The sequence below is a fragment of the Microcebus murinus genome, chromosome 9 (genome assembly GCF_040939455.1).
Source record: "Microcebus murinus isolate Inina chromosome 9, M.murinus_Inina_mat1.0, whole genome shotgun sequence".
Classification (NCBI taxonomy): domain Eukaryota; kingdom Metazoa; phylum Chordata; class Mammalia; order Primates; family Cheirogaleidae; genus Microcebus; species Microcebus murinus.
In genome coordinates, this window is record NC_134112.1 from 25,587,696 (window position 1) to 25,659,784 (window position 72,089).

At 43.4% G+C, this 72,089-nt stretch overlaps 1 non-coding gene and 1 pseudogene across 1 annotated transcript; one reads left to right on the top strand and one right to left on the bottom strand.

Annotated features, from left to right (window-relative positions):
- The first annotated feature begins 22,657 nt into the window (after nucleotides 1-22,657).
- Nucleotides 22,658-24,602, top strand: LOC105875945 (uncharacterized protein KIAA0087-like; annotated as a pseudogene).
- Nucleotides 24,603-67,747: 43,145 nt separating this feature from the next.
- LOC142873164 (U6 spliceosomal RNA) lies at nucleotides 67,748-67,857 on the bottom strand. Its single transcript, XR_012921212.1, has one exon. It is a non-coding gene; the product is annotated as a U6 spliceosomal RNA (small nuclear RNA).
- Between the last annotated feature and the right edge of the window lie 4,232 nt (nucleotides 67,858-72,089).

Sequence of the window (72,089 nt, forward strand, 5' to 3'; positions counted from 1 at the left end):
TACTATACTACTTTTTCTGCAATGTTTTTCTCTAACTCCATGAAGGAAGGATTAAGTAAATAATGAATAAGCATGTCTCATTGAAGCGACTTTGACATTTCATCTAAGTTTACGCGTTAATTAAGATAAGATTGTTCTAGTCCCCCAAAAGGGTTTCTTTTTTCCTTTGAGCAACTAGGCTGAAATATAGCATAAAAAAAGTGTATGAACACTCTGTTAAATGCACAGATTTAACCCTGCTGTTTTGCTCCTAATCATTATTAATTGCCTCCAGTGGTGGACATTAATTTCCCTATTGCAGCAACATGCATCTTGAGCTTGGGCATATCCTAATACATCAAATGGGACAGGTGATATAATTCAGCTGGTCACAGCTGGAAAGGAGACAGCCACCCACATGCAGGCAGTCTGTCAACCTTAGTTACACTGCAGACACCACCACAGCCTCCGAAACAACATTGTACATTTATCTCTGGGGATAACTTTACAAGAAGTATGGCCACTTGGTTCATCCTATTTAATCTGTTATTGTCTGAGCGGCTACAAGAATGGAACAGTTGAAACTCAAAATTCCGAATTCGTTTGTAGTCATTGAAGGGGAAAAATCGGAGACATATGGTCAGGCTCATGGTGCAGATAAAGTGATAAGTGCTTGGTTCAGTGTGGATTATATTTTAAGATAGATGTCACTGAAGGATTTACAGTGAGCAGCTAATAATGTTTCCTGTAATGTGACTTCGGGGTCTTGCTTGTTCCGTGGGCCTTTCGGTAGATCTTGACAAGTTGCCCATGGTACCTTGTGTTTACACATGGTTCTGGCTTTCTGGGACCAGGTTATTAGCTTTGTTATCCTTGTCAATTAGCATAAGGCTCCGTGGCAGTGACACAGAAAACAAAGGTAGGGTGGTGTTGGAGTCCTCAATTGTATGGCTGAGAGGGGAGAGACAGTGATGAAGGTATGTGAAGTCATGAGCCAACATCAAGGCTGTGACTTGAATTCAATCTTTTCACTCTGGCCTGAGAGCCTGCCTCTCCCTTGCGGAGGTACTTCCGCTTCCTCTGTAGGACTCACGCTAAGTTAGGGAAGTGCATATCAAACCAAAATGAGATAGGCTGCTACCTAAAAACCAGAAAATAACAAGTGTGGATACAGGGAAATTGGAACCCTTCAGCACTGTTAGTAGAAACGTGAAACCGTGCAGCTGCTATGGAAAACAGTATGGCAGTTGCTCAAAAATTGAAAATCAGAATTACCATAGATTCACAGGGTAATAGAATTCCCATGTGATTCAGCAATTTGACTTCTGAGTTTATATCCAGAAGAATTGAAAGCAGGTTCTCAAAGAGATATTTGAACACACCTGTTCATACCAGCATTATTCACAACAGCCAAAATTTGGAAGCAATCCAAATGTCTATCAGTGGGGTGAATGGATGAACAAAATGTGGTATATCCATACAATGGAATATCACTCAGCTTTAAAAAGGAGGGAACTTCTGAGACATGCTTCAACATGGATAAACCTTAAGGAGAGTATGCTAAGTGGAATGAGCCAGTTACAAAAAGACAAATACAGCGTGATTCCACTTACACGAGGTATCTAGAGTAATTGGACTCATAGCATGGTAGTTGCCAGGAGCTGGAGGAAGTGGCAATGGGAGAGATGTTTAATGGGCACCGCATAGAGTTTTGGTTTTACAAGATGTAAATTTCTGAAGATTGGTGGTTCAAGAATGTAAATATACAACACTACTGAACTGTACACTTAAAAATGGTTAAGATGATACATTTTGTTATGTCTATTTTATCACAATTAAAACAAACAGAAAACCCCATTCCAGGCACTGGCCATGCATACCTCCCCTGAGCACTCCGTCAGCCTCCCTTGGTTAGTGGTCACCCCAACACCAACTCTGCACCTGGAGTAATGGCCCCATCTCCCTTTCTCCGCTGGGGAGTGGCACGGCCATCCTTCCCACCCTGTGCCTCATGACGCTGGTCTCGGCCTTTCCCAGGCATCCTTAGGTCAGGTCACCATCCACCTAAGGGACCCCATTCCCAGCTCGTGGGATCCCCACCATGGCTTCTGTGTCGAAGTCTTTGCCCACACTACGGGTCATATCGGCCCACATGCAGAGGAGCACAGCTGACACAGCAGCGTGGTCTCCAGACCCCCCAACACAGAGGCCACCTCCTACAGAGGATCTTCCAGACGCCAGCAGAAACCTGGCTGAGATGTGCATATCGAAATGTCTAAAACTGTGTCTATTCTTTGACTCAGAAATCCCCCTTTTAGTACTATGTTCTAAGGAAAATAGTCAGATGTGCTCGAAGATATATGTAAATATTTATTGCTATGGGAGTATATTCGTGATAATTAAGTGGAAGTACACTACAATCCAATTTTTATAATAAAAAACATAGAAAAATTCTGGAATATAAATAGTATTGTAAAGATGGATTATCTCTAAATGGTGGAATTTTGAATGCTTTAATTTCTTTCCTATTTTTATTTGACAATATTTCCTAAAAAATAAAGCCTTTGTTTTGCTTTGCTTTGCTTTTTGGGAGCTTGACTTGGAGAAATACAAATGAAAGACGATTAAAAAAATATCCTAATATGTGTAAAATGTATGACAAAGGGTTAATGTTCTTATTTGTAAAAGCCTCTTTTAAAAAAAACAAAGACAAAAAAGGAAAACACCTTAAGTGTAATAATAACAATAGAGATGAACTGATAATTCACACTCAAAATACATGGCTAATGAATATGAAAAAAAATCATCATAGGTAATAAAAGAAATACAAATAAATTGAGATGATTTTAACTATCAGCTTGTCCAAAATTAAAAAGAGAGATATACCCAGTATTGGAGTATGGTATTTTCATACCAATTATAGGCATACAAACGGATACAAATGTTTTAGAACAGAGTTACAGCAAAATGCATAAAAAGCCTTAAACTATGTATACCCTTTATTCCTGCAGTGATAAGTTCAAGAAATTATTTTCATAAATAATGGAATATATGCATAAAGACCTATATAAAAGGATGTTCATTGACATGTTCTATAATAGAAGATTAATACAATTATAGGAGAGTCAGTTAAAATAATGAAGAAAATATATCCCCATCAATATAGAAACCATTATAATGGCAAAAACCAAAACCAAATGTATAATATACCATTACACAAAACCATATGTGTAGCATACTATTTTAATTTTTAAAATATAATTAACTGGGTGCAGTGGTGCACACTTGTAGTTCCAGCTACTGTGAAAGCTGAGTGGGGAGGATCACTTGAGCCTAGGAGTTCAAGACCAGCCTGGGCAACATAGAGAGATCTCATTTCTTAATAAATAAGTAAATAAATAAAATGTTTAAAATAAATAAAAATATATAGATAGAAAAATAGAAAGGCCCTGCATAATGTTTACAATAAGTGGTAGAATCATGGTTGATATTTTCTTAGTGTTTTCTTCTCATATACCTATGTTTGTAGTGTTCTTAGTGTTTTCTTCTCATACACCTACCTTTTTTTCTATAAAGGTATATACTGGAATGCTGTCCAGAAGTTAGTTGTCATAGTAACAATATTTTATAAAAATAGCCTAAAACCCATAGGTGTCTTGCCCAAGGACACAAATATGCAGTGGCAACACCAGGACACTGGGTCATCAATTGCTCCTGCAGAGAGGCCCACAAGTGCCCCTCTCCTGCTCCAGGGTCATTGACTCATGATTTCAAAAAAGGTCCCTGGACCTTCTGCACCAAAGCATTCTTACCACCTCCCCCACCACTTCCACTGTCCAAATTCTACCCATCCTTTAGAAGACAGTTCAAATAAAACCTCCTCCCAGTGGGATATAACACCTCATGGCATTTTTTTCTACCTCCCTATTTGGCACTTACCATTCCTGTGTTGTATCATACTTACATGTGGACTTGCCTTCTCTTTCTTATCAGATTATAAACTCATTGAGGGTAGATCCCATGTTTGCTGCATTTGTGTATCCTCAGTACAGTGCCTCGCAGAGAGCACTGTGGATGCCTGCTGAGTGAATGATGAATGAATGAATGAGTGATCGAGTGAACGGATGACATGATCACTGAACTCTCAATGAGCAATGCAACAAGTCAAGTCAGCCAGGGCAAAATTTTTCTTACCAGTTCTTGGTTGGTTTGTATTTTATCCCAAACAGGAATCCTTATCTTCAAAACTTCTTTTTTATCACTTCAATTCTTATTCCTTGAGAATAAAAGGAATTATTAAGAATGGTAAGAATTATAAGAAGAGCAATTACAATTTTTGTGACTGGGTCGTCCATTTCAGTTCCATATTTTAAATAACACGGATCCATTTTTACCTTAGTAAGGGCAAATTTTGATTACTTAAATATGCTTTAATATGCATCTCAGACCTCTTATACCGACCACCACACAGAAACAGGGCTTCGTAAAACAAATCCCAGACTTGCAGGGACCCTCCCTCCTTCCTTGCTTTCTTTCATGTCCCCTGCTTTTCCAGAGGAGATTCTTGCAGGATCCCGGCCCCGGCATTGTTTTCTTCCAGACGCCCACTGCAGTTATTTCTCTCCCTCACATTTTGCTTTCTCTGGGAAGGCTCCCAGCCACCCGCCAGGCTAGCATTGCACGGCTCTGTCAGCTTTAACGTGAGGGGCTGGCCTGGCTTTAGCACTGGGCCCTCCCTGCAAGGTTTGCTGTCCCTCGCCTGCCTGCCAGGTCTATGAGGACTGTTTGCCGATACCGAGGAGGTGAGATTCACAGGCAGGCGGAACAGTGAAGGACTTCAGATGGCAGATAGGCTGTGAGCCACCAGTGCCGCCTCAAACCTGGAGCTCCTCTGGGGTTGCTGTCATGGACTCACGGTGACATTTTTGTTATCTAGGCAGACAGTGTGTTTGGGTTAAACTGCCAGTGCCACCGTGTCACGGAGTCCTCTGCGGAGCCCGAGACAGGCATTCCCTATCAGTGATAGCTACAGCAGGCCGGGATTAGCTGCCTCTCCAAGCAGCCTGCTTTCTGCAAGCCATCGTGTGTACAGGGCGTCGCAGGTGGCCTCCAGGACTGGCACCAGCATTCCCCCTGAGCTTGCAAGGAACAAAGACCACTACTAAAGACGCACATGGAGGAAAGAGCACGGCAAAACGTCCTATGACTTCAGAGATGCCTTTCGCAGTACCGTGCGGTCTCACTGTTAATTAAAAGAGTTAAACTTGGAAACTAGACTTTGATGCAATATGTTGTTTCCATTCTTGGAAGTACATTCAAGAGGAGCTAATAAATAATCCATGAATGCTAATCTTTTTAAGTCATTCCAAAGCCATGAAGTCAGCCCCGATAATTGTAAATGCAACGGCTCAGCCTCAACTCCATTAAAATGTAAAGGTGCGAACTGATTAGAGACACTCAACTGCTTTCCATAGAAGTCTTAAAGTCAAATGCCACATCATTTGTTTTTAGCAAATGAAGTAATTACAATAATATTTTCTTCATTTTTAAGGTCAGATCTCTTAAATTCTACATGCTTCTGCCTGATTTGAATGCAGCCAGAATCATTTTCCTTGCATTCATTAATTAAATGCGTGTGTTGCTTAAAGGTAATACCCACGCTTGTTTTCTCTGAAGGAGAAATAAATAAATATTCGAGTTGCCTACCTACAAGGTTGGAGGGGAGAGTTGTAACATTATTGCATTTCAGATATTATTAATAAAACTCAAATTAACCTTATTTCCCACCCTAGTAACTCTATTCTTGCGGAGAAAAGGTGGCTTTTGTTTAAAGCAAAGTCGTTTTCCTACTGCTGTAGCTTGTCAAATCTATGGTGATCTTTACAAAAAGAAAAAAAATTTTCAAAAGGATTCCCTTGATGATAAAGTCAACACCTTTTAATATTCTTATAGCATCACTGCCCAAAGCAAATTTTGTAAATATTTACCTCCTGTGGGAACTATGGTATATAAATAAATATGTATTTTTCTAGGATTTTGGTAAATATCTGAGTCTTTTATAGGAGAAAACTATATAAGATTTTATAGCTTCAACTGCACCTAGCATTTTAAATGAGTCAAAAAAAAAAAAAAAGGAACTGATCTCTTCTTACTATAAATTAAAAGGTTTCCTTTGCCTTCTACCTCCTGGCTGTCAGGGAGTTAAGCTCTGGGTGTCAGTCTCTATGCAGAAGTTAAGTGATGGTGCCGGAAGCAGTTAATCCATTTGTTAGGACAAGCAAGTCTGGTTATAGCTGGACTCAGAAACCTCCAGATGCACCACTCTTCTGTGCTGTCAAAATACTTAAATTTCCTGCAAACATGCAGCTGTGGGTCTACTTTTCAGGATTCTACCAAAACAAAAGGATTAAGTGCAATTCAACAAAGCCAGGTAATACTGGCCAGATACGAGCCATTGACTCAACTGGGCCGGTCGCTGGGCAGGGTTCAGACCAGGGGTGCCTATCTGGGGAGCACCTTCCAAAATACATATGTGCAGAGATTCTGATTCCCAGGTCCAGTGGGACCCAGGTGTCTGTCCTCTGGTGATTCTGGTGTGCCATCCTAGGGAAGAACCACTTGGATCTTATTTTTCATCCATTTATGTATTAGAAACACAGGGGCGAGGGGGGGGGTAGGGGATCGATTTGGAAATGTTTGATGTAGGCTACCAGAAGCTGGGGACAGGCAGCTCTGTCACAGCTGGCAGCCCCGACACACAGAGGGCTGCAGTGTCACGCAGATCTGCATGCGAGTCCTGCTCATCCAGGCTGGGGAACCTTGGATCCACAATCTATCTTCTCTGCTACTCAGCTTTTCCATCTGCAAAACAGGATAGCAATACTACCTCCTTCATAAAACTGTTACGAGAATTGCATGACCTAATGAATGTGAAACAAAGGTAATTAACATAACATTTAGTACATAAGAAGTGCTAAGCGATTATTATTCATAGACTATCTACAGATGGTCTCCAAGGCTGGAAAGGACTTTAAAGGTCTTCTCACCCAATCCTCCTCCAACATCTCGATCCCATCCCATTGGAAAAGGTAGGCAATTAAGGCAAAGCTTCCTCAATGGAGGTTACCTGCTCCAAGTGTTGGGTTAGGAGCAGGGTGTAGACCTCAAGAAAAGGAGAGGGGCCGGGCAGGGGCATGAGTGGTTCCGTGTTTTGGTGGGAGCAGGGGGAGGTATGGTAGCCTTGACCTGGTGAGGACTGTGTGATAGAAGAAAAGAGCCAGGTGGGAGGGGACTCTGAAGTCTAAAGAATGAATCAATGGGGTGGAAGATGAGACCAAGATGGGGTTGAGGTTTATTTCTGTGTCTTGAGTCTGAGCAGAATTCTTTCTGTGTTTTGTAAATGCCCTGGTGATGAAAATGTCTGCAAAGATTTTTAAGGTTGCACTGTCTTCTTAGCGTGCAATGCTTTGATTGCATTTGTCTGTGCATTTGATTGCTGGATACTTACCACCTGTCTGTAGACTCATATAACTGTGAATTCTGCATGCATAGGCGTGTAATAAAAAGTAACTAATGCTTGTTGAACACTCACCATGTGTGCACCAGAATTAACATAACAACCCTAAGAGGTAGGCACTGTCATTATCCCCATTTCACAGATGAGGAAACTAGAGCACTGAGAGGTCAAGTAGCTTCTGAAAGCTAACCATGAAGTCAATGGGAAAGTAGGACTTGAACCCAGGCAGCAGTGTGGCTCGAGTCCTTGCCCTTGCTCCCTGGGAAATGTTGAGCACCATTTACCCACAGTCTCACAGCTAGACCATGGTCTTAGGATTCGAACCCAAGTCAGACTCCAAAGCCCAGGCTCTTTCCTTAGTTGCACACCTGGCCCTGGAGACACCATTAGCAATACAAAAACCATGTTCAGTCCACAAGGCAAAGGGGAAATGGGGTTAAATTTGTCTGGGGGTTCAGAAAAGCAACTTTGCAATACTGCAGAGAGGTAACAGTAAGCAGATTTTCTCTTCATAGAATATAAAACTTGCATGAGAGAAGGTATTTTCAAAAAAAGATTTTTAGATTTTTTTTTTTTTTTGCATGCTAAGCTCACACATACCTAGAAAAAGGATCAAAGGGATAAATACCAAACTATTAAATTGTTGGAGGTTGGGGGTCAGTGGGTGGGAAAGAGCCTTCTGGAGCATGTGTTGTATAAAGGGGCATTTTCCACATTTTTTCATGTGTCCTTTCTGTATCATTTGTGTCTTTTATAATAATATTGTATATTATTTTTCCAATTTAAAAATAAATTTTAATAAAAGGGAAACAGAAGCTTCAGGTTCTTCAGCAGAAATAAGAAAGTCCTAGTTACCCAGTGATATAAATGCACGTTTACAATTTATATTCTGAAGACAAGGAAATAATTCCAATGTAACCAAATATTACATCTATACATGTGTATGTGCCCAGATACACACAGACATCTCAGCAGGCTGGCAGGCTGCTTAATTATCCCTCACTTAATTGAAGGAGGAATCTCACAAAAGCTTCATAGATTCCAGGAGGCAAATCTGCAAAACTTGGTAATGCAGAAGAAATGATCCAGTATCAAGAGAAAGCATTTCACCTTTAAAAGATTGGGGTGGCGGGGAGAGAAAGCCAGCCAACAGTGAAGTGCCTGCAGCCAGTTACTGGGTTTCCGCTCACTACAGCCCTCAACCGCAGCCCTTCAGTGACACGGCTAGCCTCTCAGGCCAAGCGATGGCACGGACGTGGTGTTCTCACATCAGTTTGCAAGGAAACAAAGCAGAGTGACACACATCCAGTTTGCCTAGGACAGCCCCAGTTTTAACCTTCTATTCTGCCTCATTAGTGGTATCCCCTTTCACTCCCCAAAGTACTGGGTTTGGATGATAAATTATATGACCACCTTAGAATAAAGGCTGTATCTTTCTAGGTCCCAGGGACAGAGCTGGTGATACGCCTCTTCCCCGGTGCAGGTGAGAGCCTCACCCGGACCCAGCCTGTGCACAGCAGCTCTGGGCCACCCCCGGTCTTGCTATCTCTGCATAATCACAGGAAAGGGCTTGGGTCAAAGTCAGTTCTCCCCTGTCCTTTTCATCCCTCCTTAGCAGTCCTTTTACCCAAGACTAAGACCAGCTCCCACTGCTCGCAGAAACTTTCCTCTCCCCGTTGCCCTGCTCAGGGTGGATGAAGGTTTACACAGTAGTTCAGGATTCACGTGAAGTCCTGGATAGAGGTGAGAGGGGAAACTGAGGTCACCAGGGACCTCATAACAATGTTAGAGACGTTAAGCAAACTCCTAGAGTGAACCGGAGCTAGGTATATGGAGAGAAAATTTGACTCACCCTCAACACCAATGCACCACGCAAAATAAGCAATTATGAGCTTGGAGACTGAAAAAAGAAAACACACACGTGTACATAACACACACACACACACACACAGAGAGGAAGACATGTTTTTAGGATAATCAAGTGCTTAAGAAAAATAAAAGGAGAGTGAGCATCATTCTGGGCTTTTCTGAGAGGTGGTGTCCGCAGTGGGTAAGAACCACAGCCCTGGATTCAGACACACCCGAGTTTGCAACTCAGCTCAGCCGCTAACTACGTAAACCTGTTTTATTATCTGTACAATGGGAGTAATAAAAGCACCAGCCTCAAAGCATTGTTGTGAAGTTTCGAAGATTAATGTGATCACGCAGATAAAGTAACCACAGTAATGATTCAATAAATGTTAGCTAGTGTTGCTGTTATTGTACATAGACTGTGACAATGTAATGATAAAGGGACATTGTGACCTTAAAAGAATATTTTACTGGAGCATCGTACATGCTGCATAAATGTTAATTGTTATTATTATTACAATTTTTAGCTCAGCCAGTGTAGCAATTTATCACCACAATGGCAAGAGATTGCCAATCCGGTTCTTGGTAGTAAGTTTGCCACCTTTTGCTGTTTGTCACTTGGGTTTTTGCTTTGTGTAGGATGAGGGGCTGCTGAAGACCAGGGGTACGTCAAGTCTGTGCTCCTGGTGGCCTCCTCCACGGCTCCCCACCCCAGCTGCAGATGTCCAAGAGACCCTTCTCTACCAACACAACATCCGCTCCAAGGAGAAGTCTCCAGAACTTCCCTAGCCCGGCCTGCAGCATTTTCCAGCATGAATTCAGGAGCGCTTCTGACGTGAAGCGAGAGGAGAGGGAGGTAGTGGAGTAATTTAACACTAAGAAGGTTTCCCCCACTGGACGGTTTTACAGCGTCATCTTCAAGGACGGCCCTTTCTGACGGCACTATTCTGTTCCTTTCATAGTTTGGTGGCAGGAGCAGTAGCGTTTTTATACTGAAAAATGGAGGCTCTAAAATGAGATGGTGGCTGTAAATTTGTAATGGCTGCTTTGCACCGTTACACTTCGGCTTTGCTGGCCGGGCTCCGCTCAGCCTGGGACAGCTCCGCCCGAGAAACGTGCAGCTCGAGTTGCAGCAGGCTCCACGTGCTCAGGGCGGCTGCTCCGGTGGCACCCAACGCTGGGTGGGGAGGAGACCCAACCCCTTTCCTAGGCGTCATCGCCAGCTGCTCTGCCCCCGTGGAGAAGCCCCTCTCCCTTGGCCTGCCCAGACGCCCGCTGCCTGGGTGCAAATCCCAGCTCTCTGCTCACCAGCTGTGTAAACCTGGGCAACGACTCGGCCTCTGTGAGTCTCCCTGTCCCTATCCGCCAGGCGAGGAGACCAGCAAGCCCCTCGTCAGACGGTGGGAGGGATTAAATGAGCTAGTGTTTAATCCCGGGGAAGGCCCTGGGCGGCCATAGCAGTCACTTGTACGTGTCTACCTTTGCATTAGCGAGCAGACTGGCGAGTACTGGGCACCTGCCTTGTGCCACACCTGGGTCAGGTGCTTTGCTTGTGTCTCTCGTTGCATCTTCACAGCCCTGACGGGTCAGCATCGCCATCCCCGTGAGCTGGGGTTCAGGGGGTAAAGCCACTTGCCCCAGTGTTGAGTGGAGAGCTGGGATTCCAACTCGGCCCGTCTGATTTCAAAGTCTTGCTCTTCCTGCCACACCCACCACACAGAGGCCCGGTAGATAAGGCCTCTCGAGTGGGCCCAGGGCCTGTGGACAGTGGCCTTGGCTTGGCTGTGCGTCCTTCCCCAGGAGCAGGGTCCAGCCCCGGCTTTGCGGTTCCCACTGAGCCATTGAGAAGCAGGAAGTGAGGCGAGGGCGCCCACGTCCCCCAGCCCGGCTTATCTGCTCTGGGGCCTTCCTGGCTCAGCCCCGTGGGGTCATGACTTGGCACATTACAGTGACCACAGCGAAGCCACTGGCTTTGCCCAGGCGCTACTCAGGCCAGGAGCCTGAGGGGAAACAGGAGGGGGCGTCGGTTTGTATTGGAGGGCCAGAGAGGAGGGGATCGATCGGCATCCCAGCTTCACCCCAGCTTCCCACCGGGCTCTCTCCAGAAAATGCAGCCCTCTCCTTACTCTGCTGCTTCTCCCATTATTCCAAGAACTGGAAATGGAAAGAAAATGATGTCTTACTTCCTCATACCTGGCTCACTCTTGGTTGTAAATGACAGTTCTAGAGACCACTGTCCATTGCTATTTTTCACTTGTGGTGGTCAGCTGCCCCAGCTACCTGGCAGCCACTCCCCCTTCTTGGTCCCGTGTCCGGATGTTCCTCTAGAGAACCGCCCCTTCCCCTCTCTTCCCCCTTGGGCTGTGGGAGGGCACTCACCCCCCGCCCAGGCATAGGGGCAGCATATGACTCAGCCGAAGCCCATTAGAACATCACATTACACTGTCCACAGGATTGAGTCAGGACATTGGTCCACTGAAATGGAAAGAACCCTTTTCTGTAACTTCTCAAAAACCATTTTGAATTGTTCACCATCAAGGGAGGCTATAAAGAAAGGTTTTCGTGTATATTTACATACCTCCTGCCATACCACTGGGGACCCCCGGCAGTACATGTCCCTTACATGAGAAGCATGGGACTGCAGGTGAATTTCCAGACTTCACAGAAAGCTCTTTACAATCTGGCATAAACCAATCTATTCATCCTCAGCTCTTGCCACACTGGGTTTCTTGTCGTTTCTGAAACATGCCACACTCTGCCACTCCTCTGGACCTTTGCACAAGCTGTTCCCTTGCCTGGAATGTCTTTCCCCTTCTATACCCAGAAAATTCTACCCATGCGTCCAACTAGAACCACATCAAGTATCTCCTCAAGAAGTTTTTAACTTTCCAGAATTTTAGCTGCTCTCTCCTTGGTTAGAGCACATATCTTATCCTTGGCTTTCAGATTCTCTCTTCCTCAATAGACTATGAGCACCTCCTAAATGCCTCCATGTCCCTGGAAGCTAACACAGGGCCTGAGAAAAGTTTACTGGATGTGTGGATGGGTGAGTAGATGGGCCATTGAGCTTAGAAAAACCAGCCCATGCAACTGGCACAGCATCCTGCTGCCCCATCAGTAACGGGAAATAACATTTAACCAGCTCTTCCATGAGTATAATTCTATTAATTGCCAACTTCATAACAATTAATTTCATTGTCCATGCCTGTTAAACTCTCTAAATAAGGAAAGGTGGTCTTCCCCCCTAGTCTACCTGCTTCCTGACGTCAGCAGTGGAGGAGGCATCTTAGTGCTGCCGCAGAATGAGGCTGGATGCCCACCCACCCCATTTTCTTTCTTTCTTGGATATGTGGCTAGATTGTACTTCCCAGCCTCCTTTGCCATTAGGTGTGGCCACGTGACAGAATTCCAACCAATGGAATATGGACAAAAGTCAAATAACCGTTTCCAAGCCTAGCCCATAAAAACCACCCACGTGAGATTCTCTGTTCCCTTTCTCCAACTCCCGGCTGGAAGTGAAGGGTTCCGAGGTCCTTAGAGGGTAATGGAGGTTCAAGGTGGAGGGAGCCAGGGTCCCTGAATTGCCATGTGGAGAGCCAATGCCACATACCCACGTTGGACTGCGTTGTAACAGAGAAAGATCATTTTACACTCTTAAACCCAGTGGTGTCCTGAGCTGGCTTATATTAGGTTGTGAGAGCCAATTGTTACATTTTGAGGAATTTTGCAAGTCAGTTATTAAACACAGTCATTATTAAAAGTTAAATTATACAAACTTACAATTAAATTCATTATATTTTTTTAAAGGCAATGAATATTCAAAACCCATCCCATCCTAATCATTTTACTATATTTAACAATTGCATAGTGCTCTTGAGCTTATTTTCATGGAAATACTATATAATGCTGGTGTTACAAACATTTCTTCCCAACTCTGCTTTCAATAATGTCATGCTGGTAGCTTGAAATCAGCCATAGTGACAAATTGGCAAACACCGCAAACGGGCTTTGCCCCCCACCCAAAACAAAAGGTTCAACATTTATCAGTACGTGATTGTGGGTTTACCTGGTACAGGAGCAAGTACCCCCTAGCATATTGACTTTCTGATTTAGGAGGAGAGAGCTTAGCAGACTAAATGCACCTTGCCTGAATGCAACTTGGCATACAGGGAAAGCAGCCTGAGCACCCACAGCTGCCCGGGCCCTGGCAGATGAAGAATCACGCTGATGCGCAACATGCCCAAGCTGAATGTGACATTGCGTGCCTGAGATCCTTGCTATTTTTCAGAGCATGAGATTATTGTGACAGAGACACAGCAGTTGTCATCGCCTGCTTTCGCATGCGTTGGGTGACAAGTGTGAGTAAGAGAGAATGGAAGTACAGATGCTGATTTCAACACACAGCTCTTGCTAGAGAATACAAAAATGGAGACACTCTTGGCTCCTGCCCTGAATTCTTTGGGGAAGGGAATTTCTCCATGTTTTAACTCTCGGCACGAGCGCGCACATTGGCACCGGTCTCTGGAGTGGACCTGTGCAGAGCGCAGCCGCTGAGAAGGGCGGAAGCCAGCGGCCAAGACAGGTCCCGGCTGCAGGTGTGAGGACAGCAGGCTTTGGGCCAGAGCCTGATCCGCGGCGTTTGGAATTCGCCAGGTCTGCACATGGCAAAATGATCCAAATAATTATCCTTTGTGGAAGCCATAATATTTCACTTAGAGCAAGGCAGTCGGATCCTTGGGCAGCTCGGCCCTCCTCCGCAGGATATAAACTGCTGAAGTAGACCCCAGAGTGCAGGGCCATTTACGAAGACATCACGCAATTCGCAGGACGTTTCAGTGCAGACACTGAATGAACTAATTCTGCTAATAGAGTATTTGATTTAATGGCACATTAAAGGGGAAAGGGGAGTGCTGAACACATCCTTCAGCTCAGCAGCTGATGGGTTACTGTAGATATCATAAGCGAAGGAGCCAATTCTCCCCTGCCTTCAGAACAAGCGAGAGTCGCCAGAGCAGAGGCGGGTCATTTTGCAAGTCGAGTTTTAGTTCAGCAGCTTGGAGCAGAAGTCATCAGATTCATACTGTTCTTCTGAAACAAAGTTTATAATGACTGGTTAGAAAGACTCTGACCCATACAGTGACCAAGAGTTTCTTTCCCTTTTTGCAAAAAAAAAAAAAAAGCCAGATCATGCTAGAGTGGAATGAAATAGAAATAAGGGTCACTTGGTGGATCATCACGTTTCCTTCTGAGTCATTTGTTTTTGGTCTTTTGCCCTTTGGTTCCTTCTGTCATTTTTGAGTGCTCCCAATATGCCAGACTCCTCGCTAAGCTCCTTACATGTGTGTACATGGATTGACATGCGTTTCCTGGTTTAGCCTGGGAGGGAGGTGCTATCACAAGCCTGTTTTACAGATGAAGGAATCTAAGTACAGAGAAACAAAGTAAATTTCTCAAGGCCCCACAGCTTAGTCAGGGGGAAGAACTGGGATTTAAACCTGACCCCCAGAAGCTGGATTCTTAATTAATCCTACAAAGAACTGTCCTTTCAGCTGGAAGGTAGAGGCTAGCAGGGCTCAGCAAACACCATCACCCCTAAAAATTCCCAAGCTGAAGTCATTTGTTTAGAGAATCAAGCAAATACATGTGTGTATGTGTAACCTCCAAAACATATATATTTGGAGCAAAACTTTTCATTTTTCAATTTTAGATTTAGTTCTTCAATTAAAAAAAAAAAGTCTTGCCTAAAACAACCCAATGGGAGTTTTATGGCAATTAGTTTTTCAATAAAACTTTGCCATCTATCTTTTTTTCCCCCAAGAGCCAAATCCGAATCCTAATTGTAAAAAGTGGCAAATTTTAATGATGTTGGTTTGTTCAGTCGGTAACTGTTCATAGCCCCCAGCTGCCAGGATGCTTTTTTTTGAAACTGGAATCTGATCTCCGCAGTCCCTTCAAAGGGTTTTCCATAAAGTGTGGGCTCAACTGCCCAGCACGCACCACCAAATCCTCCATTGTGGGACCCAGCTCGCCTCTCACCCCACCTGCCCAGCTCCCCCTCTGACCTGACTGTACACACTGGCTACAGCAGGCTCCTTGCAGACTCTCCAGAGCTTTGCACAATCTGCCTTCCCCATTCTTTGACTGGATAATTGAGAGTCCCTGCGGCTTCTTTGAAATCAGCTCAGTGTCAGCTCCTCCTGCCAGTCATGGTGGACTCTTTCTTCTCCCTGCCCTATCTGGGTTGGGGGCTGCCTCTATCAAAAGCCTGAGCTTGGCCGGGCGCTGTGGCTCATGCCTGTAATCCTAGCTCTTGGGAGGCCGAGGCGGGCGGATTGCTCAAGGTCAGGAGTTCAAAACCAGCCTGAGCAAGAGCGAGACCCCGTCTCTACTATAAATAGAAAGAAATTAATTGGCCAACTGATATATATATAAAAAAAAATTAGCCGGGCATGGTGGCGCATGCCTGTAGTCCCAGCTACTCGGGAGGCTGAGGCAGAAGGATCACTCGAGCCCAGGACTTTGAGGTTGCTGTGAGCTAGGCTGACGCCACGGCACTCACTCTAGCCTGTGCAACAAAGCGAGACTCTGTCTCAAAAAAAAAAAAAGCCTGAGCTTACTTCTATCGTGGCACTTGTCTCATTTTGTCACCCTAAACCATGAGGACAGGGACAATGTTCTATGCAATGTGGTATCTGCAGTGCCTGGCACAGTGATTCAACACTGACTGCATGATAGAATTGTCCAGAAAGTTTGATCTGGTTGGTTAGTGGTGGGATAGGTTTGAGAACCTCTGGCCTAATTAAGGTTTGTTGACCAACTGATTGAATGGATGAATGAATAAGTGTGTACCTGTATTTCCAGCTTCTAAGGAGGCTGAGGCAGGAGGAGCACTTGAACCCAGGAGTCTGAGTCCAGCTGGGCAACATAGTGAGACCCCCATCTCAAAAAAAAAAAAAAAAAAAAAGAAAAGAAAAGAAAAGAAAGAAAGAAAGAATGTATGAACACACCAAGGTACACAGTCTTGAGACTCTGGCCTGCCTCCACCATCCCTGGAGACGCATAACTCACTCTGCCCTGGAGTACTTAGAATTTGTCTAACAAGGCTTGGGCACACATGGGGTCAGGAGGCTGTGAGTTAGACCCAGATTGTTCATTGACTCTCCGTGTTTGACTTTAAGACCACAAATGAACTTCCACTTGGCCCAAGACACAAAATGAGGATGACGATTTCTCCCATAAGAAGGACCCTGAAAAATGCTTTCTGGAACTGGTCAGCAGATGCTGTGAAGTTACCAATTCTGACTCAGAATTATCTCCCTTTTCCCCTTGATCGGCTCAGAATAAGAAACACTGAAACCTTTGGTGGCAGGAAGGGGTGACAGTGCTGCCTGGTAACCACAGATGATACTTCCATGTGCTCAGGCCCAATTGTCCCAGCAGGGCCACAGCCCAGACAGAAGCTTCCTCTTTCTCCCTGTGTGCCGCATCTTGAGGTCATGGCATCGTAGGCAAGTCCGGGAAGCCAGTCATGGAAAGATCCAACCTCCTCCTCCTTCCATTGCTCAGAACTGCAGGGGGAGGGGGAGAGAGAGACAGAGGGAGCGAGAGAGAGCGTGCCCTTGCTTAACCTGAACTCCTTTGTCCTAATTCCGAGGAGAAAAAAGCCAGAAGTCCTAGAGAGTTTAGCTCGCGGAGCCCAATCTCACAGACTATAAAATGGTTGGAGATCTCTTACATTTGAAAAATCACAGCTGCATGCTCTGCCTTCCAGCTCCAGGCAGGAGAAATGAGACAAACAAGCTTTGAAAATAAATCTGACTCTCTCGCGGCTCCAGATAGCCGACAAGTGTTCGTCCATCTGCCGTGAGCGTTCACACTGTGAATTCATTGATTCGATAATGCTCTGGCATAATTGATTGAGGATGAGACTGGCTTCTTCACTGGCCTCCATGTTTGCTGTCTGCCATCTCCCAGGCGTTGCTGTCTCCACTTTCTGTGTGACAGGGAAGGAAAAAACCAAAGATTTTTCCAGTGCTTTCCGATGGGATGACACATACACTATTGGCTGTCCAGAGACAGTACACGTTTCCAGTTCTCGAATGGCAAGAACTGTTAGTTGTGTGCTTCCTTGCACTGAAATATTTCTCTCAGTCTTCACGAGACTGTACACATCCTCTCCACCCCGGCTGCCCTGCTGTGTTTGGAGGTAGTGAAAAAACTAGAAGTCCATTAATATGCCTGAAGTTTCTCCCTGGTAAGAGGGAGCCCGGCAGAGACCACAGACTGACACAGCACAATGGTAGCTGCGGGGACTGTCGTGTGAGATATTAGCCCGGGGAATAATACCGATCTTCCTCCTCTCAGCAACCACAACAACCCGTCCGCCTCTCTGCAATTTTGACATTCACATGTCACCGCCATTTCATTAAATGGAATCAAAACAGCTGTGAGGATTGCTGTTTTATTTTATAGCACAAAGTCATCATAACTTACTTTACAAAGCAGCTAGCAGCTAGCAAGCGCGGCTGAAATGGAAAAGCTGATTGCAGAAGGATGAACATGGAAGAGGGATGGACTGCTAAACGACATGGGGCTGGGGGAGCTGGGAGAGAGCCGGGAGCCCTGACTCGCTGAAAATGACCCAGGAACACACGTTCATGTAGTCATTTGTGATTGATTATTAATAAAAGATATACTATAGGACAAGTTGAGTTTAGCGCCCAGTAAACAGACACCTGGATACTAAGATTCAGGTTAGCCTAAGACGGATAGATCACTCCTAGATGCAGAAGCTCCAGCAGTATGGGTCCATTTCCAGGGACCATTTCCTACCTGCATTACTCAGCCCCTCACCCTCAAAACAGGGTTTTGAAATCTTGGGAAGCATGACAGCTTCCTCAGCTGAATGGCATGGCCAGAGCTGTGTGGCTAAATGGTTAAGCCATTGACTTTCAGGTGAGGCATAGGCTAGATTTGCATTCTGCCTGTGCTGCTTATTAGCTGCATGTCACCAGAAAAGTCACTTACCCTCTACTTTTCTTCTGTAGTTTACTCATATGTAAAATGGGCTTCAATAGGATAGCAAAGCTTATCAGTGCCCTGTGCTTATCTTCAACCTTGCCACTTCCAACTGCATTCTTTGCCTTAAGGCTTTTGCTGGTGGTCAGAGCCCACTGTGCCTGCTCCCCTCGCAGGCTGGATGCACCAGAGAATTCATGCTCCCCAGGGCAGCTCTCAATGAAGGAGATGGGAATTGATGTATAAGTATGTATTGGTGTGTAACTACTGCAGTTCTCTTGCCCCGTGACCGGCTAACTCTAAGATGCAGGTTCTACGTGGACTCCAAGACTTCTATAGTATGATCAAGCTCTAGTTGGCCACAGTGGTGACTTCCTTAGTGACAGACCCTTTCCCAGCTGTCTCTCTTCTTTGTCTCAGTTCCCCACTCATCTTCTGGAATTTCCTGCAATCATCTCACGCCACATCGTATTTATACAATGTGATAGATCAGTACCACATTCTGACAAAGTGAACCACTTGCTGGCCCCCAAGCCCACAAGCCACATCTCCAAGGAGACCACAGCAAATCTCTTTATCACAAACTCCATTTTCTTCTTGAATTCCAGGATATAATTGGAAATATTTCCACAGGAAAAAATACAGTCTGCGAATAAGTCTTCCTCTCTTAACCTTGTAGGGTCTTGTGATAATTCAGGCATTCAAAAAATGAACAACTACACAGCAAAGGCTTAGGTTTCCTTGGTAATGGCATGACTTGAGAATGAGCAGTTATTAGTGGGAAGGTGGAAGTCCAGAGCTTGTTAGCACATTTAGTTGGAACGGAGGTGTTAATGAAGGTAATGTTTGCATTTGTTTCTCATCAAGGCTAAATGAAACCGGGTAGAAGAGTCAGATCAAGTTCATCTTCTGAGATAACAAAAAAAATTCAGAGCATATACTCTCTTAATAGAGAGACTGCTATATAGGAATAACAGCCAATATTATTATCAGTCCCCAATATTTTAACTCTGGCTTTTGGACCAGGGCATCTATGCAAAGGAGTGGCCTGGGCACCTGGGAGCTACACACAGCTACACAACACGACCTTGCACTTTGCTCGGGCTACCATTTTCCAGATGGCAGTACCAGCGTCAACTCCCTCTTGGGAGCTGATTCCTCTCTGAGGGTGTATAATCCTTGGGAAGTCTATCATTCTGATATGCATCTCAGGGTATCACTTGTTTCAATTCTTCCCCCTTTTTAATCAGTTCAAAGTCAGACCCGTTTCAAAGCTGATGGGCCAGCACCTTCCTGGGGGAGTACTCATGATCCTTTTCCTCTTCATTTAAGGGACTTAGGGATGCTTGGTAGACAGCATCTTATTGGAACCAATGAGGCCCTTATAAAGCTTAAGAGATGTTGACAAACTTACTAGGGGCTGTCACAGAATTTCTTCCCCTGGTGTTCAGGACGAGCCCATAACTTCTCTATGGAAAGGGCTGCTTCAGAAAATTGCATTCTTTATGGTGGCAATTCAGTCTCACATATGAGTCCTTGATAGTAAAAGGTATTTAAATTTAAAAGCATGTTTTGATATAAAGTCTATGGAAACCCCCCTCCCTCCCAGGTTATTTGGATACTCTCACTAACAAAGACCTTGGGGCTGGCTGCTTCATGCCTATTTTGGTTTCCCATTCAATCCATTTTCACTGAAAAGGAGACATAAGCAGTGAAGCCAATATAGTTTTATTGGATCCAATGCACTGCCACTAAAACAAATATATGTACACTCGGGCCAATACATTTTTATTAAAACAAATAGAATTTAATTCAAACCAGCATTCAATACATTTTCTCAAAGCAATGAAATTAAGCTCTACCAGTACTTCTGCTCAATATGTTTTCCCAATCAAATCCATTCGAACAAAGTGAAATATATTTATCATAGATAACACATTTTTATTAAAAACAAATTCACTGAAACCAAGTTTCCCTTTGAACCGATAGATAGAAATTTTAACCAATTGCACAATTAGATCATAGAAAGTGGTGTATTTTACTTTAGCAAAAAGCATTTCTTTTCAGGTCCACTTTAAAACACACTAATGAATAATATTAAATAAAAGTTGTTCCAACGGTGTCTCTAATGGAGTATTTTTTCAAAAGTATGTCCTTTGGAGTTGAGGTACAATCTAGAAAATTAGAAAAAAAAAAACACTTAGAGAAAAAGAATAGCACTGGAATAGGATTACAATACCTTCAGATACTTAATGATTAAATATTTATTCTACCTATGTGTACTTAAGAGTGAGGTTTTTGGATGTGTTCAAATGCACAAAGACATGCTTGGGGACATTTTTCAGTTGTGTTTGCTACCATACCACATTACCCAGAAAAATCCTTCCTTATCAGTGTTCAAAAATATTATCAGTTCTCATCTGTCTGAGGTTAACTAGGGATTACCATGCATAGAGAGAACTTGATAGAATGGAAGGTCATGTATTTATGTGGCTCTTTGAAGGGAATTTCAACTTCGGTGTCTAGATCACACACCATATTCAAGTCTTCTGAAGAACCACGCAGAAGAACTACTTCCAAATGCCACATACCTCCTTTTGGGAGGTAACAAACTCACTTACTATAAGCAAGAGTATCCAAATACGTTCCACCTCTATGAGGGCCACTGTGCTCCTGACATGTGGCAGACACTCAGGTAGAGAAGCACATCTAGAGTAATTAGGGCCTACTTCCCTCAAGAAATATTAGGGCTCTAATCGTGGCCTCTGGGAACCCCTCCCTGTCTGCCTTCACAGTGATCCCCACACTCTATCTTCTCTGCTTCCATCCTACTCCAAGGCAGCAGGGTCGTGGGACAGAAGCAAAGGACTCTGCTCCCCTCACTAAGCAGCCCACAGAATGTTCTATAAACCCAAACTGTGGGGTCTAGGTTCTACTTCCTCCTTCCTGTCTGAAAAAGTATAAAATGTCCACAATTCATTGGGAAAATAATTCACTGACCTTTTGGGAGCGGGCACATTGGCCTTGAATGGACCAGACCTGCCTTCTATCGACCTACCTATCTATCTATTTATTTATTTTAGAGACAGGATGTTGCTTTGTCACCCAGGCTGGAGTGCAGTGATGTGATGATAGGTCACTGCGTCCTCAAACTCAGCCTCTGGAGTAGCTAGGGTTACAGGTGTACCACATCCAGCTAATTTTTTTTTTCTATAGAGATGGGTCTCATTGTGTTGCCCAGGCTGGTCTCAAACTCCTGAGTTCAAGTGATCTTTCTGCCTCAGCCTCCCAAAGTGCTAGTATTATAGGCGTGAGCCACTACATACAGAATTATTTAAAAGAGTAAGATGTTAGAAGCCCAAATATCTATTATACAGGGGATTGGTTAAATATATTGTCAGAACATATTCCTGATACATTCTGTAGTATAAATATCAATACAGTATCACAAGCATTCAAAGTAACATTGCAGAGATACTTAACAGAATGGGAAATATTCGTGGCATATTATTAAATTTAAAAAGTTAAAAAAATTATATATATTAATTTCTTTGTAAATTACTACACATAAATATTTCTTTGTAAAATAGACATGCATGTCTATGCACAGACAAAAATGTGGGAAGATGACACTAAAATATTAACAGTGGTTAATGAGTGGTAGGGTTATATATTTCTGTCTCTTTTTAAAATATGTATTTTATAAATTTCATACAGTAAGTATTACTTCTGATACAAGAAAAAATTGTGTTAAAATTAGTTGTTTTTTTAACATGATGGCGTTAAGTCCAATTTAAAAGGTAGTGACTTGGGTCTGCTTCTGTAATCTTAATTCTGCCATCCTTTCAGAAAGAGTCAGTATTTCACGTCACCTACTTTGTTGTTTTGCAAGACTCTATTCAAAGGCTTTGTTCAACTGGTCACCCAATGTGCACTTAAGAACCCAGGCAATAAATTCCTTCTTGAGTTTGTTCCAGGAAACAGCGTGGCTCGGCACAAAAGATGTACATGCTGTATTTTGTCAGATGATGTGAACTATGTCACCCCAGATTTTCCCTTTTGCCTTAGCTCAGAGCCATGCCTAGCTGTTTTAATGATCTCATCTCAGATGCCTGGTAACATCTAATTCCTGTGCTCCTTTTCAGTTATTTCAGTTCTACTTTCTTCCTCTATCATTCTGGGTTTTTTTGGTGCGTTTACTTGTAAAAGAGATCCAGATATATTTTGGAAATAGATTTGAATTACAAAAACATCCTATAGAAGCAAATCCTAAATACATATAAATATTTTACCATGATTGTACAAAGAAAGCTCCTATTGCCTCGTGGGGACGTGGTGTGTGTCCACAGAGCTCCAGCTACACGGGTGAGTGACACCAGAGGAGGAACCCCGGGGAGAATTGAAGCATGGGAGTCATCTCATTTCCCTTGCTCAGGTGCGAGAGCCTCTGCCCGCTGCCTGGCGCTGATAGGGACAGGCCAGCTTCCCTGCCTGCAGGAGCAGCCGGGGCAGCCCCCTGTGACCTGGAGAGGGAACCTAGGAAGGGCAGGTGTCCTCCCTCCTTCCTTAGGAGTCTCTGTGTGCCCTTCTGGGTAGCATTTGCTCTCCTGGGCTCCTTCATGCACGTGGTTCCCAGTCACAGAGTCAGCCCCCTCAGTTCAACTGGGTCCCTGTTCAGCGAGCGTTATCCTGCGCCCAGCTGCGGGGGTGGACAATGGAGATGAGAAGGAGGAAGGAGAAAGGGATGATGCGGTGGTTGGTGGTAGAGAAGGAGAGATACAGACAGAGAAACAGAACAGACACACACAGAGCACACAGAACATGTTTAATTAATACTGACATTTATCCAGCTGTACTTGAAACCAGGGTGGGAATAATTGCAGTTCATTGTATTGTTTTAGGTGAAGATGGGAGAAATAAATGGAACTGTCAAAGCTGCAAGCCTTCCCATCTTCATTATAAATAAAGAATTAAGAAATGAAAAGCAGTAAGCAGAAAGGCAGGGGTTCAGAGATTTCTTTTTCTTCCTCCAAGGCAATGTCCCCATCAACACATCCTGTTTTCTGTCCTGCTACTTACAGTTACTTCATTTTCTCCTCCCTTGAGAAGGGTCTCCCAGAGCCCCTCCATGCCACCCCTCCATGCCAGCCCCTGGGAGGCTACCTCTCTCCCAGTCTGAACTTCTTCATACACCAGCTGTGCCCCTCCCTCACCTTCAGAGCACCCCACTCCCCAGTTTTTCTTTCCAGTTCTGGGAAAATGCCTTATTCAAAAGCTGTCTGTGCATTAACCAAGCGAAGCCTCTTAATGATCCCTTGAGGTAGATACCGTAACACCATTTCACAGAGGTGGAAACTAAGCCTCAGAGAAGTTGAGTAACTCAACCTGGGTCACACAGCTCCGGCCTGATCTGAGCCGCAAAGCTAAGATTCAAGCCAGTCAGCTGATTCCTGTGCAAGTGCGCTGCCCTGTGTCTCACTGCTTTCCTGCGAAATCTCAGGGATTGTCTGGCTTAATGTGCACCCGACACAGAAGAGGAAACTGAGGCTCAGAGAGGTGAAGTGACTTGCCCAAGGTCACCCCGACTATGCCACTTAGCCTTGGGCTTTCTCCCCTTCAGCTCATTATATTCAAATACTTCAGCTGATACATTCAGGTGCTAAAAAGCTGCCACTAAAATTACAGCCAGCATTTTCTAAGAGAAAGCAGCTTAGTTTTGGCCTCTTTCCCCATCTTGTTTTTTTTTAACCAGAAGTCTAATAAACAACACAGCTGTGATTTTTGTTTCATCTCCTTTCATTCCTTCTCCCTGCCCTCAGGGTGAGGGTGTCAGTGTGTGACAACATGGCTCTAACATGGACCAGTGAGAGAAGAAAAAGGGTTGGAAAAGACAAGAAGAGAATCAGCTCTTTGCACACCCCCTCTCGCCAAGTGCTCTTTCTCTCTCTCTTCCTTTCCACCGGATGAACTCCTTGAGTCTCTGGGAATCCAGTCTCAATCTGTTAGGCTTGGAAAGGGACCGAAGCCAAAGGCTGGTCTGTGAGAGAAAGAGAAGACACACAGGGAACTGAGAATTACTTTGAAACGCCATACCCGCCACGGTGCAGGGGGCAAGCTGGCCTAGCCCCTGTGAGCCGCTGCTTCTCCTGGCTTGAGAAGGGGTCAGCTGCCTGCTTCTATCAGATTCATGGACACTATCAAGAAAAGAGACCAGTCTGAGACATTTGATGCTTGTTGAAACATGGAAGAATAACCATTGATTGAGACACATGGGGTGGTAGAAAGAGCATGGACTTGTGAATCAGGTGGATTTCATTTGGAGTTGGTACTAAGCTACTGACTAGCCACTCTGCTAGTGGTCTTGGGAAAGTCATTTAACCTTTGTGAACCTCAGCTTCTCATCTGTAAAAGGGGACACGAGCACACAGTGGGCTATCAACATATATATTTGTTGCATTGAAATGTGAGTATTCAAAATCATTTGGGTTGCCGGTTGAAAATAAGCAGAATAGCTCAATTCCTGTCCATCTGGAATCCAATTGTCCAGTGTGGAGTTTCAAAGGTAACAAAGATCCCAATGACAGAATATCACTGGGGTAATCCTAAAATTTACTGGGCGATCTGCAAGATCCTAGGTGGTGACTACATCCTGGGGGCACGGCACAATGTACAATACACATAGTCAGATCTCCGTGAGAGTTTGTCAGAACTGATTTGAATTTGTAGCATGCTTCCTTATGAGTATTTGTTGCATGGACACACTATCTCTCACACACACACACACACACACACACACACACACACACACACAAAACAAAGAAACTCACATTGTAATAAGTGAAGTCAAACCATTACATTCAACCAAAATGAGCTCCTGCAGAGTTCAACAATGAGTCTCAGTTTTCTCTCTAATATCCTAATGGGCTAGAATATACACAGGCTTTTAAATCATATATTTATTATCCAAACACTAGCAGACATTTAACTGAAATCTGGAAGCATTTTGTCAAGAAAGAAAAGAACTAATGAAAGAGAGAGAAAAGTGGCATTTCATAGCTGTTTTACCACATCACAACTCCAGCAAAACCAACCCCATCCTTGCCTAGTCCCCGATGGCTCTGCCAGCAGAAAGAGTGAACTGGAGCAGATTTAAGTTTTCAAATGCCGCCTAATGTCATTTGGGCAAATTAGCTTACATGGCTGGACATTGTGCTCCAGCCACAGAGAATGTTCTTTTCCTGTCAGAAGCTCTGACAGCCCACTACCACAGTGAAATATCAGGAACCTCTTAACATTTTTCTTGATTTCTTTAAGAGTGAACATTAGACATATTAAGAACAACAACCCAATCATTAAGCCCTGTGCGGTTCTCCTAGGAGCCAGCTCTATCGCTTTAATCAGATTATGGACAACTCATTCTCATCCCAGCCATTTGTCTTTTTTGTTTACGCACACACCAAGTGGCATTCGTCTTAGCATCAAAAAATCGTAATCAAAATTGAGAACAACAAAAGACCTCTCATTATTTACAGTGTTAAGTAACATCTATTTGCTTTCATTAGTTTCCAAACAACGAAGTACACTGGTTCTGATTAAACCTGGCATGTGTTAATTATATCCAAGGTCTGGGGCTGTTTTGTCTACAATAAAGGATGACTTAAAGGTGAAGCCCGAACTGAAATTTGAGGTGCCCCGGCCTCAAGAGTCACCTGCCGCTATGTGTCTCCTCAGTCAAAGTTACCAGCCTCACAATGGCAGAAGCGGATGCAAGCTTGTCACAGAGAGTTACAGGGTTTTTTGGTTTTGTTTTGTTTTTAAGCCCACAGCTTTATCACCCGTTTTATGGGCCAGAGTTAAATGGCACTACAATGCAGTTTGCTCTCTTACTGCTCAGCGCTAACAGCCATGATGAGCCGTAATTAGAAGTAAAAACCACCACATAAATAACGTGGCAGAAAAATTGCCACTAGGAAGAAGCCAGACTTTGGCTATGGGAAACTTCAGCCCATCCCGAGTATCCATCATACTTAAGGGGCACCGCGTGTTTTAGCCTATATTCGTCTTACTAAAGCCAAAATGGGAGCCATTGAGACTTTCAAACAAGCTTTTAAAACTAGAGGACGCAGGTTCAAACAGACGGCCCGTTGCTAAGTGTGATGGAGAAACCCATCGCCTGGAGCCCAGGAGCGAGGGAGGGGAAGGAAACAGGAGAGGAAGAGGAGGCCTGGACCTCCCCCAGCAGGGAGTTCTAGAAATATCTCCCTAGAGAGCTGGAGAGTCCCTGCACACCATTGAACACAGGAGCTTAGACTTCCACTCGGGGAACCAGTGAGGCTGGGACACCTTGCCAATTTCACTTTCATGACCTATGCTCAGTGACGAAGTAGGGGCAGGAGACCAACACTTTTCAGCACCTACTATGTCCTTAGCATTTTGTGTCTGTTTTCTTTAATTCTCTTAACAGCCTTAGGAAGTCAAGGGAAAGGAAGAGAAAATAAATTGTGTTCTGCATCTGAAAAATGGCATTGAAAAAACAAGGACCAACAAGTAGCTTTCTGCATTTGAGCAGAGTCTGCTTGCCCATTTGCAAAGCGGCAACAGATAAGAACTGACTTCAGGACATGGATGCCACAGAATAATCAGAGCCATTTCTTTTTTATCTGAGGTAGCTTCTCTTGTCTTAGGGAAGAGGAAACAAACCCAAGAGAGTAAACTTGGAACAGAAGAAACATGCTTTCTAGTGGAGTGTTTTTCAAAGCTTGCACCATGTTAAAAAAAATTGATTTAACCATATTCATTTGCTTTTTAAAATAAGTCCTATGTATTTTTCGATTGATCAGCCAGAATAGCTAAGATGTGATCTTCATGTGGAATGAAAAGGAATGTTCTTCTGGGTATTCTAAAAGTCCACACGTGTTCTCTAAAGAGGATGGTTTGCTTTCTCCTTTTCTTCCTTGCTTTGCAAAATCAATCAAACAAATAGGCAAAAATAAAAACCAAAGCAAAAAAAAAAATTCATTAAAATCCTTGTGTTGAGAAGTTTTGTTTTGTTTTAGATGAATCTGGTATTAAGCAGTGCATTTAGTGAAATGGATTTAAACTTAAGTAGGTAATACAGCTTCATTTCACACGTGGATTTTGTCTGCATTTACATCTTTTCAGGCCTCATATGGCATGACATGGACATTTTTTAAATTAAGATATGAAGTGCTCATTTTTTGTGTGGACCTGCTGTATTCTAACAAATTTACTGCATGTCTCAGAAAACACATAGCATTGCCAAAGTTGGTGAGTAGCCCAGCATGGTTTATCTCCAGCCCACAGCTCTTTCCATGAATTCAATACTGCAGGCACAATTTAATGCAAACCCAATTTATGACTTAATGCTCTAGGGACCGTAGTGGAGATTGTTACATTATTCTTTTCTAATCCTATTTGTGTTTTAATTTGCTAAGTCTGTAATGAGGTGCATGCCTTGAATAGATTCAAGATCTTTCACATTGCTTTTGACTTTGTTTAATATAATAGATTTTACAGTTTGTATTAAATACCCAGGTGCTTCGGTCAGTATTATCTCTTTATTTTCTCAACTAGAGTGAATAAAATTACACGATGAAAGTAACTGCGTACATGTTCCCTTGTTTATTGTAATGGTTTATTTCCTATTATAATTCTTGATTCAAATTACATCTAGTTCTCCAAAAGTCAATTCTCCATGGGCTCTTACTTCCCCTTTCCAAACAAATGTTAGCCTCCAAAGAGAATGGAGTCTTGGCTGGTAATTGATTAGTTGAATAATAATAGAATATTTCCTAGTCTAATTTATGATACTTCAATGAAAAAGAATGGGAGCACATGAGGAAGGAAGGAAGAAAAGGAGGAAAAAGGAAGAAAAGGAGAAAGGAAGGAAGTGAGGAAAGGAGGGAGGGAGGACGAGGGAATGAAGGTGCTGTGTCACTATATGCTACTATTTTGTTTCTGGTGTTGGGCTGAAATGGACCATCCCTAATCAGAGCTGCTACATCACCCAACTCCACAGTGTGTCATTTGCTGTCCATAACTGTGTTATAGCCAATTATGGCTAAATTCTCTATTCTGTATGCACAATCAAAGGGCGTCTGGAATGCATTTTGCTATTTTCTGAATCCTATTATTGCAGATATGTTTATTACATTCAGAAGATGGCTTTCTGAAATTACATTGGAATTGTACAACCCACCTGCCATTTACAAACAAAAGGACCTAAGCATTTCTTAACAAGGAGAAAGTTCATTTAGCTCTTTCCTGGTAACTTTTCTCCTGTTATTTTCTTTCATGAGTATTTTTATAAGACTCGTTGGACAAGCCTTTATATATTTGTAAAAATACCTAAGCTCTCCACTTAATGCTTATTTTTAAATTAATAACCCAGCAGGGCAAAAAGGAGTTGCAAACCAGTTTTTTTTTTTTGACTCCTGTGTTGGATACTGGCTATAATATTCACTGTTAATATTTTCTCGAACTGTGAATAAAGTGATTGTAAAATAGATCCCAAATTATAATGATGTGATAGCCCTGAAATAGTTCTTTAAGTTACCTGTCAAAAGAAAAAAAATTCAAGTTATGTCCTAAATTTCATTTGGGGCCATTTTAAGAGGAAAGTCAGTGGTGTTAGAAAGACACATGATGTCTATTTGAAATCATAGCATCTCATCATTAATTATTAAGGGAGAAATGAAAGTATTTCTAAACCAAATGCTTTCCCTTTCTCTTCTACTAAAGTTTATACTCTTAAATTCCTACCCACCCCTAAGCTTACTTTATTACTGGTTTTTGCCTCCACAGAGTCAGGGGATATTACTACCTTTTTATTTGCTATTTTTACAGGACCCAACAAAGTGCTTTTAAAATATATAACCACTTAATTCAAGTCAAGATTCTTCAATACTCCTTTCATTCAAGCCCTTTCTAATTTGTTTTCCTCCAGCCAGGAGCCTGGAGAAGACACTGTGATTTATGTTTTCATTTATTTATTTTATTTGGGCTTTTCATTTAAGAAAAGAAATTCTGCCCAACCCCCACCACCCTCAATTCTACCTCATCTCACCCCACCCCACGCCTCTGTATTTGGACCATTTAGACCTTCTTAAGGCCAGACTTCAGAATTTTAAACTGATGTCTTGGGAGCTTTGACCACAGTCTGGGTGAGGCTTGGCCTGGGCTCCTTACGCCACTCAGAGTGGCAACAACCCAGTGCTTAATGGTCCCATCTTCTAGAGGGCAGCGGCTTTGCCTTCTTCTTCTTTATTACATCACACCCTGCCCAGTAAAGAGCTCCCAGTACAGAGCATTGGAGGACTTCAGCCTTTTTGCAAAGATGAGAGATGCTTTGCCACGGAGCTTAAATTTCCACAACGATGAGATGACAGGTGCATGCCTCAGCAGCAGGCAGGATAGGCAGAATAAATAACATTGTTCAAATCAAGGTATTGTTTTTATTTGGGGGCTAGGGCTGGGAGGTAGAAAAAATTTCTGCAGGACATTTAAGAGCTTGGGCTTGGGCACCCACAGCAGCCATGGACTAGAGTCCCAGTGACTTGAAGTAAGTTACTCCTTCTTTCTACACTGATGCATTGATCCGCCAGTCTACCAGCAAATACTTATTAGGCACCTACTATAGGCCAGGCATTGAGTGAGCAACTGGTGTTGACATAGACAGGATTCCTGCTGCACTGATCTAGCAGGACAAACAGACAAACGTTTACAGTAAAGTGTGATAAGCATGTTATTAGGGGAAGCCAGGGAAATCGTCTCCCCAAAAAGTGATGTATAAGTGACAGGAGATCAGTTTCCTCAAGCATAAAATGGAGGGTAATATAATACCTGCCTCGTGGAGTTCCTATGAGAATAAGTAAGATAGTATACAACTAGCCTTTTGGATGGCTGCCTGCATAAAGTAAAAACCTGGAAAAAAATTGGTAAAGTAATTATTGTCATTGCTAAGTACTGCCCCCAGGATTTCTGAAGAAATTAATAGTAGAGAATCATGACATTTCACCTGCAAGAATATGCAAGCATTACTCTGTAGTTCTAATTCTTTTTTATAGAGAGAACTAAACAATAATGTTGTCTGTGGAACATTAAAGTAAATTTGAAGATAAATGAACTAAAATTAATAGGCTCTCTCAAGTAAAAATTGCTGAGCAATTGAGCTTTATCTGAAATAATACTAGCTCATTACAACTTCAGAAATGCATTCCCACAGAAACAAACCTTGTCTCCACCTACAATCAAACAAAACCAGCCTTGAGAGACCGTGGCTCAGTCCAGGAAGTGCAATGCCTTTCTTGACAGCGTGGGTAACGGCATTCTGCAGCACAACCCCCCCCAAATAAGAAGACAATCAAATATTAAGCCACATGATCTTCGAATACTTACACAAATGTCACAAATATTTGGAGGAAATTATCTGTTAGCTGAGCTGCAGCAGAATTCCTTTTAGGGGAGAGAACGGCCTTCATTTTAGCAAACACTTAGATGGGCCATTTTGGTGGCCTTTCAAATTGCTCTACATAATGATGTTGGAGGAATTTTGAGCTTCTGGGAGCAGCACAAGAAGAATAGAGAGGGGAAAAAAGTTTTGACAGAGGAGGCCGGGCTCAGTGGCTCACGCCTGTAATCCTAGCTCTCTGGGAGGCCGAGGCGGGCAGATTGCTCAAGGTCAGGAGTTCAAAACCAGCCTGAGCAAGAGCAAGACCCCGTCTCTACTATAAATAGAAAGAAATTAATTGGCCAACTGACATATATATAAAATTAGCCGGGCATGGTGGCGCATGCCTGTAGTCCCAGCTACTCGGGAGGCTGAGGCAGGAGGATCGCTTGAGCCCAGGAGTTTGAGGTTGCTGTGAGCTAGACTGACGCCACGGCACTCACTCTAGCCTGGACAACAAAGCGAGACTCTGTCTCAAAAAAAAAAAAAAAAAAGTTTTGACAGAGGTCTATAGAGCAGCTAGTCAGTGGTAAGAGATGTTTAGGAAGAAAGCTGCCAGAGAGGTTTACCGTGGCATGAGTGTGACAGAGGAACCATTATGAAAAATGATGTCCGATCTTCAATTCTTAGCAGTTATTTGCCAAACTGGATTGCTGGGTAACATCTGCTACACACACACACACACACACACACACACACACACACACACACACTTGCACATAGGCGCATAGGGAATTGTCCCGATAGGTCTATATACATTGCATTTTATTAACGTTAGTAGTGATTGGAGGCCCTGAAGGGAACTGGCTGTGTCTTTGTGGCCACAGGGCCCCAAGAGAGATTAGAGATCAGCAGGAACAAAGGGTTGGAGGAAGAGACCATAAGAATATGAGCCCCTACAAAGTCACAGAAATCATGGGCAAGACAAAGAGATTCATACAACGCATAGACAAAAGAATTCGAGCCAGTTTTACCCCACCTGAGCTGTATACCTATATATGAAATATATCAAGCTGTATTCTTTTATTGGACATTCTTACTGCATCAAGGAAACCTGAAAATTGAAGCAACTATACCGGATGAGCCCTCACTTTGGATTTTGGAGTAACTGACAAGTTGAAAAGACAAACTGGAGCAAATTTTTCAGAGTTTCAGAGATGCCAGCAACAGCTCTTTTGCATTCAAATAGTACTGTCTCTTTAAGCATTAAGAGGAGAACACAGCCATCAATGAATGGTTGCTGATCTAATGACTAATTGATGGCAAAGAGTCTCTAATGACCTAATAGCTCATTAGGGTTGACTGAGCCAGCAGGGGTCTTTGAAAATGTTCTTTATTCCACTCTGAGGCTTGTGAAGTTTTCCTGTACACATGTCAGACCACTGCCCAGTTTATTAAACCTACAAATGTTAAGCCACAAGAATAGAGCAGATCTATACAAATATACCTTGGAAGCATAAAGGCAAATATGGAGCCCACATGACAGAGGTATGTCACACTGCCAAAATAACATTATGGGAAGCTCGGGAGAGAGACATGCTGGGAACCAAATGGATTCCCAATAGGTAACGACTTATGCCAAGAATTGAGTTGTCACCATGATAGTATGGAAACAGCTTCAGGGTGTGTAAATTCACCATTCATTCATCATGTAATAAATCAGTGTTTATTAAATACCTATTACCCATATGATAGTATACAGAAATGCTTTATATACATGATATCAATTTATACAATTGCTATGGTCATTCACATATGAGAAACTTGAGGCTCTGGCACGTTAGGAGGCTTGAATGAGTTATATAACATGTGCTTTATATATCATAAGCCAGTAAGGAACATATGTAGGACTCAATTCCAGATCTCGCTCCAAAATTCCTGCTTTTTTTTTTTCTTGCCACATTGTTCCCCATTAGAGTTCAAGCACTTTATTTTTTGGAAAAAATATTTGTCTCTAAAGATATAAAGAAAGGTGATTAGTGTTAGTATCCATTTTAAAAAAAAATAGCCAATTCTGAGTTTTATAGCAAAGATAGCATGAATAATTAAAATATTCAGGTAAGCCCCAAGTGGTGGTGATGAAGAATTCTCACTCAGCTCTTCTTTCTAAGTCAGCCCACTGCTGGGCTGGTCCCAGGACAGGATGTCCAATGGATGGATGAGTTTCCTTCCTGGCATCAACCCCTGCCCCCCGATGAAGCTGGTGCTGCCAAGAAACAGGGTGAGAGACAGAAGCAAACACCCTGGAAGATGGACCCTATCTGCAGAAGTGTCTCGTTAAATTAGAGAGGACACTGATTATAATATTTTTCTTCGGCATAACAAACCCCAACTTATGTTTAACTGAACTGGAGTTTTAACCGAAAAAACAGTCATTAGAGAAGCAACCAGAGTATCAAGAGCACAGCCAACGGGTAGATTTCAAGAGAAAGGTATGTTCCTAAATTTGGCCAAAATATTTATTCTCCAACTCCCATCTGCTGTGGCTGAAGGTGGCTCCCAGGGGCAATTGTTCCCTGGCACTCCAGGCTTGGGCTGAGGCCCCGCTGGTGGAGATGCTTGCTGTAGGATGCTCAACACGAGTGCCAAGGGGATATGAACAGGGCTCTGAAAACATCTGCTACGGCTGCTCTTTTTCTAGAAGAATGACCAGAACAGCCCCCAAGCCCACATCTGTCCATGGACATACAGAATAGGAACATATTTTCACCTTAGCAGAGTGTAGCTGATACGCACTACCCAGTATCATGAGAGTATATAATACCAGCATAAACATCCTAAAATATGTCAAGATATGGAGAGGCAGCTGTTTGCCTCTCTTTTGAAGGATTCGGGCAATGTTGGTTGACCTCTATTATAGAACTGGCGTATATTAGCTGAAATAATACTTTAACAGTTTTTTAGTGCCCAACTATATGTTCTGTTATAAGGAATAGCAAATGTTTAATCATAAATATTTTAATGGCTTCAGGGATTCATGGTATTCAATGACCGTGTTAAATGATAATAATCACATCTGGTTTATTACTATAGTAATTCAGCAGCTTCTCTTCAGCAGTTATTTTTTATTATATGTGCTGTGCTACTGTCATGGTCATTTATAGCAGTAATATTTTAAAGTGGCTCATTTGTTTGTTTAAGGACAGTTTCACAATATATTTCTGTATTAATACACATTTTGTACTATTATTTCCAAGCTGCCACTGGAAAATTGATCCCGGCCTGTTACGACTGGAGAGGCGGGAAGACACGCAAAATGTCCAAGCAGAGATGGAGCGGAGGGCCAGATGGGACTGTCCCAGCGCTCTCTGGGGTTATGACAACTGCCACTGAGGCTTATTCATAAATGAGGAAGTGCATTGAGAAAAGAGTTAAGAACTTAATAAATGTAAAGAGGAGACCGCAGATTTGGGGAGGCATTTCAAGCAAAATACCATCCCAGTGGCAAAGGCATTTATTTGGGAAGAGCCCAAAGACACGTGGTTTGCAAGCCCGAGGTGGACAGCAAGCCCTGGCAGGCATCTCATCTTGGTTTCCATAGCAAAACGACAGTGAGGAGGCAAGAGTGAAAACACGTGAAATCGCAAGAGTGACACAAGGGCAGATCAAGGTCACCCGCCGGGTGGCTTAGACAAGGACATCAATTTCAGATCTGCTCCAAGCAGGCACCGGGAGTGAACTGCCGAGGCGTGGGCAGCAAGGTCTCCTCCGTGGCCTTTCACTGCAATGTGCCAGAGCAGCAGGTGCCGCACCGGGTGTGTGTGACGCCTGCTGCACTTCTGCCCCTTGTGGCACATCCCAAGATGTGGCTTCTGGTGGGGTAAATAGGAGCCTGAAATCCTATCGTTCCTTGTGAACGATATATGATTTCATCTATCGTGGGGAGGGGTTCTTAATAACCAGGGGAGTTAATTTTCTGTGACATTCTGCTGAACCAGGTTGTGGAAATTCAGAGGAGCCCGAAGAAAACTGCCAGATCCCTGCTCTGCTTCCTCTTGGCTGGATCCTGATTGGTTGGGTGACAGAGGGCAAATGGCTTTTACGGCTATGAATGATGTATGACCGTAAAATGGTCTGTAACCAGAAGTGCCAACTGACATGCCTGCTGATTTAACGGACACCCAGGGTTATGTTTGCAGAGACGCTTAAATAAACACGTGCTAGGTTTGAGGCCGTCTACTAAGCAATCATTTCTCTCACTCTTCCTTTCCATTTTATTTTACTTCATCATAAAAATGAGGATAGTAAAGCCATGATTCCCTTTTTTATAATAATGAAGATTTACTCATTGCAGTGGCAGTTCCTCTTTCTTCCTTCCGTCCCAGGCTCTTTTCCCCTCTTTCTACCTGCAGGGGTAGCTGTGATGGACTCAGGGAAGCCGGGGCAGGGTTGGCAAGCACAGCCCCTTGAATGAGCTGCCCCTTGGGAATGGAAGAGATGTTGTCTAGTCGTTTTTGCACTTGGTGAATTAGGAAAATAAAGCCCTGAGGTCACGATTAGACCAACAGAATAGGAAGATTTCTGTCCAGCTACAAATCAGCAAAGGCATCAGAAACAAGAAAGATGACCTTCCCACCATGGTGTCTTGCGGGGAAATATCCCATGAGTTCCTTGGCTCTGTAACCTTGGGTTTTTCTGACCCATTTGCTACACCCATCGCAGGGACGATTAATACAAAGTTAGAGTTGGGTCTGAATGCTTAATTTAGATGATTTTCATATGACAATTGATTGGTCGTTAGAGGAATATAAATTTTACTGAATATAAAAGTTTTCTCAAGAAATTGATCAAAAATCTATAAGACATCATAGAGTAATTCCTGGCTACGTCTGTGGAAAATATCACATAAGATCCATTTGACTTTATATTCCAAGCTGAGTCAAGAATGGCAAACTAATCCCCAATTTTTTTTTTCCACTGGATCTGAACTGGGTCTCATAATCTCTTTCACAGGGCTCCAGCAGATATATTGATATGAGTTGGCACTCAGGATAAAGCCTGTTTGCTGTTTCTGTTTTATAATGCTCGGCTCTTTACTCTCTAAAAAAATTTATAAAACCTTTTGCTTTTTTCTATTACTAGAATGTTACTTTTTTAAAAATTAGTGGAATTATTTGGTTTTTTTAAAAAAGTATGTAAATCTGTGAACCCACCTTATTCTGGTCCCTGTTTCAATGCTAAATCTTTATCCACTTTCTTCTATGGGAATTGGCCCACTCAAGTTTTCATTTCTTCTTGAATCAATTTTGGTCATGTTTGCTAGGAAATTGTTCCTTTTAGGTTTTCAAATTTATTACCGTAGAGCTGTATGCAGTATTCTCTTGGATTTTACCTTAGATTTATTATAGATTTTAACTTAATCCCTTCTGTATCCATAGTTATTCTCATTGCTTCCCTTCTCATTGCTAATCTTGTGTATTTTTGCTCTCTCCTTTTTTCTTATTCAAACTTCAAAGAGTTTCTCTATTTTATTTGTCTTGACAGTCAGCTTTTGGGTTTATTCATTCTTTTCATTATTTGTTTCGTTTCTTGTCATATACTTCAGCTTTTGCCTTTATTCATTTCTACTTGTAATTTTATTTGATTTTGTGTTGTTGTCACCATTCTTCTAATTTCTTAAAATTGGTACTTAGATTTGTCTTTTATTTCTTGGTCCTTTTTAATAATAGAAGCAGGAGCCAGCAAACTATTATGCAAGGGCCAAATCAAACCCATAGCCAGTTTTTGCACAACTTGGGAGCTAAGAATGATTTTTACTTCTTTTTTTTTTTTTTTTTTTTTTTTTTTGAGACAGAGTCTCGCTTTGTTGCCCAGGCTAGAGCGAGTGCCGTGGCGTCAGCCTAGCTCACAGCAACCTCAAAGTCCTGGGCTCAAGCGATCCTCCTGCCTCAGCCTCCCGAGTAGCTGGGACTACAGGCATGCGCCACCATGCCCGGCTAATTTTTTCTATATATATTAGTTGGCCAATTAATTTCTTTCTATTTATAGTAGAGACGGGGTCTCGCTCTTGCTCAGGCTGGTTTCGAACTCCTGACCTCGAGCAATCCTCCCGCCTCGGCCTCCCAGAGTGCTAGGATTACAGGCGTGAGCCACCGCGCCCGGCCTTTACTTCTTTTTTGAGAAGGTGTGTGTGGCTTTGTTGCCTAGGCTAGAGTGCAGTGGCGTTATCACAGCTCAGTTTTTACATTTACAGTTTTTACACAAGGGCTGTTAACAAAAGAAAATCAAACAAAAAAGAATCTTTGACGGAGATTATATGTCCCACAAGGCTCTCACTCTTTACAGAAAAGATTTGCTGACCCTTGATACAAGCATTTAAAGCTATACTTTTCCCTCTGAGTACAGGTTTCACTCTACCCATAGATTCACATGAATTGTTCTACATCTCTTGCTTCCTAGATACTTTATAATTGACCTATTGATTTTCTCTTTTATCAAAGGGTTGTTCAAGCATGTATTTTGTTATGTCAGCTTTTACCCACCTTTTGCTTATTTATGTCTAATTTTACAAGCATGTGATAAGAGAATGTGGCTGTTCTCTGTTCTTCAACTTGATATAGTTCCTTCCAATTCTTCCATCTGACTGGCCGTTCCTGTCTGGTCCTGTAGGCACTTGGGTTTACTACCTTTGCAATGTGTTTGTTTGTTTTTTGAGGCAGAGTCTCACTCTGTCTTCTGTACTGGGGTGCTGTAGTGTCAGCCGAGCTCATGGCAACCTCAAACTCCTGGGCTCAAACAATCTTCCTGCCTCAGCCTCCCAAGTAGCTGGGACTACAGATGTGCTCCATCACGTCCAGCTAATCTTTTCTATTTTTAGTAGAGACAGGTCCTCACTCTTGCTCAGGCTGGTCTTGAACTCCTGACCTCAAGTGATGTAGTTTGTTTTTGTCTTTTAAGAGACAGGATCTCGCTCTGTCACTCAGGCTGGAGTGCAGTGGCATCATCGTAGCTCACTGTAGCCTTGAACTCCTGGGCTCCAGTGATCCTTTCTCCTCAGCCTCCCAAGTAGCTGGGACTACAGGCACCAGCCACCGTGCCTGGCTTGAAGTTTTTATGTAGTATTTTTTAACCTTTCTAAATCCATCTTCCTCCTTTACCTGAACACTTTTGATAAGTTTAAATCCTCTTGCCCTTGTTTAACCACTTTGGTATGGCACTCACCGGCCGTGAAACCTTGCCCACAGCCAGCACTTATAGTCCACACGATAGTTTGTGCTGTGCATTGACAACGAATCCATTTTGCTCTTGTGTGATGAGGAAAGCTTTAAAGCACTGAAAGCTTGTTTTACTTTACAGGCAGCTTTACTTGCAATGTAAATCAGAATAGGTAACATATACATATATATTTTCATTACATTATTTTTAAGTGTTCACAATCTTATTTAACAAATGAAAAATTAGAAAAGTCAATTCAAAAATTATAGACTAATGTCGACGCTCGGCTGTGCACCTTCATATCACGGCTGTCGGCTACAGTCGACACTCGGCTGTGCGCGTTCATCTGTGGCTATCGACTATAGTCAACGCTCGTATCAAAGTGGTTAATAATAATTGGTATTTAACCTAAATTAAATATTGGAAGTAAAATAAATCAAAGCAGTGGAACAAAATAATTCCTGTGTTTCAAAGTGTACACTTCCAAAATATTGACTCCACTCTAGGGTTAACTGTCACCAATCCATACAAAATTGCTCTGATCAATACATAGCATTTCTGACCTCATAGAACTCCAAAGACCCCTTATTCAGTGTAGTATCTTCATTATAACCCAGACAACAGAGCTGCTTGGTGGAATGTGAGTGATATATACAAATGTATTTGAACCTAGGCATCGGTAAACCTGCTAGCTCAGTAAAATAATGATGTCCAAGCATTCAGGCCACAGTGGAAGAAGTAACACTTAGAATCTTGATATCATCATCACACACAGTGGAACAGGTAGAAGAAATGACTTAAGTACCCGGGAAACTTTCATTCTCCATGAACTATGCAGAACGTTTTTAAAGCCCAGTAATAAACACCATAGGCAGTTGCCCAGAAAGACCACCTGTTCACCCAGTCTGAAGGTGTCATTTACCTTTGCAAATTTACCCCCTCCAGACTCTGACCTCAGCTCTACAGAAATGTCATTTCATCTATGGCTGCAAGTTGATTGCACCTGGGGACACTGTTTCATACTAGTAAGTCTCAGTGAGACTAGCATACTAAATCATATAACAACTTATGTATTTACTATGAGAAATGGAACTACTGTGTGGATGGAACAGTCACATGTACATGGCCAGCACATTACAATAAAGACATATGTCCTATATTAACGCATTGCCCCTCTTCTTCCCTCTATGTATTTCTATGGTTATGTCAAAAGTACCACTGAGTTCATCAGCAGATGAATGGATGAATAAAATGTGGTGTATCCATACAGTGGAATATTATTTGGCAATAAAAAAGAATTGAGGGCCGGGCGCGGTGGCTCACGCCTGTAATCCTAGCTCTCTGGGAGGCCGAGGCGGGCGGATTGCTCGAGATCGGGAGTTCGAAACCAGCCTGAGCAAGAGCGAGACCCCGTCTCTACTATAAATAGAAAGAAACTAATTGGCCAACTAATATATATATATAGAAAAAATTAGCCGGGCATGGTGGCGCATGCCTATAGTCCCAGCTACTTGGGAGGCTGAGACAGAAGGACCGCTTGAGCCCAGGAGTTTGAGGTTGCTGTGAGCTAGGCTGACGCCACGGCACTCACTCTAGCCTGGACAACAAAGCGAGACTCTGTCTCAAAAAAAAAAAAAAAAAAAAAAAAAAAATTGAGTACTGATGCATACTCTAACTTAGATGGAACCCTGAAAACCCTATGCTAACGGAAAAAAGCTTTTCACAAAAGATTGCATATTGTATGATTCCATTTATATTAACTGTACAGAACAGGCAAATCCACAGAGACAGAAGGTAGATGAGTGGTTACCTAGGACTAGGAAGGGGGTAGGGAGTTGGGGAGTGGGAGGCAATTGCTAACGGATATAGGAGGTTTTTTGGAGGTGATAGAAATGTTCCAAAATTGATTGTGGCAATGGTTGCACAACTCTGTGACTAGATGAAGAACCATTGAATTGCATACTTTAAATCAGTAAATTGTACTGTGTTGAATTAGATCTGAATAAAGCTGATCCCAAAAAAGGGTCACTGAGATAATGTTGGGTTATAGAACTTCCAGGTTGATATCTTCATGTCTTTGTGTTTTCATACATGAGCATTCCATTCAAAGGCACATTCTTTTTACAGAGATGACAGAAGTATAGAAGAGCAAGTGAAACTCAAACGTATTTAAAGCCCCTACCCGCATCACAGCTACTAACCATCGTATTGACTGAGCAAGTCTCGTGGCCAAACCTAATGTCAATGGTGAGGGTATGTCTATTTTGCCTACTCTGCCAGGAATCACTGCCAATGACCAAAAACACTCAAGATTTTTAAAACTGTTATGAAATAAATTGAACCATGATTTTTTTAAAATAGGTCATTAAATATGAAATGTCCGATTTCAAATTGAAAGTTTAGTTTATTATATCATAAATCAGAAGCAGTATCATTCATCAAAGTATGTCCCTAAACTAATGCACAGTTTTGCCATCTTCACAGTAGTGGGTTTATGCCAGCAGCAAGGAACCCTGGAGAGCCAGTGGTGATGAAGTGACAAAAGACCTTTTCCATAGCTTGTTGAGAACTGAATATTTTTCCTTGCAAGAAGTGGTCCAAAGCCTGGAAGAAGTGGTAGTCAGTTGGTTTGACAGTGGGCAAGAGAAGGGAAGAGGTGTCTCAAAGAAAAAAGATAAAATATACTTTCTCCAAGTGATACACTCTATAAAACAAAATAAACAAACAAAAACCATAAAATGCAATGCCAGTAATCACTTTCCAAGTACGAAGGGCCTCTCTTAGCCAGGTTCTATTAATAATATGTATGGCACCAACTCAGAAATGTAATCTCTCTTATTCGTTTCAAGGTGTGTAAACTCTGGGAAGCTGTTTCTCTCTGTGGGAAGAAGGTGAGTGCAGAGGGTGGGGATGGATGCGCCACCAGCAGACTCTACCTTATCAGAACACCACTCCCACTCAGGGCTCCAACATGTCCTTGCCCTGGACACAAGTGACAGGTCATCCTCACATGAACCACACAGGCCTATGCATCTGCTGCGACTTCACCCCTTTCCTTCCTGCTCAAGGATCATGGCCAGCATTTACAGAGCCATACTCCATGTGCACACACGTTACGGGGGTATCTCCCTTCACACTTAACAACTGAGAGTAGACACTACTATTATTATTATTCCAATTTTATCAATGAAGTACTTACGGTGTGGAGAAGGTAAGTGTTAGGGCTGGGTCTGGAATGCAGGCAGTTCCAATTCAATCCAGTCTGTTAATAATTACTGCCTTTCAAAGAGACATGGGAATACAGGTAAGTGAGAGTGAGATGAATTCACTCTATGGAAAAAAAATATATATTATTTACAACATTAAGTTGTAACAACGACAACAACAATAAAAGCAACTTGTACTTGACCTTCCAACCTATAGGACCATACTGTCACCATCTGTGTTTAAGAACCATTGCTGTACACCTCCTTTGTTGCCCAGTCTGGACCAGACTGGGAGGCCTGGGAAGCCATGTGCATGGCATAGAGGAAGGTTCTGGAGGCAGCCCGACCTCCTTCACTAACTGTAATCTTGACCAAGACACTTTCTCAGCTGGGCTTCCTATCTGTGAAGTAGGGATTAGAATGCTTTCCATACAAGATGTCACAAGAATTAAATTAAATAACAAACAAAAATGGCCCAGAACATAATGAGTGTTCTATAAATGTTTCTCTTCCCTCTCTAAGGCAACAGGGAAAAACACAGGATGGCTGCTATACATTATCAAAAGTAAACAAGCCAGTTGCTCTAATTTAGCTGCAATTGATGTGGGCATCACAAGCCAAGAGTCCACGCCTAAGGAAGGCAAAACAAGTTTGCTTGCACCCCACAGATGCTTGAGTTTTGCTCTTAACCACAAATGGCAAATTAGTTCAATTCCAAGGGAACCAAATCCTACTCACTTTCTAAATACATGTAATAGCCGAGCATAAGACATTAATCCCTTAGAAAGGGCACTAACTTCAGGGTCAGTTTGTTTAATTAAAAAAAAAAGGAAAAGAAATCCAAAGCCATTGCGTTCCAGAAGCCACTCTGCTGAAGCCAGCGGAAATTCCTGCATTGAAGCTACCCGCTCCCTGGCTCTTTCCCAGTTAAGGCAAAGTCTCTGATTGAGCTTTTAAGAAGTTGGAGGGATCAGTTGGTGGAGACAGATGGGAAGATTTTATCAACCAGACAAGAGGCCCATGGGAGCATTTCTAATAAGAAAGAAGCCAGTTGAGCCACTATATATAATTAAAGGTGACTGAAGTGCCTACAGTAGCCAGTCCTGGGGCCACTTGCCATTTCCCCTACCGGCCCACACGGGTGCCCCCCCCTCCCCGACACACAGCCACTTTCCCATGTGGCATTGACTCCACACAGACCACACTGGCCAGAAGAGGTGGAAAAGCACAACTTTCTCCCAAGTGTGGAAGAGCAAAGACCGGCATGTCTTCCAGAACCTCCGCCACTGCTTTCCCAGCCTGGAAGCGGTTAAGAGCCAACCGGAGTGGAGATTCCTTGTTTGCTTACTCCCTAGATCCAAGGTCCCGCCCCTAAGGCAGCAGACACCAGCGCTCCCCCAAGAGAGCTGTCCAGGGAAAGCCACCCGCACTGTGTTCAGCTCCCCCAGCCCTCTGAGCTCACAGGAGTGGTCCCTGCAGCAGACACTGCAGGAGCATGAGCCCCACCGGCTCACACAGAGGCAGAGCTGCTGGGGACAGGAACAGGCTGAGGACTTCTGACAGGAGCTAGTGCTCAACAGCCCTGTGAAGCAGTGTTCAATAAATAGCCCCTGTTACACACCGGAGGAAGACGGTGAAAGCGAGCAATGGTGTATTGACTAAAAGCAGGGGCGTAGAGTCGGGCCTGCCTGGGCCCCTTGCCCTGCCACTCAAATGGCCGAGGGGCCCCAGGTCAGTTCACCTGGCCTCACTCAGCCTCGGTTTCATCATCTGTAGAATGGGGTTGACACTATGTCTATTACTGAGATTTTTCAAGGATTAAATGAGATAATGGATGAAAAGCACTTAGCATAGTGTGTAGCACCCAGTAAGCTCTCAAAAATGATAGCCATAACTATTAGTAGGTTTGAGAAGTGAGGGGACAGACACACGTAAGGTTCCCAGACTCTTTTAAAAAAGTATTATGCAATGTTGTTATATCACTAAGAACACATAAAATGCATGTACCGTAAGTTACGAAACAAAGTAAAACGAAATAAAATGAAGTCTTCCATAGCCTTCTTTGAGTGACTTGCATAGAGCAGATAATAAGTATTTAGTAACTGAAAAGTAGGTGAATATTCATATTTAACTCTTCTTTTCTATTTTTTCTAATGCCTGCATCTCACAGGGGCTCCCCTTTCTTAATGTAGCAGTGGGCAGTGGGTTAATTCTCCCCCAGAATGCTGAAATTAGTGGGGTGACACTCGGTCCCTCCCTCTTATCTATTCTTTCCTGCGCTAGTCATTGTTTGCACCCTGAGATCTGTTGTGGAGTGCTCTTTTGTTCTCAGGAGACTTCGCTGTTTGCATCTGTTCAGATTTTTAAGATTTGTGTCCTGTATCTCCTGCTCAGGTGGATTCAGTTTTCTGCCTGCCATTCAGTCATGCCACCAGATTTTACCGATCACCAACTATGCGCCTGGCATTGGGGATCCAATGGCGCAGGGAAGGACAGCAGGGAACTCCAGCTGGGGGGACATAAATAGAACACCAAAGAGTAAAATCTCTCATCTGTCAGAGGGTGCTAAGTACTGAGGAAAACCCCAACGGGACAGTGGAAGAGGAAGTGCAGGGTGGCCACCAGCGTGACCTGGCCCGGGGCTGATAGGATGGCAACATTTGAGCAAAGACCTAAGGACAGTGAGAGAGTGGCCTGCAGTGCCCTTTGAGCACAGAAGCCAGGAAGTACTGGCATCTGAGGGAAGAGTGTCCCAACCAAAAGGACTCTAAGACGGCCAGTGCAGTTGGAGCAGAGCGAGCGAGGGGGAGAGAGGTGCCAAGAGCACACTGGTGGCCTGTAGCGGGATCCTGACTCATCCTGCCTTGGGTGGGAAGCCTTTGGATGGTCCTGAGCAAAAGCACGCCATGATCCGACCACTTGAAAAGGCAATCTGGCTGAGAGGCAGGCAGGGCCCTGTGACGATGCCGGTGAATGGTACAGGGCTGGTGGCGAGAGGTCATGGGGTGCTGCGTGCTGTTTGGACGTATTTGGAAATGAAATTCCCCACAAAGACAACTGGACTCGATTCTGCACTGTTCCAGCTCATGGGTGCAACTGATTCCCAGGGATTTACTTACGTATATCCCTGCATAGAATTTGGGGGAAGCCAGTTTGGGGAAAATACAAAAGCGTGCCTGGCTTCTCACTTACAAATTGAATTCAACCCCCTTTGTAGGTCGTATCTTCTAAAAGGAAAAACCACACAGATACTGGTCTCAGTTTCCACTCAAAAACTCCCCAAAGCATGAATATACTTTCTCTCTAGGCAAGTCCTCTTCACTTCTCTCTTCTTTCCTGAACCCCTGTCCCTGCAGAGATCTTTGTAGATTTCCTGGGGATGCCCTGAAGCTTTGGGGACGCACGAATCTTGAGTCCTTTGCCCCTCACCCTCCTGCCTCGGGACAGCCAGGAACCCAGGCGGCTGGGCCTGGGACACCGTCCAGGAGCAGGTTGTGGCGTCTGCAGCAAAGCGAGGGCAGATTGCTGGAGTTTGGTCAAGAGAACAGATGTGCATTATGGGCCGATCTGACCGCAGAGAAACATTTCGCCGTACCTTTTAGAGGTGCGCAATCGCCTGGTTAAGCCAAGGCAATTTGACACACATTACCTTGTTCATAAACGGGGAGCGAGAGAGGGGGAGCGAGAGCCCTTCCTCCCCAAGGGTGTGCAAACAGTCGGGGAGGAAGCCAAGTGCCTCAGAAATGCCGCAGCAGCACAGCTTCGGGAAACAAATGTCTGTGGAAAGAGCCCAACAGCGTATTAATGGCCTGGACGTTACCACACCCAGGCCAGAAGCAAGAGGCTATTGATCGTCTGTTCACTCTTCATTTCAAGGCAGGAGTCACAGGGGACAAGCCTTCCACTGTGTTTGAAGGAGCCCTCCCTGGCAGACTCCTTCAGCAAATACCTGCTTTTCTGTCCTTCTCTTTTTAAAGTTGAGTTTTATTTTTAATTGACCGATAGTAATTGCACATATTTATTGGGTACAACGTGATGTTTTACTGCATGCAGACTCAATAGTGCCTGCTAGTTCTAGTAATTTCAAGGAATCCCAAGGAAGTGACAAGCATCTTTACTCTTAAGACTCTTAAAATAGAGCTGGAGAGACCAGATGGCCATTGAGTGACATGCTCAAGGCAATAATAGAGCAGGAATCCTGAGAGAAAAGGCTTCGTAAATGAGGTCAGTCCTACATCTCCTCACCCCACCTAGAATGTTCCCCTTCTCCTCCCACCAGGCTATCCTGCCTGCCTTCTGCCATCCCATCGTGTGCACCTAGCAATCTCCATCTTCTCCTCCAAGACTAAGCTCGGGTGACAATGAAACCTCCCTGAAATCCACCTCCCAAGCACACACACTGTCCCCTGCTCCCGGCTCCAGGCTCCCGGGGCACTTAGCACACAGATTCTTCGCCACACGTCTGCTTTCTCCAACTACTCACAATGCCATGGCACTCCAGCCCGGCAACAGACCGAGACTCTGTCTCAAAACAAAACAAAACAAAACAAAACAAAAGAACTATTAGTTGCTATGTGAGACATTGAGCCAAGTGCTTCCCATGATATACAGAATGGGAAAAAAACCCTAAGATTACTCAGCGTGGTGTTATTACACATATATTGGTTTCAGTCCATGGTCCCTGGCTCACAACTCCCATAGCCCTTGTTAGAGACTTTCGTTATGATGCTGGGTGTGTCAGGGCTTAGGAACAGGCCCGGGGAAGCAGAATCTCCCTGGCGTTCTCCTGCCCTCCTTTCACTTGGCCCAAGCAGGACTCCAATCACCACCCCCTGCCTTTTTGATTGTGGGTCATAAGACATTATTGCAAAGAGGGTCCTGCCCCATACCCCACAGGCTAATCACATTTCAACACAGCTGCCCATACAATCCCAAGAGGATGGGGTTCAGAGAGCTTCTGCATAGCTGGACATGTGGAAGTTCCTGGAAGGTGCCCTCCCGTCCCCGAGAGGCCATGGAACCTTGGCACCCCTTTCCCCATATTTCACCCTGAGCATCTCTTCATCTGAATCCTTTGTAATATCCTTTATAATAAACCAGTAAACATAAGTGTTTCCCTGAGTTCTGTGAGCTGCTCCAGGAAATTAATCAAATCCAAAGAGGGGGTCATGGTAACCCCGACCTAAAGCTGGTCACTTGGTCAGAAGTTTTGGAGGCCTGGACTCATGACTGGTGTTGGGTTGGGGAGCAGTTTTGGGAACTGAGCCCTCACCCTGTGGGATCTGGCACTATCTCCAGGTAGACAGTGTCAGACTTGAATTAGAGGACACCCGGCTGGTGTCCACTGTTTGGCGTGGGGAAAAATTCACATATCTGGTCAAAGAAGTCTTCTTTGCCAATGCCTACCATGGTGTGAGAGCAGAGGAATAACACAGTCTGAGAGTTTTTTTCTGGAAGCACCCAGAATATACGTTTTTAAAAGAAAATTGGTTTTTTAGATATGCTAATGATCTCCTAGGGAAAAACAAGGAGATCTAGAAATGTGGACGGGGCTCGGCATCACCAAGATGGAGGGAGAGTCCTGGGGGTTTGTGGAGCAGGTGAGATCCAGAGGAGAAGGAAGGCAGGGCAGGTGTAGGAGCCTTGGGGAATTTAATGGAATTAGGTTCCAAAACATGGAGAGGGAGGAGAGAAATACTGTGCACCAGGAATATGAATATCTGGCACATTGTCTGCACAAAACTTGGGAAACTCACCATCTGGGGTGAGCTGATTTCAAAGAAAAGTATTGTGACCCTGGAATAAAGGGGGAACCCAGAAACCAGCAGATAGAAGGGCAGGGTAGCTCTGAGAAGGAACTTTTCCAGGAATGAAGTTATAGAAAGAAGGGAAATTTAGGAAAGTGAAGGATGACTAAACCAGCTCCCTGCACAGGCTAACCTGGGCCACGGCAAAAGACAGGCAATGGCCTGGACATTGTTAGGAATACTTTGTCCTCTGCAAAAAGTCATCCACTACAGAAAGGGGGTTTAAATCCTAAATCTCAACCAGTGGCTTTAGGGAGGAGAAAGTGATAGCGCGTTACCACAATAGTGCCTGAAGAGATCATTCATTCATCCATTCATTCATGCATGGAGCAAATTTTTTAGTAGCAAATATGTGCAAAGTATTCTACTGGGTGCCATGAAGGCTGAAATGTGAGTCTGCCTGTATCCAGACCCTCAGCGCTCAGAGCTAAATGCAGAAGATCAAGAATACTTTGTTAACTATACTACAAGGTAAAGAAATAAGTGTCATAGGTCATATGCTATGAAAGTCCAGAGGAAGGTGAGGTTGTTTCCAAGAAGGCCGATCAGCAAAGGTTTCGTGGTGGAAGTATCATTTGGGCTGGGCTTGGATGGATAGGTAGAGGTATTTAAAAAGCTTAGGTAAGGTTTGGCATGTAGAGTTATATGGGGGTTGTTGTTCATATTATAATTAAATTCAATATTCTTGTAATTATCTGATCTACAAACATTCCTCTGATCCCTGCCATGCCGTCCCTGTGGCCTGGACCCTGAGCACACCTCTGTAACACGCTCGCCACTCAATCAGGGCCCATGTGTGGCCTCCTGTACATATGGGGAGTATCTGGAGGGCCCTGCCTGGGTTAGATTCACCTTCACAGGCTCAGTGTCAAGTCCGAGCAAACACTGGAGTGATGAAAATGACATTGGCAAATGTTGAGAGCAGAAATAAGGGCCAAGAAGAGATCTTTGGAAACTGCATTTTGAAGACAGAAAAACAATCCGAGGGAGAAGTCCTGCTTGTTTACCCAGGCAGTAGACATAGAAAGTGACCTTGAATGTCTTTGGGGCTTCCCTCACTCAATGTTCCACCTGAGAAAAACAGCTCCTCTCTCTCCACGGGGATATCCAGTTACAGGCAGATCTGCACTGCAGAGGCCCTTGCCCTCCACCCCGCACAGCCCCTCCCCAGCATACTAATAAATAGTCACGTAGGGCACTGTTTTTATTCCATTGTCTGGGCATCATCTGCATCTATTTCCTGCCCAGCAAAAAGGGAGAAGTGAAGGCAGGTATCGATCCATGCGGGACCTTATCCAGAACTGCGTGCACATTGTCAGTGAGCGCTCCCCTGGGTCCAGACAGGAGTCCAGGTGAGGGAGCATCCTTTGCTTATGGAACTTACAAAGGAAGAATCAGATCTATTGTTTTGCAATCTAAGATACATCAGGACACACAATTTGGCATTTGCCTCTGTTCTCCAAAACATGGGTCATGCAAAAGGCCTTTTGCTTTGAAAACCAAAACAAAAATCTCACCCTTGCCAACTTACCAAATTACAAGAGGGTGATATAGATTAGTTTTGAAATTAATCTCTTCTCCTTGAGTACCTTTAGGACTTCTCCGGGAAGCACTGGGTGTGCAGAGCTTTTGTTTTCTTTGTGTGTTCCATGGCACACTATGGCCAGCACTCAGGCATTTTAATCTAGCTTTTCGTAAGGGGGAATGTGCCCATATGCCATTCCAGAGCTTTGTATATAACAGATGTCAGCATCCTTTGTTATAAAATGCACACTATTCGTCAATGAAATACAATGCTCAAAGCAAAAAAATATAGTATGTTGAATTTGTTGTACTATGTAGATAAATGGCCAGTCTCCTACTTCTCCTGGCCATCTGAGCAGGAAAAACACTCACTAAGTAGGAATTGAATTATTCCTTCAAGAATTTTAAGAGAGCTCTTCCTCCCCTGCGGTTTCTTACTTAGGCGATGAATGTACCATTGCTCTCCAGAGCCTTAGATTGCAGTGAGAATGTGGTCAGGATGTGGGGTTTTTCCTTTATGTAATGCTTTTCTGTTTTATTTCATGAGAAAATTCAGTTAGTTCAGGGATTATTTTATATAGTTTGAAATCTTCATAAAAAATAAAATGCTATTATTTATTCAAATATTTTTGATTACTTTTTCCTTGTTTAATTGTTCTTTTTGAGTCACTTTTATTGAGGTCTAACTATATAGAGAATGCCTCCACTTTAAGTATTAATATATAGTCCAATGTGTTTTGAGAATTGTGTATCCCCATCATGGAACCATCATCCCAATCAAGAAGTAGGCTATTTCCGTCCAAAAAGTTTTCCTGTGCACTTTTGCAGTCAGTCTGCCCCATCCCTAACCCCAAGAAACTATTGCTCTGCTTTCAGTGACTCTAGATTAGTTTTACCTTTTCTATGAGTTCATATAAACAAAATCATATACTACATAGTCTTTGGTACCTTTCTCCTTTCATGCAGCATAATGTATTTGAGATTCATCTGTGTTGTTTCATGCATCAGTAGTTCTTTCCTTTTTATTGGTGAGTAGTATTCCAGCAATAAAAAGTGGTGTGGATATCCTACAATTTCCTTTTCCACTCCATAGTGGATGCCCATTTGGGCAAACTGGAAAGATCCAGTTTGTAACTATCATGAATCAAGCTACTATGAACATTCATGTACAAATTTTTGTATGGCTATGTTTATATTTCTCTTGGTTAATTACCAAGAATTGTAGTGAAATTGCTGAGTAACATGGTAACATTATATTGAACTTCAGAAGAAATTTGCAAACTCTCCTTTCCAAAGCAGTTGGGCCATTTTGCATCTTCATCAACATTGTACGAGAGTTCCAATTGCTCCCCACACTTGTCAACACTTGGTATTGTGAGTCTTTCTCAATTTTAGCCATTCCCGTGGGGATGTAGTGGTATCTCTTTAGTTTTCATTTCCTTGATAACTAGTGATGGTGAACATCTTTTCATGTGCTTTTTGGCCATTTATATATTTTATATTGTGAAGTTACTATTCATATTTTTTGCCCTTTTTAAAACTGACTTATTTTTCTTATTATTGAATTGTAAGTGTTCTTCATGTATTCTGGGTTCAAGCTTTTTGTCATATATATGTTTTGTGAACATATATCTTATTTGTCTATATATTTTCTTATATGATCATTCACGGAATCAAATTTTTTTGTTTTCATCAGGTCAAATTTTTTTTTTTTTAAATGATCAGTGTTTTTTGTGTCCTAAGAAAACTTTACCTAAGACAAGATCATGGAAAATTTCCCCTATCTTTTCTTCTGTAAGTTTTATAATTCTAACTATTACATTTAGGTTATTTGGATTAATTTTTGTGTATGGTGTAGGGAGAGAGTCAAGATTCTTTTTTAAAAAATAGATATCCAGTTGTTTCAGCACCGTTTATTGAATAAAACTGTCCTTTTCCAATTGGATTGCCTTGACACCCTTGTTAAAACTCAATTGACCAAATATGTAGACCTAGTTCATTGTTTTTCTAAAAATCAAATATTAAACTTTGAATCTGATTTAAAATTTAAAATTTTTTAAGATTTAAAAAATTAAGCTAAATGCTTTGAGAATGTCAAGGAAGGGAATGTGTTCGGGATATTTTAAAAATAAAAACACAGCCCTGAAAAAACTTGTCTGGTTGTGTGTGAGTCTTCACCACCATCTCAGCTCTCAGAGAGCTGAGACTGTGCCTGGCTTAGGCATGTCTGCCCAGTGCCGGACACATAATAGGTTCCCAGTGTGTGTTTATCGAATAAACAAAAGAATGAATGAGTGAATGAGGTCAGCTTTTTATGGGGCAGCACCATGAAAAGAAACAGAGCTTCATGAATATTGCTGCCTTTTCCAAAGGGACTATTTATTTGCAAAAATTCATTCACAGTCACCACCATAACCACCCAGTGGTTCTCCCCTGAGATGACACAGGCAATTTGGAATAGAACTGGAGACTCACACTGCCCTTCGGGGAGGGCAAAATCTCAGTATGGGGGGGGGCTCCTTCTGGGGTTCCTAGCTGCCTGTACTCCTTTACCTGTGCTTTTGTGAGGAGTTGGTGAGCTAATAACACCACCACAACCTTAGGTGTGTCAAAGGAAAAATTCTTATAATCCTACTCACTTTCTGATTGGGAGCTTTCACTTTTCCAGGACGGAAGAGAGAGAGCAGAGCGGCCGCCGACTCACCACCCTCAGCCCGTGCAGGCTGCTGCCGAGAGTGTCCACATTCTTGCACAGATGGGCCATCTGGGCCTGGCTGCTCTGGTTCTGAGCCATGCAGGTGGCCAGAGTCTCTGGAAGGTTCCCCAGGCCACTCCCCATCCGGGCTGGGGGAGACGCAGCAGCAACCGCCTAGGAGAGCAGATGCCCTCGCCCCACGGCCCTGTCCACTCTCGTCACCTCGCAGGAGAGCCACTCCCTCGTCTGAGGAGGGGAGCCTCTGCTTCTCGCCTCTCCCAGGCATTCACTCTTTCCCCTGCGTCCTCTACGCTCTGATCCCATTTGTCCCCGGAGAGGATCGACACCGCTGACTAGCTGCTTGAAAGGCAATTTCATCAAAAGAGAAATTTCTGGGGCTAAGAGAGCAATGGGTCTCCATAAGATAAAAAGTGTCAGGAACATTGCATGTGATCAATTAATGTTAGCTGCTGATATTATTATTATTATTATTATTAGTGGAGGGTTGGAGGACGAGGAGCCCCAGTCTGTGACAGAAATTAGAAGGAGGCCTTGCCACCAAGCTGCTGCTCAGGGAGAGAGTGCCAGCCAAGTCTCAACCCATGTGACCACACTTCCATCCAAGACAATTTGAATTAATTTTGTGCATGAAATTTGGTGGGATGCAGTGCCAAATGTTTAACTGAAATCAAGATGCAAACTTCCCTTCATCTACTCGTTTTGTAAATCCTGTCAAAAATAAAATAAAAGCCATTAAGCTTGTCTGGCAACATTTGTCTTTTATGCACCACGCTATTCATTGTTCCTGACTCCTGCGTCCTCTGTCTGCGTGGCCCCCTCCCGCACTCCGGTATTTGTTCTGCAGTATTTACAGTCCCTGGGCAGGCTCGGCCGCACTGTCAGCTCTACTGACTTTGCCAAGTCTAAGATCCCTTTTAGGGACTTATTTTATTTAAAGAGCACCCCATTAATGGGTTTAATGGCCTTTCAATCACTTAGTATGCATTGTCAATGAGGGAGAATCGATTTTCTGAGAATTCCTGTTCTGGGAGGAAAACAAACAGCCCTTCCTTCCCATTGCAATTTGGCCAATGAACAGATGATGCAGAACCAGCTCCATCCCGGCTCACGGAGCTCTCCTGGCAGGGGGCCCGTGAGGGCGAGGATGTGGCTCACCCAGCACCACGCTGGGTAAGACCCGCTCCTTTTACCGTGCCACTTTCTCCTTTGGGACTTGACTTTGCTGGGTCGTAGGGACACCTTGTACATGCACTTTGGATGGGCTTGACTGTGGCTCTCACAAAAGACCCACTCCTGGGTTTGTGCCACCCTCTTTGGTAAAGAAACAAACCATTACGGGGTGGGGGGGTATCGGATCCTCCTGGTCCACAGTTATGGGGGGAAAGAATGGCTGGCACTCCAGCGTCCCCCCAAGACATGGACTTTTCTTGGAACGCCACAGTCCTGAGTTCCAGAACCTTGAAGCAATGATCAAGCACATGTACTTTCCCTGGGGTGAGCTCTAATTTCATCAGCATCTGTTGATGACCTTCTGTGTAGAAGACATTATGCCTGCCACCGTGGGAGGTAATGCAGGGGGCATAATGACAGTCGAAAGCAGTCTCGGCCAGAACTCAGGTTTGTCCCTCCCACATTAGGATCTTCTTTAGCTGTTGTTATGAGCAACTGTCTCTCCTCCCTCTCCTGTTCCTCCACCCCATCCCTCCTCCCCTTTCTCCTCCTCTTCCTCCCTCTTTTCAGCCTTCTTCCCAGAATCCTGCATTAACCCCCAGATTCTTAGTAACAACAGCTGCGTTGTATGCAAGGTGACATGTGCCAGAGTCCCCCTCTTGGCACTCTGCACACACAGTAAGCCTCGCCACAACTCTATGGAAAGCCTATCGTCACTGGTATCCCCATTTTACAGAGAAGAAAGCTGAGTTTAAGGGACGTTAAGTCATTAGCCAGGGAACCAGATCCATCTGACTTAAAAACATTTTCTCTTAAACCATATGCTTCCTCTGTCTTTTCTTGCTCTTTATGGGGCACTTTGATTCTCAGGGAGTCCTGATTAGCCGGCACCCATTGTCCTACGGTAAGCAAAACAAGTCTGTTTATATCCAACTGGTTATAATAACAATAGCTATAATCTGTGAAGTGCCCATTTTGCGCCAAACACCTCATATATCTTTTTCCACTTAATTTTCACAAAACCACCTCTAGAGATGGAGCAAAGGACACCAAGAGGTTAAGTGACTTGCCCAAGGTCTCCCAATTACAAGTAATAATAATGGTGCAATTGCTAGCATTGATTGAAGGTTATTATTAAATATGCCAAGCAATGGGCTAAGGTTTTTATATCTATAGATTTTTCATCCTAACAAGGCCAGTAGTATTATTTATAGCTTACAAATGAGGAAACTGAGGCTCAGAGATTTAAAGTAACTTGCCCAAGGTTGTACAGCCTGTAAGTGGCGGAGCCAGCATTTGACACCAGACAGCTTGATGCTTGTGCTCGTGATAATAACGCCACGGTCACGTCCCAAAGCCTGTGTTCCTCATATTGCACCAAAGCCACGTCTGACCTCTCCTAAAGCCCTTTTGGAAAACGGCCCATACGTTTCCCCAAAACAATTGTTAAAGGCAAACCTGGGAGACTTCAGTTTTTGTGGCAGGGCTGTCTCTTAACAATCTCCTACCCTGAACCAGAATTTCATTTGCATTTGTCCTTCTGCAATAGTTCCCAATTCCCAAGCAGAGCACAATTTAACTGTAAAATTTGCCTTAACTAGGCAGCTGTCTGCTGCAGTCGGGCACCAGGCTCAGGTGCGACTCCCAGTAGGCCCTCCTGAATCCGCGTGCCAGCCCCTGTAAAGCAATATAAAGTCACCTCCGAGAAATTAGATGCCACTTGGAAGAGGCATATGCTGCCATGCCCGCTTGTTGTCAGCTCAGAGCACTGCAGGGGGTGCCAATCATGACTCAATTACTCCCAGGACTTCTCTCCTGAAGGCTTCCCTGTCATTTTTGAGAAACAGCGCAGGGCAGACTACCAAATGCCCCAGCCCAAGAGTGTTTCTTGGGATCATGTCTTGGAGAGGAGGGTTTATAGACCGAATTGTCCTCCCTTCACCACAGTGTCAAAGGCCACCAGAAGGAAGGATCCCAACATCCAACGGGAAAGGTGATTCTATTCAACAAATGTCACCCGAACCCTCTACGATATTTAGGACACCGTGCTGGGGATACAAAGGTAAATGGAAAGCACAATCTCAGCCTGACATGACCCCACAATGCAGGTGTGTAATGTTCCAGGCAGAGTACAGAAAGGTGCTCTCAGAAAGGCATAACCAATGAAGTTTGGACATCTGCTTAGCGGTGTTAGTTGAAATGAGGGAAACAGATGAGATTATCCCAAGAAAGACCATAGAAAACAGGAAAGAAGAGAAAAATGCCCAGAAGGCAGCTTCTACAGAGACCTAAATCTGTGGGACAGAGAAAATGGTAAAGATGTCATAGAAAAGGAGAAAGAAGAAAAGAGTAACAGCACAGACTCCCAGGAAGCCCAGAGTGACAGGTGGGAGGGACATTTCTATAGTGTCCAATGAGACCAAGGAAATGATCCAGGACAAAAGGCCATGGGACCAGGAGCTAGGAGGATGCTGACAACCCTCAGAAAACGGTGTCGGGGAAGGGCAACCCGCAGTTTGCCCAAGGTCAAGGGGTCAAGTGGATGGTGAGGAAAGTGACTAGACAGTGAAAACAACTCTTTAGAGACGTTTAATAATGAAAGGCAGGGGAGGTTGAGGCCAGCAGGTTGAAGGGGAGCTGGCCTAAGGGACATGTTTGAAGGATGGAGGAGATCCAGGGAGAAGACAGCTGGAGGACGCAAGGGGAGCACGTGTTCTTGCTGGAGTGAGATTCCAGGGCAGCAGTAGGGAACAAGGGCACAGGGGGACCAGCTCACAACAGAAAGGTGGAGAGACACTTCAGAGACAGGTGCGAGGAAAAAGGCAAGCAGCCGCCTAGTCATTTTCAGATGGAGAAGGAGAAGTGGAAGGAACTTATAATTGGTACCCTTGACTGTGCTGTAATATCAAAAAATCATCTCCAAAAGAGTTGATTATTCTGTCACAAACGATCATCTTCCAAAGGAAGATGCTAGAGGAAATGGGGAGAGGGTCACTACATCTTTGAGAGTCATTTGTCATCAAGCTAATTTTCATCCTGTTCTTTCTCGTTGGTTTTTTTAAAAATTACATTTATAATTGCAGTAAATTTCATTCTTCACACTTCCCTGTCTTTACTTCTTCTTAGAAGTATCTTCTAGCCTTCATCTTCAGGATTTGCTTCCTCTCGTTACCATCAGCTCTGGAGTCCGAGGGGGCTAGTTATCCAGTCTGAAGACGATCCGGGTCTTTCTCTTCCTCTCGACTGTTCCCCTGCTCAGCAGTCCTCTCCCCAGATATGGGCAGCGGGAGCACAAAAGGCTAAAACTCAAGCCGGTTTGCTTTATTACTTATTTTGAGATCTAGCCAAGTACTGTGAAGCTATTAGCTGAAATGAGATTGGGGGCTATCTGAGGTCCGTAGTTATTTCATTATCCCTGAATGGAACCACCACCCATGGTTCCTCCTAAGTCAGAAAGACGAAAATGTCTATGTGAAAGACACACTGAGTGAAGGTCCAGCCGGCAGAGGTCTAAATAAACACCTCTTGGTCTGGCCACCTCCTTGCTTTCGCTCTGAGTCTCACTTTCTCATCAGGGCAGTCTAATTTGCAATTCCAGATGTAGCATTTTCAGATTGGAAGCACCAGGAGCTAACACCGTGCTATGAACTGGTCAGAGGTTCTTCCAGTGCCTGGAATGCGATTCCTTTAAATATTCATCAGCGCTATGGTTAGGGCAGCATCCGATGCTTTGTTCTCTACCTATCTCCTTGACAACTGAGCACAGGACATGATCAGATGGTGTCTGGTTTCTGTTTACTTCTTGTCAAACTTTGACAGGTATGTATTTTCAAAATGCTCTAATAGGTCGTGATGTTGTTGTTCTATAGGTTTGCAAGCTGTTACCACCGGGGGATAATGGGTAATAAGTACACAGGATGTCTCCATATTATTTCTTACAACTGCATGTGAATCTATAATTATCTCAGAATAAAAGGTGTAATTTTAAAAAGCTCCTGGGGGAGGGGAAATGAAGAGTCGTTCTCAATGGATATAGTGTTTTGCAAGACAAAAACATTTTGGAGATCTGTTGTACAATAATATGAATACATTTAACACTAATGAACTGTACACTCAAAAATGGTCAAGATGATAAATTCCTATGTTGTGTATTATGGTTTTTTTTTAACCACGATTAAAAAAATTTTTTAAATATATATTTTTTAAAAGTCTAAGAATTTCTGGCCGGGCGTGGTGGCTCATGCCTGTAATCCTAAGACTCTGGGAGGCCGTGGTGAAAGAATCGCTCAAGGTCAGGAGTTCAAGACCAACCTGAGCAAGAGTGAGACCCCGTCTCTACTAAAAATAGAAAGAAATTAATTGGCAAACTAAAAATATATAGAAAAAATTAGCCGGGCATGGTGGCGCATGCCTGTAGTCCCAGCTACTCGGGAGGCTGAGGCAGTAGGATCGCTGAGCCCCGGAGATTGAGGTTGCTGTGAGCCAGGCTGACACCACGGCACTCACTCTAGCCTGGGCAACAAAGTGAGACTCTGTCTCAAAAAAAAATATATATATATATATATATATATATATACACAAAAATTAGCCGGGCATGGTGGCGCATGCCTGTAGTCCCAGCTACTAGGGAGGCTGAGGCAGTAGGATCGCTGAGCCCCGGAGATTGAGGTTGCTGTGAGCCAGGCTGACACCACGGCACTCACTCTAGCCTGGGCAACAAAGTGAGACTCTGTCTCAAAAAAAAAAAAAAAAAGAAATATATATATATATATATATACACACAAAAAATTAGCCGGGCATGGTGGCGCATGCCTGTAGTCCCAGCTACTAGGGAGGCTGAGGCAGGAGGATCGCTTGAGCCTAGGAGTTTGAGGTTGCTGTGAGCTAGGCTGATGCCACGGCACTCTAGCCTGGGCAACAGAGTGAGACTCTGTCTCAAAAAAAAAAAAAAATAAATAAGTCTAAGAATTTCTTACCAGGAGAACAACCAAACCTAAAAATGATTTTATATGTTCAATACAGTCACTAAAATGGCTAAAATTTAAAAGGCTGACAATGCCAAGTGTTGGCAAGCATGTGAAGGAAGTGGAACTCTCCTGGGCTGCTGGTGGGATATCTGATCACTGTGGAAAATAGCTTGGCCATTCCTGATGAAATTACAAACACTTACTATCCAGAAATTCCACTTGCAGGTATTTATACAAGAGAAATGAAAACGTATGTCCACAAAAAAGACTTGAACTTAGCACCTTTATTCAAAATAACCAGAAACTGGAAGCAGCCCAAATATCCATCAACTGGCAAATGGATAAACAAGTTATGATATATGCACTGAAGTGTGTCAGTGCATTAAAATAATTAAAACTACTGATAAATGCTACATGAGTGCATTTCAAAAATATTTATGCTAAGTGAAAGAATTTAGACATGAGTGTATACTGTGCAATTCCATTTACTTGAAATTCTAACACAGGCGATGCTAGTCTGTATGACTGAAAGATCTGTGGTTGTCTAGGGACAAGGGGAATCAAAGGTGAGAGTTGACTGCAAAAAAGCACAAAGGAACCTTTTGGGGTGGTAGAAATATTCAATATTCTGACTGAGGTGGTGATGATTACTCAGGTGCACGTGTGTGTATATTTTATGTAAAATATACCTCAATAAAGTTGGTTGAGAAAAAAGAGAAGGCTCAAGGATATTTAACCATATCAGAAAATGAAATAAAGCCTAGCTATGATTTTCTTATATTCAATAGCCGGAGGACGCAAGGGGAGCACATGTTCTTGCTGGAAGTTCTTAACTTCCTAATCTTAAATGCATCTTCAGAAATTATTAGGTACCCTGAGTCGACAGACTGGCTTAGATCAGCCAGTAGGGGGAACTCTTTCTCAAATTCAGGCTTCATCAACTCAACAACCTTCCAGGTTAATTGCAAAGCTTTGAGGATGTGACTCTTACTATCTACACATCTTTTCCCTCTCCATAGGTGCAGCTACATAGCCCCAAGTCGAAGGAGCTCAGAGCATCCCCATTGAGAAACCAACCCTGCTCCCACTGAGGGATGAGGAAGGAATAGTTCCAGTCCCAGTCTGATCTTGAGGATGAGGCTGGTGATGACTTGTAAACAAGGCTTCCTCTTAGTCCCCAGCCGCAGTGTTTGTGCCTCTGCTCCTGTCTCAAGTGCCTGACAGCAGGGTCCAGACTTGTTTTTGCCAGTTATTCTATAGCCTGGAGGCCCCATGAGACCTAATGCCAGACCACCTCGCCTGCGTGGGCTGCCATTTGCCTGCAGCCAGGTTCCCACAGTGCATAACTCTGCCCGCCCACAGGACCGTACCTGGGACACTCCCCTGCAGGAACTCCTGGAAATTAGGCCTTGCCCACCCCTGTCTGCCACACCCTGGCATGCCACTCATCCACCCCAGTGTCCTCGTCACCAACTCCCGAGCCCTTCCCAGATTTATGAATGCCAGGTTCATCCCCCAGGGATGGCCACCCCCCACCAACTACACTCTGGTTCTCAAAGGCATTACGTCTAGTCATTGTTCACCAGAAAACACCTTGGTGAGACAGTAAGTTCTTAGAAAGCAAATTCTGAGTCATTGTAAATTAATTCTCTTCATTTTCCATCCAGAATCATGGAACTGTAGATCCAGAAGGGTTTCAGAGCCCATCTGCCCCAGCACCCTGCCATAGCAGGGATTGCTGAGTGCACATGCTGAGCCCACTTTCCAACACTTCCAGTAGGGGGCACTCACTACTTCTCAAGGCTGCCATTTTTAGACAGACATGGTTGCTAAAATCTCCTTTCTATGAGCTTCAAATTTATCTCTTTGGACATCTGCCTACTATCTTGGTTGCTGCTATCATTTTGTGAGGAACACAGAATTGTCTCTTCTATACGACAGCACTTTAATTGTTCAAAGTCTGCAACCACGTGTTCCTGTCTCCTCTGCTTCTCACATTCTTCTTCTCTTGGCTCAGGAAAAAGTCAATTCAATTCAATTCGGTTCCTACTCAGTTCCAGACAGTGTCCTGGGTGCTTGGGATGCAAAGATAAGTAAACCACAGCCCCTGCTTTCAAAGAGCAAGTAGGGTGGAAGGGAGAGTGGATGCATCTGGGGTGGACACTCCAAGGAGCTAGCAGCACTGGGTGGGGAAGGAAAGAGTGAGAGGGTATTCCAAGCACTGGAAACAGTATGTGCAAAGGCCCAGTGGCAGTGCTGGAGAGGTTTGGCAGTGGAGCAGGGGGTAGTGTAATGAGAGATAATGCTGGAGAGGAAATCAGAACCAGATTGTAAGTCATGCTAACAAGTTTTAAAAAGGTGAATGACATAATACTTCAGTTTTAGAAAGACTTTCTTGACTGCTGTGCACAGAAGCAATTGGAGAGGGACAAGACTGAAGACAGGGATGTCCCTGAAGAGGCCATCATACGAGCCAAGGGGGAGAGGTCCCCAGCCATACCTAAGGGAGTAGCAAGAAGTAAACTCAATGGAGAGCTGCTCAAAATATCAAATCAATAAGATTTGGATGTAGGATTGCAGGAGAGGGAAATTCAAAGCCATTTTTCTGGCTCAACTGGATGGTGCTACCCTTAGAAGATAGACAACTGGCAAGGAAAACCAGGTGGGGAGCAGGGGGGTTGGGAGTGCCACTTGTACATGCTGAGTGTTTGTGGGACACACAGGTGATGTTGAGCAGGTGGTGTCACAGCTCAGAGGAGATATCTGGGTGGGAGACTTGGGGTGTGAGTCACAGGCCCATAAGTGGTTGATGAAGACATGGGTGTGGATGAAGTCAGACAGTAAATGTGTGTAGCGTGACAAGAAAAGGGGACTGAGAACCAAACCCTGGGAAACATTTTTGGGATGGGCACAGAACAGGAAAAGTAGGGAGTGGCTAGGAGACGTGAGCAAAAGCAGACACAACTGTAGCAAAATAAAGTTTCTAAAAACTTGGCCATCCTGGGAACTTCATCCTTTGTGCTTTTTTTTTATTGCTATTTTGTTTTATTTTTCAATAACCTTCATTGGCTAGGGAGTTTTGAATGGATACATATTCCAGACATAGTAGAGGGGAACTAGCTCCTACATCTGGACCCTATACTTCTGAAAATACAGGTTGTATGTTGTGATGGCTCATATTGAACTTGTCAGACAGAATCATCTGAAGTGTTGCAACAATTAGCTAATCAATCAACACTTACTGAGACTGATTGTGTTGAGATTTTATAGGTAGGAGTATAAAACCATTACTGACACTTCCAGAAACATACGCTGTGGTTGAAGAGATCAGAGACAGATATATAGGTGGACATGGATGACCCTGTTTGATTGTCAAAATAAAAACCTGCCACTCCCAGAATCTGACACACCCTCTCATGCCTTCCTGCTTTTGCTCCTGGTATTTCCTCCACCTGGGACTCCCTTCTCTTCTTGTGCTGGTTACCAATTTATTGCCTCTCAGCTCCAAATTTACCCTTTTTGGCTTCTCTGTGAAAATGGATCTGGGCCCTTCAACGACCTATTTTTTTTTTCTTTGCCCACTGGCATGATGTTAAGCTTTGTCAATAGAGGGCGCTAGAGAGGAAAGGGGGTTTGTTCTTTGTTCCCATGTGCCTGCTCAGCAGGCTTCTCCAGTGCTGCCTAGTGGCCAGTTTCTTGGGGCCAGCAGCTTCTCCTAGCATCCCTTGGCTTGGGGAGTTTTGTAGCAAAATGCCTCCCGTGAAACACCTTCCCATGAACAGCCTTCTCCAGTATTCTGGGTGGGAGGATTTCTGCCAAGTTCTAGATGGCAAATTTCCAGCAAGTTCTACTGGCACAGCACCACAACATCTTCTCCACCAATCAGTGACCCACGGTCATGCCCCCTCCAACAAGATCTGGACTTCAGCCCTGGAGATAGCGGCTTCTCCTTATATCTGCTATTCTTGTATGGTTTAGAGTGTTTTTTGCTTCTTACTAGTCAATATTTTGTTACTCCAATTCCTGATATAGTCAATAATTCTTCATATTAAGCTTTCCCTGTTCAAATTATGGTGTAGTTTTGCTCTCCTGACTGGACCCAGATTGATATACTTTCCTTGTCCACCTGATAATCTTCTACTTATCCCTTGAGATTAGACTTAGGCATCATTGCTGTACTTTGCCTGACAAAAAACTCAGTAGGTACGTGCTGAATGTGTTTATTCATGCATGAATGAATGAATCCTACTATTGCTTGGAAGTTATTTAGGAGACAGGTTGGCAAGTGAGACTCACCTTTTACTTGATTAATAACCAGAATCCCAGAGAGGCCATGGCTGGAAGACCCTGGATTTGGTGTCTTAGGGACAGAGGTTGGAGTCTTTCTGGAGTCTTCTCATCAACCCAAGCCAGGCCTGCATAACCATGGCTACCTCCCCATACAGACAATTCTACCTGTCACCCTGCCTGCTTCAGAAATAGTGTGAACTGGCAAGGAACACCCTTAGTGTGACTAAGGGTCCCACAGCCCAAACTGGTTTTTACAGTCTAATCTAATGGCACAAAAATGAGAAACCAAGGGAAAATTTCCCAAAGATACTTATCTTTGAGCTGCTCTGATGGTCTTAATAAGCAAAAGTTATTAAATAGTCAATTTTCATATCAATCAGGCAGGTATTTAGTGTAGCAATTCCCAAACACTGGTCTTCCATACAGTGGGGTATTTCCAGGTACCCCCAGAGGTTTTGCAAAACTCTCAAAAAGATCCCAATGGACAATCTTAATTTACTTTATATTAAAAATTAAATATATGCTTGGTGGCACTTTTAGGAGGCATGAAGTAGGAGCAGGAATGTTACAAAAAGAAAATAATGGTAGAGTAGGAAAATTTCAAAGTATGGAAATTATTCATCCACATTATAGGAAAATGCATAAATCAATTGACATTATGTGCCACACCTTTAACCACTCCCGAAACAAGGCCATAAAAAATTATTATATATACACACATAATACACACACACATACTTGTTTACCTTGCTTTATCTTGCCCACATAGACTATATATATACATAAACATTTGTATATATGGACAAATATATTTCTCCTATAATATTCATCACAAGATTTTACTATCTTTTTGCTATACCTTCATGTCTATATTGTTGCCTCAGTGTCTCCCATGTACAGAATGTTGTGCTATACAGACTAAAAATGTGAACATTTATAAAGTTTTAGGATAATGCCAAGCACAAATTAAAGACTATTTTAGTGTTAAAAATAATTACATAGAAATAAACTTAACCAAGGAGGCAAAAGATTTGTAGACTGAAAAGTACAAAATTCTGCTAAGAGAAATTAAGGATATAAATAAATGAAAAGACTTCTCTAGATCATAGGCTTAATATTGTTAAGATGTCAGTACTACCCAAAGTAATCTACAGATTCAATGCAATCCCTATTATAATCCAACAATATTTGTGCAGAAATAGAATAATTCAAGCTAAAATACTTATGGAATCTCAAGGGACCCAGAATAGAAAAAACAATCCTGAAAAATAAGAATAAAGTTGGAAGCCTCACACTTCCTGATTTTAAAACTTGCTACAAAGCTACAGTAATCAAAAGAGTGGCAGTGGAAGAATGACAGATAGACCAGTGACATAAAACAAAGAACAAAGAAACAAACCTTTCCACATATATGATCAAATGATTTTCAACAAGGCTGCCAAGACCATTCAATGGGGAAAGGACAGTCTTTTTCAGCAAATGGTACTAGAAAAACTGGATATTCACATGCATATTGATGAAGCTGGACCCTTACTTTACACCATATACAAAAATTAAATCAGAATGGATCAAAGCCCTAAACATAAGAGCTAAAACTCTAAAACTCTCAGAAGAAAACATAGGGAGGCTGGGCGTGGTGGCTCACGCCTGTAATCCTAGTACTCTGGGAGGCCGAGACGGGTGGATTGCTCAGGAGTTCGAAACCAGCCTGAGCAAGAGCGAGACCCCATCTCTACTATAAATAGAAATAAATTAATTGGCAAACTAATATATATAGAACAAATTAGCCGGGCATGGTGGCGCATGCCTGTAGTCCCAGCTACTCGGGAGGCTGAGGCAGCAGGATTGCTTAAACCCAGGAGTTTGAGGTTGCTGTGAGCTAGGCTGACGCCACGGCACTCACTCTAGCCTGGGCAACAAAGCGAGACTCTGTCTTAAAAAAAAAAAAAGAAAGAAAGAAACATAGGGGATATCTTCACGACATTGAATTTGGTGATGATTTCTTGGATATAGCACCAAAAGCACAGGCAATAAAAGAAAAAAATAAATAAACTGGCCTTGATGAAAATTAAAATCTTTTGTGCACCAAAGGATGCTGTCAAGAGAGTGAAAAGGCGTCCTCCTGCTGACTAATGAAGTGTGAGTGTGACCAGTGTTTGGTCACATGAGGTACATAACGAGGGCCTCAGACCAGGCCTCCTCCCAGCCACTGGCTGTCCTTGTGCCTTTGTCCAGCCTGATGCAGGACAGACCAGTATGCCCCGGGCCAGGGCCTTCTCCTCCCAACCTTACTGCTGGTGGCAGAGCACTTGAGAGAGATGTAGCCCAGGTACAGTCACTGTCAACACAGAGGGACATGTGAGGGGACAGGCTTCTTTAAACATTATCCAAGAACAGGCCCAAGGGAGCACGCGCCCTCTAAAGATATCTGGTGATTACTTGACCCCCTCATTCAGCTACAAATCCTTTCGAGTGAAAAATAAAATGGAATAACTAATGCTGTGCATGAATCATTCACTATAACACCTGTACAAGCTGGATTTGGGGAAAATTTTTAGATTGGAGGTTTCAAAATGTTAATGTTTTTACCAATGCGTATGCTTGTCTTCAATATATTATTAACAGATGATATCCTGGTCTTTGTTATATTAGTATATTGTATTAATACATTTTAAACTAGTGGTATCATGCTTTTCCATACATTAATATATTTTTCTTTTCTGTAATACCCCTCTCTCTTTCTGAGTATGATAGAGACCAGTGTCATCACAAAGGCTCTGTATTAATATTTATTGAGCGCTTATGACATGTAAGCTCATTACATGTACTATTTAATCCTCACAATATCCTCATTTTTCCTTAACCTCTAAATGTTCCTGAGAAACACACAGAGTCTCAGTAACCTGTCCAATGTCAAATAGCAAGTAGGGAGAGAGCTGAGCGTCACACCAGGCAGTCTGACCCAGATCCTTCCTATAAACAAACTACCCTGTTTCCCCAAAAATAAGACCTACCCATAAAATAAGCGCTAGCAGGATTTCTAAGCATTTGTGCAATATAAGCCCAACCCCGGAAAATAAGACCCAGTGATGGGTGTGGCTACGCAGCGTGTCTGCACAGCCCATGCATTTCATCGCAGAGCGGTAAAGATTTGCAGCCCTTCTCGTCTGCCCCATCGTGACAGCTACTATCCCAGAGGTGACCGGAAAGGTGTGGGCAGCCCCACCAACAAGGTCAGCTCCCCCTGTCAGGTCCCGGCCATCTTGTGTGTGCTGCAAGCTGAGGCTTTGAGGGGAAAGTCTCCTCAGTGAAGTGAGGAGCGGGTCACTCCGCTTTAGGTATTGTGTGTCCCCAGGGGGAAGAAGGAAAGCTGTGGCCGCCATTTTACTCAGCACTGTGGGCCTCTCTCACCCCCCACAAACACCAGGGGATGGGGAAAAGCTTCAGCAGGCAGTCTCCTACTGACCCCAGAGGGATCATTTCTGCTCCACTGTGCAGGTTGGACCCAGTGCTCACTGGATCTCTGATAGATAAGCCAGCCCTGCTCATTTAATGAGAGCTCTGTTGCTCAACATGAGAGATTGGAGCCAACGGTTCTAAAGGAAATAGAGTCACAAGAAATTCAGGATGGAATTCAGGGTTTGGAGAGTTATGATGATGTTCCAGAAGAAGACGACTTAACTATATTTGAATAAATGTTGATTGTTGTGCTGTACTTAAAAAAAATAATACATCCCCTGAAAATAAGCCCTAGGGTGTCTTCTTGAGGAAAAATAAAGATAAGACCCTGTCTTATTTTCAGGGAAACACGGTAGCCTGGTGACCTCAGCAAGTTCCCTTCTACACTCTCTGGGGCCATTGTCCTCATCTGTGGATGAAATGAGGGAGTTGCATCAGAAGTGTGAGATTTTCTTCCAGCTTGAACATGTCTATTTCCTTGTCCCCACACGCAAATGGTCCTCCACCAGGGCTTCCCACACGTGTCCACCAGCATTCCCCACCTGGACTCTGGAAGGAGATTTGAGCCTGAAACCAACAGAGTCCCTGAGCTGTTCATCATCCTGTTGTCCTGCCCCAAACCGCCTTTGCTCTTCACCTGCACGCACCCCTGAACTATCTAAATATCTCAGCTGCTTTAACAGTCACCCACACTCTGAAATGACCCAGGAAAAGAAAGCCACAGATAAAAAAGATTCAAGACCTGGGAGGAGGGTAGAGTTCAAACTGATATTCTCATTACACTTCCCTCTTTCCTCTCCTGGATTCACAGAATTTCTTCCCACTTGTGAATTTCCTAACGAGCCTGGGCAGTGGCGTGCTGGTAAATGTTTAACAGTGGGCTCCAGGAAAACAAAACAAGCCCTGATCTGAAGCACTTTCTGATTTCTCTAGTTTAAATATTCCCGCCATGGCTGATCTCCAGCTACCAACACGGAGTCACTGGACACGAAGTTGGCAAGAGATGTGAGCCAGTAGGAGCTGGTGCCCCCACTCCCCTAAGTCCGTGTCTTAGTAGTATTTCCTCTGTACACCTTGTAGCCTAAAGAGTTGTTCATTCATGCATTCTGTGAGCTTCTTTAAAATTATACTAGGAATGTGCACAAAGTATCCATTAAAATAGTTATTCATTACAAATCAAAAGCCCTATTTCAGTTCATTACAAAACATTATTTTCCCAGTACTCCCCCCAGAGGTTCCTTGGGACAAGACAGGTGTAATGATGGTTTTTCTACATTCAGATAATTCATTTACCCAAATCCGATGAGACAATTTACTTCTCTTGGATTAGCAATTCTCCTTAACATCCTAAGCATTGGGAAAAGTGGCATCACTACATCCTTGACTGATATAAAGCCCAACCTGCTTTGTTGTTGAAAGTTTTCAAAACCAACCAGAAAAAATATCACCTCTAGAAAACGCTCATTTAGAAATAGACCTTCTATAATTCTTTTTCTCTACATTGTTATATTCCAGATACATGTGGGATGTGAAGAGTACCAACCCTGGTACTCCTGGAATCTACTGCCTAGATTCAAATCACAGTCCCCCAACTTATTAGCTGTGTGATCTTGGGCAAATTGCTTAACCTCTCTGCGCTTTGATTTTCCTACTATCACATAGGGTAATGATAATAATAGTTGCTGTTGTGAAAATTGAGTAACTGTACATACAACACCCAGAACAACATATAGGAAGTTCTATTTAACTGTTAGCAGTTGTTATCATCAAACACAATCAAGGGTTTCTTGAATGTCGTCCAAGTATCTCTCCAACAAGATGGTGTAGTCCTTAAAGTCTTTTTGCAATTTGCCTCCTAGTGCCTCGCACATAGTATGACTTTAATAAATTCTTGTTGAATAAACAAATGAAGTCATTAACTGATTAAATGTAACTGATCAATGTAACTCCAAAACATCCTTGCCACAAATAAACTACTAGATCTGTCATCAGGACATTAGGCACACTTTATGTCTCCATAAGCCCCTCGGAAAGTAGGAAAGGAAATCATGAATAAGGTCTTGGAGTAATTTTTCAGAGCTGTTAACATATATTTATGTTCAAGAATGTTTATATAAGCCAGAAAAAATGAAAACAACCTAAATGTTCATCAACAAAAGAAAGGTTGAATACATTATACTGTAACCGCTCAATATTTATGTTTTCAGGAAGTATTTATTAACATGAAAAAAATGCCCTAATTGTAATAAGCTAAAAAAAAATCAGCATATAAAATTGTATAAACAATATAATACCAATGTTCGTTTTTTAAAAGTGTGTTTGTATGAAGAAAGAAATAAAAAGAGACTTATAAAAAATATACTGTAATCATTAATACCTATCCCTGATTGGTGGGATTTATGGTGAGTTTTTTTTTAAGTTTTCTTTTGATATATTTCTGTTTTTCTCTTTTTTCAAATTATTTCAAAATATTATGGGGGTGCAAATGTTTTTGGTTACATGGATCACTTTTGTTATGCTTGAGTCAGGGTTATAAGCATGCCCATCACCCAGATAATGTTCATTATATCCAATAGGGTAGGTTTTTGCCCATTCCTTCCTTCCCTCTCCCCTCTGCTTGATTTCCACTGAATTTTACTTAAAAATATGGGTGTCATCCTTGTGCAAGGGACATGCCAATCTTATCTGTATTTTTCCAATTTTTAGTATATGTGCTGTTGAAACAAGCACTGTATTTTTCTAGTATTCCTAAAAATGATAAAAAGAAAAGAATTGCTTTAAAAAAAATAGATCTGAATTATCAACCTAGGAATTAATGTCTCAGGAATGAAATTACGTGTCCCTATGTTCACTGACCTAACCACCTCTGCCGATCTGCTACATCACTCACCTACACACGCACTCAGTCTGATATTCACCGACACCTGTCCCCATCGCATTCCCAACCTCCAAAGTGTTCCAAATCTGACATGATGGCATAATCTATGTGTTGCAAATATGACACCAACATCCAGCTGTTTGGAGGCACCAGTCATTACCTTAATTTTTCACATTCCTTTCAGATATCTGGCGTTGGGTAAATACAGTCAGCCTCACGTAGACATATTTCCAGCTATTAAAAACCAAGCACATTTGTGCTATCTCCTGCCCTTGAGGTGCTTGATACAGGGGAAGCATGATTGAGTACCTACTGATAAAGCTGCACAAATGTGTCTTCTGAAATAGGCTACAGGAAAAACCCAGACTGGAGATGTGTGATATCCATTAAAATCTAGCTAAATTTGGATAAAACGAGGGTCTCAGTTTAGTGAATTGTGAATCCTACAATATTTGTTTAAGAAAAGCCATTTTAGGCCAGGCGCTGTGGCTCACGCCTGTAATCCTAGCTCTTGGGAGGCCGAGGCGGGCGGATTGCTCAAGGTCAGGAGTTCGAAACCAGCCTGAGCAAGAGCGAGACCCCGTCTCTACTATAAATAGAAAGAAATTAATTGGCCAACTGATATATATATAAAAAATTAGCCGGGCATGGTGGCGCATGCCTGTAGTCCCAGCTACCCGGGAGGCTGAGGCAGAAGGATCACTCGAGCCCAGGAGTTTGAGGTTGCTGTGAGCTAGGCTGACGCCATGGCACTCACTCTAGCCTGGGCAACAAAGCGAGACTCTGTCTCAAAAAAAAAAAAAAAAAAAAGAAAAGCCATTTTATTACTTTAAAGTCCAAATGGGCTTGAAGCACAATATTGTCTAAGTAGAGCTAGCAAGTACATAATAGGCTCCTACTTTTAGGAATAGGTAAGAATTATTTGTAGTGAGCATATCAGTCAAGTATGATTTGGTCCCTCTGATGTGCTTAAAAACAATTGATTCAAGATGACAAAAAAAGCAATGTATTCTCTTAAGTAGTGCAATTTTTTGCAATCTGATTTTTACTTTTTTTAAAAAAAAAAAGTGGAACCTAGAACAATGATTTTTATTCTTAATTTGCTTACCCACACCATTCCTCAAGGTTATCTAGGGCAATCTAGCTCCTTTGCTATGGATGGCAAAACCAAGCAGTTCTATTTCATATGAGGGACATCTCAAAACACTTGGCACATCGTGGGATGTGATCACCCCACATAAGAAGAAATGAGACAGTAGCTTGGCAGTTCCTGAAACACTTTAGGGCAGGAAATGATTAATATCAATGAATATTTTACCATGGACCCAAGTTTATTTCCACTGTCGGTGAGTTGATGATTTTATGGCAAGAACTTATTTACATAATGTTTGTTAGTTATCCCATTCACCTTTTACGTTTTATTCTTCTCCACGGCACATGTCACTAACACATCTATTTTATTATTTTTATTTTGTCTGTCTCCCCCAGCTAGAATATAAGCTCCATGAAGGTAATAGATTTTGGCTTTGTTTCACTTTGCTTTTGCTGCTTGCATTTAGAACATGCCAGTACATTGGAGGTGGCCAAAAAGAATTTGTTGAATGAATCAAGCTTCCTCATAGCCAAGGGGCATGTGTCTATGGTGAAAGTCTATGGTGAAGTAGAAAGAGCACTGGATTCAGAGTCCAAAGTAAATAGCACTTTGCTTGACTCAGACATTCAATGACCATTTTGGGGGTGGACAATGGGTAGATGAACAGATGGACTGATGGGTGGATGGATTAGTGGACAATCTGAAAAATGGGGACAACCGTTCATTAATAAAACAGTGTGAAAATAGTTATGACAGCTTAGTTGCTCAGTAACCCTTTCTTTTTCTTGTAGCTGATGTACAGAAAGCAGGAACAGGGTAGTGAGAACGCTAGCAGTATAAAACTAGGAAAGAAATCATTTAATCTCCTGTAAAAATGAAAGAAGACAGGAATCTGGGCAGAAGTATATGTTTTCATTCCTCCTTGTAGTGCTGCCAAGTCAAGACAGCGTTTGAGCAGAGGCAGGCGAGAGGCAGGGACATGGAGAAGGTAGACAGGCTGCCCAACCAGCCTTCAGTCTCACTTCAGCGGCCTCCTGGAACTGGGAGGCATCCAACTTCAAGCAACTGACAAAAGCCCTCAATAGTCACTCTTGTTTCAGGAATTTTAGTTCTGGTCATTAAATCTCAAGGGTAATCCAGCCTTGGCACTCTTGTTCTTAAATTTGCTCCTCCTGCTACAAGAGCTGAAGCCTTCAGCCGAGAAGACTGCCTTTCTCAGTCCTGCAGAGCTTTCAGGCTTGCGGGCGGTGTGGGCGGCTTGCTTAGTTAAAGCCAGAGTCGCCTGAGTGCAATAGCATCTTCTTTGGGGTGGGCATCGGGGTGAGCCAGGATGCCTCTGAGCAGATCCACTTCAGGTCCAGATCGCTCTGGGTGCTGACACTCTTGGAGATATATTTCTGGTGCTGGAAAGCAGAGCCAAAGCAAGATGATTAACCAGAGTTGGTGTGGGGACCCTGGCTACTGACATTCTTGGTTAGCCACTCCCTGGTGACTGTGTCCCAGAACAGGCCAGAGTGGAGGAGCAGAAGAAAATGACTGGCCAGCAGTGGGTGGGACCTTGGCTCTTTCAGTAGTAGCAGGTGGGTTTTGGAATGTGATCCAGGGTCCGGGGACACAGCTCTTCCTGAAGAACTCTGGAATGCCCATTGGTAGCTAACTGGGTGATCTGGCTGAGAATGGGATTTTTCCTGCTGTCACTGCCTCAGGCCTAAGGATCTCAAAGTGCCCCAGAGCTATACCTAATGCTGTGATGTGCTTAAGAAAATGCCCTCCTTTGGGGACCATAGCCCCTGCTGCCTTAAGGGGTTTAAAATGTAAACCTACCAGTAAGAGACCTTCAGGCTTCCTTGGGCACCAGCCATTGTTATTGTGAGTGTGGATTATTCTAAATCTCTTTTGCTGCAGGGCCTGTAGGAGGCTAGACTATACAGCAACCTTGAAAACCAAGCCCTCCCATCAAGAGCTGCCAGGAAACTGCCTTTCTCCCAGAGCTCTGCTAATGATACACCTGCTCCTGTGTTAGGAGGTGATGTTCCTGCCCCCGTCCATGGGAGTGATAGCACTGCATAGACATCCTAAAATACAAAAACGGAGTGAGAACAGCATTGGGGTTGGCTGGTTTCCCACCTGTAATTGACATGGAAACCACGCCTCTCAATTTCCAACATACAAAACTGCTGCAATGTGGCAGATCTATGGCTCCAACCACATGCTCTTTGGTGGTTACTGTGCCAAGGGATGGTCTTTGGAAATGAACATGCCATCTTAATTTTCACAGGATCACCTGAGCACTTGAGTCCCAGGTGTTAGAATTTGAACCCCTGGATGCATGGCCAGCACTGTAGTAAACCAGGCAATGCCGGGGAGGGAAAGAGTGGATTAAAGGGGAAGATCTGGAAACTGCTTTCAGATGAAGTGTGAGTATGATTCCCTGCTTAGCTAAAGCCATTGCTCCGGCAATACTGCTGAAACCTAGAACATGAAGAGGAGGTTCCAGGGAGGAGGTGGCTGGGGCCAACCTGAGCTGGGAGCAGGGTGGGGGCAACACCTTACCACATCGTGTGTGGATGCACATCCCCACCCCATGAGAGGACAGCAGAATGACACAATGGACTGAACCGTGGGAGTTTCCCGTTCAAACTACCAGTGTGGAAGGGACTCGGTGTCTCTCTCAGGGTGTGGGCAATCATGAGGTCCCCTCCGTCTCCCCCTGCCACTGCTCTCTCTGGGGTTCAATAGAAGTAGCGTATGGGGGTCACCATATCACAAGCTCAGCCAAGCTTCTCCCCAACCTCACACTCAGCCCACCCCACCAGGACCCAAGCTGGCTGGGTCCCATACCAACAGCCACCATTCCCTGCCTAGAACAATGCCTGGTACATACCAGGTGTTTAATAAATAGTTGTTGAACAAATGTACTTACTGAACTCTTCCTATGTGCCAGTTGCTGTGCTAAGAGCTTTATGATTATTATTTCATCTGCTGTTCGCA